The 72,089-nt window shown below is 39.8% G+C and overlaps 2 protein-coding genes across 3 annotated transcripts in view; one reads left to right on the top strand and one right to left on the bottom strand.

Annotated features, from left to right (window-relative positions):
- Positions 1-1,618, top strand: part of RBPJ (recombination signal binding protein for immunoglobulin kappa J region) — a 43,902-nt gene extending 42,284 nt beyond the window's left edge. For both annotated transcript variants that reach the window (XM_042468867.1, XM_042468868.1), the window contains exon 11: positions 1-1,618. This exon is cut by the window's left edge and continues 767 nt beyond it. The gene's annotated coding sequence lies outside the window, so the exon portion shown is untranslated.
- A 22,956-nt stretch (positions 1,619-24,574) lies between these two features.
- CCKAR (cholecystokinin A receptor) lies at positions 24,575-53,479 on the bottom strand. The gene is made up of 5 exons (XM_042469636.1): positions 53,362-53,479; positions 50,862-51,113; positions 32,418-32,679; positions 30,609-30,736; positions 24,575-25,101 (listed from the first exon to the last, which is right to left on the bottom strand). Exons 1-5 carry the CDS (start codon positions 53,477-53,479, stop codon positions 24,575-24,577), a joined length of 1,287 nt encoding a protein of 428 aa, XP_042325570.1.
- Positions 53,480-72,089: the final 18,610 nt, after the last annotated feature.

Genomic DNA, 72,089 nt, shown 5'->3' with positions numbered 1-72,089 from the left:
CAGGCCTGACCATGCTTGTATAATCTAATTACCATACTCTTCCAGTTTTTAATATATATATATATATCTATATATATATTTTTGGTCTGTGGCTGGAACTGTTGCATTTTTTTAAACTGAAGTCTTGTGACTTTTTATGAACTGAATTTTTGTTTTTATTTTCAGCGAGTAGAACCTTGTAAAGGCCAGCATATTTTTTTTTTAAGATTATATGAAGTTTGTGCAAAAGCTTTAAAAAATGCCTCTGCCTTGCCTGCAATACATGCAATGTATATGTTAACTTTAGAGCTCCTTTCCCATCATTGTGGATAGTTCTTTCTATGTGTTTCTTTTTAAAGTATTTATAGTGTTGCGTCATGAGGTTTTTAACATTACAAATGTGGCCTCTTGTGCAGTTACCCAAACTGCTCATTCTGCTGGGGTAAGTTGGTGTTTTGAAGGGTTCGTCCCTTCGTTCCACAGACAGTACATGCATCTGGACATATTTTCAGGATTTCTTCAGGTTGGCTTTTTTATTTTATAATTATTATTTTTGCTAATCTTGTACATAATTGGCTATCAAGTGTAAGTTAAATATGTGTGTGATTTTTTTTTTCTCTTCTTCATGTGGACTGTTTCCAATAACTTCATTTGGCAGCATGTGTTTTTTTTTCTCAGCGTATGACATTCTTCTTGAAGCATTGGCCATAGTCAGGGAGTACTAGGTGCATCTTTTCATTGGGAGCCATCATAAACTACCATGGCTATCCTTGGGCTTTCGGCCCCCTTAAAGAAGTAAACTTTTGTATGATATTCTCCCCCCTCCCCTTCTGAGTGTGAAGTGATTGTACAGTGAAATGATAGTACTTAGTAATGGTTGGTTGCAAAAGCACTGGTGTGAACTATTCTCTTCCTTCTTTTTCTTCCTTGCCAACAGTCTAGTGCAGTTTTCAAGATTTCAAATATTCAAATTTCACATTAACTAAAGGTCAGTTTACACACTGCTTTCTTCTCTCTGGTCATTTTGGAAAGTTCCTTGTGGAAAGCTCCATAGGATTGTCTGTGAATGAGTCCAAGAGAGCCAGGATTTTACAAGCCCCCTCACAGATGGGTAACTGATTTTTTCTTTCCTGCTAATTCTTTGTGTCGTATCCGCTGACACAGTGGAGGGTTTCTTACCTTTTAGGAGTAGCTTTTCTGAGTGCAAAATTCCCTGTACGAAGGAGTTCTCCAGAGTATGTGTTAGCTGTTAGATTCACCTGCTCTATAATCCCAGGAGTCTGAGTGACCGAGAATTGTTTGATAATTAGGTGGCACATAAATGAAAGATACATTGGATCAATTCACAAGGCTGTCCTTCCACCTGGATCTTGTTGGAATGATTGCTAGACTCCACTATTGTAAGAGGAAAAAGTGTCTAATTTGGTCCTTGAATTGCACTAGGTAGCTGTCAGTAGGACTTTCGCTTGGAACTCATATTCCACCTCCTATCCTCCTCTTAAAAGCTTGAAATGATATACAGTTGTCCCTCCATATTCATTAGGGTTAGGGGAACAAGACCCCCATGAATATGGGAAAACCGCAAATAACAAAAACACTGTTTTTACCTGAGAGGACACCTCTCTAGGAATCTCTAGGTCCTCCAGTGCAACTCTGTGGTCAATGTCCAACATACACTGACCATAGGATGGCACTGGAGTAGCTACAAATGGTCTTTCAGTGCAGCTTTTAATTAAAATTGACCACAGAGTTGCACTGGAGGACCTAGACAGTCCTAGAGAGAACATATTAATGAAATCCGTGAATAATCAAATCCGCAAATATCAAAGCTGCAAATATGGAGGGATGACTGTATTTCCAATTTGTTTGCAAGTGCAGAACAACATTCATTTAGTAGGGTACAGTCCCAATATACAACACCTCCTTCCTAGGTTCCTTAAAGAAGAAATTAGATTTTTCAGTAAATCTTCACAGTTCCATAAGCGAGATACAGCTCAGTGGCTAATATGAAACACTGGATTACACAGATCTGAAACTTTTGTGACTTTCACCAAATCTTCAGTTTTAAATCACCAGCGCTGTTGATAAGTGTCTTTTTAGTAGATTGTTTCTTTTCCATTGGAGACTGTATAGTTAAAGGAAGATTACAGCTACTGAAAATATTTAGTATAAAACGTTTAAGTCAGTGCCACTGTCTTAAAGCATATTTTTATTTCCCGCAATAGGCCTTTATATCTGCTGTCTTTTCATACGGTTTAATATTTTCCCCAACAACATAGTTGCAAGCTGCTAGCTCTTAATACTAGCTCATTACTGCCTTGCCTCATCTCTTTTTTCATTGACCAAGGGCAGGATTCATTGTGGCCTTATCTAGTTTAAGCTGTTCACTGGCATTTACTTGCAAGCCTGTGTATTTGTCTCTGTTTAATTTTCTCCCTATTGTAATGTGGCGAGAATCCCTCCACAGTGTATGTTAAAGATAATTGAATATTCTGTAGTACTGTTTGACTTGTGAGCTATTAACCTTTCTCTGACTATTTTTGGGATCAAAACGAATTAGTGTTCTGGGTTTTCCTTAATTTCGGGGAAGTAATTATCACATACACAGTTGATTAAAACTGTTACAAGCTGTTCACCTTTCTCAGAATATGTTAGTAGACTTTTCAGATCCCTCCAAACATATTTCTGCATCCTTGTGTTGACTTTTTTTTGCATATAACTGCATCTGGGTCTATTTAATCTCTTTGCCATCCATTCCTTAATGGCATATACTCAATGTTTGTAATTCTTAAGGGATCTAGTAGATAACATATTTACTTTCTGTTTTAGCTTTCCTCTACACTACAATTGAGGGAGAGAGCGTTGAGGAAGGAGGAGTGGTAAATTCAGTGTTTAGCAGATTTTGTAATCTTAGCATCCATAGCCCTTGGTTCTTGACTGGTATTTCTCTTACCTTTATGATGAAAACTGATAAATTGGTTATAGTCTTCCAGAGTCTGCACTGAAGGGTGCTGAGCTGGAGTAACTTTTCCTTTCCCTTGTCAGCATTCTTTTACTTAATAGAGGGATTTTTTTTCTAACTCTGCCGCTGTTACAGTCGTTTCTCACAGTTAGGGCTACAATTTGATGGTAAAGCTACTGTCCTCAACCTTCTTGTTTCTGGAAAAAGCCTTCTAGCCTAAAACAGGGCTACCTCAGAATAATACGATAGCTAATTGTAGCTTAATAATTATGAAGAGCAGCCCCTTAGCCTTGTGTAGGGCCATGTTATCTAATCATTGGAATAATGTTTTTCTTAGATAATACCACTTTGGGCTTCAGATGAGACAGACTGAATAATAAACCCATGGAAAACTGGTATACCTGGAGAAAACATTCTGCCTAACTTTCTCCAAGGGGGCGTCTATACTGTAGAAACAATGCAGTTGGAGGATACTTTAAACGCCTTGGTGCCATACTACAGAATCCTGGAATTTGTAGTTTGGGGAGGTATCAGCACTCTTCGGCAGAGAAGACTAAAGACTTGGAAAAACTACACATCCCAGGATTCCATAGCATTTAAAGTTGTGTCAACTGCATTATTTTTGCGGTGTGGATGAACCCCAAGGCCTGTTACAGACTGTCAAAATAAAGCTGCTTTGGGTCTCTTTGGAGGTATGCTGTTTAAATAATGCATGTATCCTAAGAATCTGGAAGCTGCACCAAAGCTGCACTCCAGTGCTTAGGAATGGAGTGTGGCTTTGGTGCGACTTCCGGACTCTTAGGACCCATGCATCATTTAAACAGCATACCTCCAAAGAGACCCAAAGCAGCTTTATTTTGGCAGTCTGTAACAGGGACTAGTCATGTTGAATGATTATGTACAAAAAGGCTTTTAGCCTCATGTGGGTATATTCAGAGATGCCTACCCTTTGATCTATAGGGGTTTATGCTAGGGAAAAAAAATACCACTTGATTCTTCTGGTTGTGTAACATGGTATTTACAAATTTCTGAGATAATGTCTCACAGTTTGAGTTGGTTCAAATTCCTTAAATTGCTCTGTTGATGGTCTTAGGAAGAGAATTGCATGGTATTTTAAACTGGGGATAGAATTAAATTTTTAGTACTGCTATTAATGTTTTAGGTCATTGTTAAAACTTCCATTTCATACTTTCTACAGATCAGAGTCTCAAGTGATTGCATAGATTGTCTTAGACCTCTGTCTCAACAAGTAGACTGTTTTGATGCACCTCTTCAGTAAAATCTGTTTCAGACCAAATAATTTAATAGTGACTTCTATTCTGAAACAAAATGTTGTCTTTGGTTGCTGATCATGCCATTTACTACATGTGTGTTTTTCTTACAAAAACTGTGTATGTGATGAGTATAGACTTTCTGTATTTTCCTGTGCCAGATGTTTTAATTTTCTTTCAAAAACTGTAAATGTGGGATTGAGTGGCAGCTTTATGTTTGAAACAAGATGTAGGTTTCTCTTCAAAGCTTTTTGGACTGAAATGCTTCTCTCTCCATTGGACCTCCAGTACTGAGTGGCTTCTCCAACATTGTGAATATTCCCCACACCCATCTCACTACGTGAAGTTCTGCTTTTGACTCTAGATATGTTCTTATTGTATTGAATCTCTCATGGTGAAGCCTTGCCACACACAGCCAAAGCAGGAGCCTAGGGAAAGTGGGGGAGAGAACGATAGTGTGTTTTTACAGCCCAATCATGTGTGTATTTACTTGGATGCAAATCTCATAACATTCAGTGGGGTTTATTCAGAAAATAACACAAGTCTGTGGTTACCTTGCATACTGCCCAGGAAGGAAAATCATGTTTCTGTATACCTATGCCCTGTGGTCCTTGGTGGTTGTAATTTTTGCAAGAAGCCATGTCTTTTAGGAGCAATTTTTGATAAGTTGCCTCCTACCTGGTTAAATGAAAAAATAATGCAGCAGCCAAGGCATGGATACATTGGTTTTGGACAGTGTGGGACAAGTACATAGTGTAGCACCATTCTAAATTAAACAATGTAAGCTGCACACACCACACGGCAATTGGCTCTAGATTTACCTCTCAGTAAACTTGCATGTGATTGGTGCTGATTTTGCAGTGGGAGGGGGGCATTTACTGGACAGAGCATCAACCGCAGGTCTCTAGTTAAGTGTTTTCTGAATCTCTCCTTATGTCTGTGTACAAGCTTAAAGGATTTTATTTTACCAACCGTGCACCTGTAAAATAGCAATAAGGTAAGAAGACTGAGTCTTCACCATCATTTTGTAGGAAAATTAATCTGCTCCGTTTCCTATTTCATCAAAAACAAGATGAGCAGTTTGCAGGAATAAATAAAAATGACACATAAACCACATTAAGTGTGTTGTCACATGTATAGTGTGTAACAAGCACATTCAGTTTTTGATTTTTAAAAAATTTCACTGAAGTTTGTTGAGTTAAATTTAACGTTCTGTTACTCTTCCTGTGACTAATCCATAAAAGACATGTACGATACTGAGATGATCACAAATGTGTTGAAATTGTGATGTACTTCTGCTTATATGGAGTTGGTTGTTTTGGTTTTTTTTTCCTCAAAGGGAACAGTTAGGTCATCTGTGCAAACAAAAGAGCAAAACAAATCCATGTAAGAAGTCAATAATTATGAGGACCTCTACTTAAAACTCCATTCAAACTGGATGTGAAATCTCTTAATACTTGTAAAAACTGCAGAAGTTAGGCAAGACTGTTTTTTATTCCAATATTGTAAATATGAACTAGTTCACTTTTTGATATTATTTATTAAATAAGAAAAAAAAGAACTGATTGATTTTGTTTAAATTCAAAACCAAATAGTCCTGCAATGTTACTGTCTGAATGTTATCTTTCTGAAAGAAGGAACAACCATTAATTGTATAGAATATGTCCAATGAATTTAAGATTGACAAGATCTTATTTCAAAAGTGTTTTGGTTTGTGTAATGTAAAGTTTTGTAGTACTTCAGAGAACATCTACAAATGAAATTAATTCTCAAGTCTTTGGGAACTGCCACTGAAAAGAACATTGATTTCAAACACTAGTATAAGACTAAAAAAAATTGTTGCTAAAATCATTAAAAGCCCATAATTGGGGACTATTCGGCCATGCAGGAGGCTGTCTCTACCTTATGTAAAACCAATATACAATGTACATATTCTATGTTCCTGATTTAGAAATGGCTGCTGTTGTCTTTGGGCATTGCGCTGGCAAGATGTCCACTGATTTTTGCACATTGACATCAGTGCTCCAAGTTTATTTGGCATGTGCCTCCCCATTCTTGACTACACATGTTACCTAGTTGTTAAAGCAGGTTGTGTGACAAGCAGTTCACCTGCCTTTTGTCAATACTCACAGTAATAAACCTGTAAGCAAGCCATATTCCCAGGTTTTTGGGAAATTGTTGAGGAGGAGCCTTTTGCCTTCTGTTACTTACTGTGTCTGTGGCTGATACAATTACTGAGCATTCCTCGCCCAAAATTTACACACTTAGCTTGTCACCAGATTATCAATAATACAGCAAACAGAATCCTCTTTATGAAGCATGAAAACCAGTGGTAGTTTGCAAGACAAAAAATACTACTAAAATTACTAAAATCAAAAGACTTACCGATGTCTAGAGAAGTCTCGGGGTCATTAATACAGCTTTTATTTCCATTTCACGATTCTGTTGTACTACAGCAGCGATTCCTAAAGTGGGTGGTATGCCTTCCCAGGAGGCAGTGGTAAGATCTGGGAGGTGGTGACAGAAAGGGAAGAAGCAAGAGGCTTTCAGCCAAAGAGTTGATGTGTAAGAACCATCAGCCTTTGGGAATATGGTGAGGATGAGAGTTACATTAATATTTTCAGAGTCCCTTAAAACCACCGCACAGCCTCACTGGTCACTTGGGGTGGTAATGGCTCCCACTCTTCACCTGCCCATGTGAGCTCACTCCTTTAGCTATATCTCTCTCTATTAATAGTGATGGTTTTTGGGAAACTTGTACAGGGCATTGCTTCTGTAGCCAAGAGTGGTGCCATTTTGGGACAGACTGACTGGAGCATGAACTTAGAGCATGTGGCAGCAGGAGAAAAGTGGCAGCAGAAAAGCAGCTTTCAGTTTGGGACCCAGTTTTGGGACTTTGCCAGGACTTGGCTGGCAGGTTGGAGCTGCTCTACTGCCCCTGCTTTCTTTCATCAGGCTGGGAGACAAGAGCAGAAGAAAATGTTGGTGTATCGAGGCGGGTGACACTTGAAGCTGTGTGGAGAAGACATTTCTCTGGTAAAGAAGAGGGAGGTCAATGCTTGGGAAGAGTCCTTCACCTTGGAGTGGCTCCTGTAGTTAAAATCTCTCCTTTCCTGTCCATGCCAGTTTCCAGTACAGATCATGTGGCCTCCGTAAACCCCCTACTTACACACACACCAGCTGTGTCCCTCTTTGCCTCAATGAAGGATTGAGAGTTCCCCCTTTGCACCTGTTAACCTTAGGAGCAACAACCAAGCAGCTGGCTAAGCAATGACTGGGAAACATTGCATGCACTGAATTTTTTTGGAAGGGCAGCATGGGTAAGAAGCTTCTCCGTTGCTGGACAGCCAGCTGCTCATATGCTGCTCCCAGGGTGACCAGGTGCAAAGGAAGCAGAGACCAATCCAATCTAGCAATGACCAAACAGCCTCTTGCCCAGGCTGGCCTTTGTCATAAGGCCGGCACAAGCAAGAGGCTTTTCAGCCAGTTGCTCAGTTTCTGCTCCCTAGGTGACTGGGTCCAAAGGAAGCAGTGACCTTGGTTCTTTTGAATTTGCAGTAGAATAGTAGACCTAATATCAAGAAATACACATGGGATGGGGCATGCTTGGGTTGTATAAAGTCTATATGAAGCATAAATTAATTTCATGTTTAGATTTAGGTGCCATCTCCAAGATACCTTATCATGTATATGCAAGTATTCCCAAATCTGGAAAAAAAGCCAAACCCCCAACACTTTTGATCCCAAGCATTTTGAATAAATAGACTCAACCTGTAATACTGGCTTATTTAGCTGGGAACAGCTGATGGGTGAAAAGGATGTTGTTGCAACCGTGGGTTTATGGTTGCTTCCAACACTTTTCTCCCATGTCTCTTGAGATTTTGCCCTGATAACTATGGCCAAATAAAACAAAGTAAAATTCACATTACTCAAAAACTGGCATGGCTGCATCCATTTGGAAAGAGAGAGCAAGAAAAGACCTATATTCATAAATGCACACACAGAGGTGTAGCATTCTGGTATGGTGATCTTATTGCCCTGTGATCAAGTCCCTTTCTCAGCCCTGCTGCCAGAAGCCTTTCTTAACTGGATTTTTATCTGGGAGTTGACTTGTGCCATGTATGTGCTGCAGCCAAACTATACTGGGCTTATCTCCCTTTCCCAAGTGGCAGAACATGGAGTTACTTTGACGTCATTCTCTTGAGATTTTCCCTTTGAACTAGAGGTACTCTCAGGTAAGGCTTCTATCATGTAACTCCTGTTTTTCATTGTAGAGGAAGCAGGAGGACATCTGCTGGTAAAACATCTGCTGCATTATTTCATTCCATGCATACACACAACATCCATCAAGAAGGAATGGACAAGATTTGGATACCATCTCTTTTCGACTTGCAGACTGAGGAACCATCTGTCCAGAGCTGCTAGTGAACAAGTTCTTTTCAGTACAAAAACATGATACCACTGACAAAAATGTCATTCTGCAGTATATTGTTACTCCTGGCCACACTATATTAAAGTCTATTACTGTGCATAGAATGGATGTCTGTGCACAAAACTGGATGTGAAAAGTGAGTTTCAATTTTGGGTGTGATACAGTAGAAGAGCAATGCTGGGTAGTGCATGAAGTCTACTGGAAGCAACTGATGTTTAGTTGGTGACCCTGGAGATGGTCTTCTATTACTCAAGCTCAGTGGGATCTTCACTTTCAGACACAGTGGTGGTGTTATTCCTAATTCTCTTGTCTTGGGCTAAGTAATTGCCGGCGTCAGTTTGACTTGCATAGTTCATACCAGAAAAAAGATGTGCAGTTCTCTGCTGCCGGCACTGTTTCCAGCATTGTGTTTGAGCACCATATCAGCATGGTGGTTCCAACATAACACTGCCAAGCAGGCCCTGTTTTACATGTCTCACTGTAAAAGCTAGTTCTGAAAAGAAGTTGGACAGTTTCCTACTGTCTTCATGTAGGCATGCACCAAAGTAGGTGAACTTTTTAAAAAGTTGAATTGTAATGCACACTCTTGTTCCAAAGGCTTGGGGTATTTTTAGTTACATTTTTTAAAGTAAATTGAGAGTGTTGGTTTTAATGCCATGATTTTAATATTAAATTGAATTAAAAATCAGTCTCCTGACGGTTCAGTACCATTTTAACCCTAGTTCGAACAAGAAATTGGCAATGAGACTGCCCCACCCCACCCATATGTATGCCTGGCTTAGCAATAGTTTGGGTGGGTGGCTGACATGAGCTTAGAGTGGGCGACAGTATCAGGGTTTATCTCTCTCACACATGGATGAGGAAACAATTTTTGAGGTCTCTGAGAGACTTTTGTTACCTCAAGAGTAATTCTGTATAGGAGCCTAATCACTCCAGATTGCAGATGGGTGCTCAGGTCACAGAGCATTTCTAGTTGCAAAATCAAAATGAATCCCTTCCTAATGGAAAATTAGCATGACAGATAGGAAGCTAGACTAGCAGTGCCCTCCTTGACAGCTCCATGTTTTAATGTGTGGGAAATGTTGCATGAAAGGGTGCTCAGCTTAGCAGAAGGCAAAGTGTGACTCTACAGTTTCATGCAACCCATCCAAGGATGCTTTTGTGCCCCCCCCCCACTCCTCTAGTCTCTCCAGACCATGCTTTCTCCCCAAGAAGACAAAAAAGAAGCTTCTTCTGAAAGCCTCTAGAGCAGCAATTCTCCTTTTAAATAAGCTTCAGGGTATTCTCTACTATTGAATATGAAAACAAACCAGCTTTTCAAAACTAGAAGTGGATGCCTGGCCAGTTCCATATTTTGTTGCATTTTTGGCAGGCTGTATGTACAGTATGATGAGAGACAGCATGGTGTGATTGGTGGTTTGAGCACTGGACTATAGCTCTGGAGACCAGGGTTCAAATCCTTGCTTGGCCATGAAGCCCCATTGGGTGATCTTGGGCAAGTCACATTCTCTCATCCTCAGAGGAAGGCAAAGGCAAACATCCTCGGAACAAATCTTGCCAAGAAAACCCTGTGATAGGGTTGCCTTAAGGTCGCCATAACTGACCCTATGTCAAAAATGACTTGAAGGCACACAACACCAATGACTCTTGAAGTGTCCAGGTGCTGAATACTGGCTCATGCAGCTCACCTCCAACCTGTTGCAGTTGCCAACTTCTGGGCTAGCTAAAGGAGCATACTGTCTAAAGTCCTCAGTACTGGGGATGCTGTTTTTGTCTGATTTGATTTTGTGGCATATCCATTTTGTACAAGTGGGGATGTTCTGCTCCTCCTTCCACCTACCATTGTACTTCTTCAGCCAATCATTTTGCACTGTGAAAACATAATATGACATGTATATATAATTTTCTGCGGATATTTAGAGCTGTTGCAAACCTGTTATTAGCTCACCTTCCTTTGCATTTCTGGAACAATCTACTTTAGCTGTATTAATTTAAGATTTGTGTTCTCTCTCTCTCTCTCTCTCTCTAATGGAAAGCTCCCAGAGCTACCATTTAGAAGATGTTGTTCAGCTGTTCCGTATTCCTGTCTTGAGCACATTTGTCATAAGACAAAATTGGCTAAACAGAGGAGGATTTCAACTGTGAAACAGTATCATCCAGACTTCCTTGTGATATTCAATGAATGAGACAAGGTGCCTGCACAATAAAAGTTGTAGCTGAAAATACTTTCTCCTCTGCTTTAATATTCATTGAATGTCTGAAATTTTAGGCTGTTCAGATGGATTAATGGAGGTGAACTTTGTAAGTTTCTCAAACATAGGATGAGGTTGAGTGTATATAGACCAGCAGTGGGCAGCCTTGGAGAGTCTGGAGCCCTTTTGCCCTCATCTGGACCTTGGTAGCTTGCACTTCTCCTCTAACCCACTCTTAGCTCAGAATCCCGCTCCCTCAATGACAAAAGCTATTTACAGAAACCTTGGGGGACACAATTTGCCATGTAAATGGAATTTTGTCACATCCCAGGCTTGTTTTGGGCCATTTAAAAAAGCTTTGTTTAGAAATAGGGAATTACTAGATGCCTTTATGTATACACCAGGGGTGGCTGGTGGATCCACTGTGGAATTTGCTGTCACTTCTCCCTCAGCTGCTTCAGGTTAAACAGAAGATCTGCTGGTGCTGGTCCCAGGTTTGACACCGATAAAGCTATCCTTGAACTTTGAGTAGCTGTAGAAGGCACAATGTTAACATCAATTGTGTTATTTCCTTTGTAGGAGCAGACCCACCAGCTACCTGTGTCTTATGATTATGACCTCCAGTGCCCAACTTACCCTAGCATTGAGCCAGGGTAGTTAAAGCAGTCTCAAACTGGATTATTTCTGCAGTGTGGTTTGGATCTGAGTCACTAGTACAGAGGAGGGCAAAGTGCAGCCTGGGGGCCACATATGGCCCTCAAGGTTGTTTTTGTGGCAGTGCCCTCAGAGGTTAAAAAAACCTGCAAACACATATTAATTTATTTATTAGTATTATTTTTGGTGCTCCAAATTGCCCCAGAATGGGGTGTCTGTGTCTGCATTTCCATCACATCTGGAGCTGCCTTGGACCTTCCAAAGGGTTCAAAACAAAGTTTTGCAAAATTATATATATATATATATATATATATATATATATATATCCTCAAAATGATCCAAATGTTCTCTAGGGGCCCAGGAGAATGCTTCCCTGTTTCCTAGGGTACTTTTGGGGGTATTTGGAGGCAAAAGATTTTTATTGCAGTAGCAAGTGTGGCTCTCCAAGGTCTCCTGGAAGGCTAATGCAGCCCCCTAACATTCCCCAGTTTCCTTCCCCTACACTAGTGCTTCCCTTTTCGATGCTTCCCATGTTATACTCCCTTCTCTGCTAGCAATCCACAAACTAAATCTCTGAGAGGCACATGCCTGTAAGCCTCTCTTTTCTTCTGTAAACCTCTTTGAGAACTTTTTGTTTGGAACACAGTATACAAATGTTTTGAGTAACTGGCAAGGGATATATTTTGCATTTCATGAAAATGCATTTATGTGCCTGTGCACCACTTCTAGCTCTCCCATTTTACAGACAGCAGCGGCCGTGGTTCATTCGAACTGTCCCTGATCTATATTGGAAATCCAGGTGTGTGTTTTCTTTTTCCTTTTTCAAAAAAAAGAAGATATTTTGTATCTCAAGGTATGAAAAAAGTATTTTGTATTTTGCATAACCACAATGGGAAGCATCCTTTTGGCTTTTTAAAGTGGCACAGGAACCATCTTGCGAGGCACAGGTTAATACTTGGCAAAATGTTGCTTGTATTTCCAGCAGTGACTTAAGTGCTGATTAAAATGGAGATAGTCAGTAGTGTGAAGAATAGAATGCAAATGTTGAGAAGAGATGAGAAGAGAAGCCAGGGAGAAGTAGGGGAAAGGAAGAGATGTGCTTGGGAGCAGTCTGGAACAGTGTGAGCTGTTTGTTACATGAGATGTTTTTAAAAAATGGAAATCAATTTCACCATGTTGCTTGAAAACAGGTGTTTCCACCTCAAAAATGAAAAAATGCTCCGTTGACTTAACAAACCTGCAGGCTCCTTCAAAGCCCTGGCGAGCCGCTATCAAAGATAAAAAGAGCACACAGGTGGGAGAATCTCACAGTTAACTGAAGAAGCTTTCAGAACAAGCTGAAGCACAAATATATGCTTGCCCCAGATGCCAAGGACAACGAAAAGCAAACAGGAAAGATTCTTGGCTTGGAATCAGAGGCTAGAATGAAACTTGTGGAGGCCCTTAATAGTTTAGGACTAGGACATCTGAAAGATGTCTTTCCCCTGTGTATGAACCTTCTCCATGCACCCACAGCAAGTGAAGTGAGATGGGTGGCTGCTAGGGAAAGGATCTTCTTGGTGGTAGCACCTTAGTGGTGGAAATCAAGTCATGTTCTAGTAAAAGACTTTGTCCCAACAGTCCTTGTTCAGATTGTTGGGACAAAGTGGTTTAATGCAGACCAAAGCAGTCACAAAGACTATGGGAACAGACTAGGACTCCAGAAGACCAGGATTTGAATCCCTTTGGCATGGAAACCCTCTGGGTGACACTGGGCAAGTCAGATCCTATCAGAATCCAAGGCATCTCTGCCTGGGAGGAAAGCGATAGCAAACCTCCTATAAATAAATCTTGTCAAGAAATCCCTAGACAAGGGCTACCATAAATCAGTGTTGACTTGAAGGCACTTGACAACAGATAAAAGTAACAGTCAACCTTTTCCATCTAGCAATATTGCAGAGGCATCCTAGGAAGTGTGAGGCAGAATTTGCAACCCAAGAGGGTTTGTGCTTAAAATTAAAGGATGCTCCAGAAACTGTGAGTATACCTTAAATATCCAAGGGAAAGCAGAGAACAATTATGGCTGGCTGGCATCCCTCTCAGATAGGCAGGTAGTAGATATCACTGGGTATATTTTGGTCCACAAACTCTGGTTGAGAGGAAGAGGATACAAACAACTATTATACCATGCTGGCTCTGTTTTACTGTGTATGTTAAAATGTTTATTTGAAGGCCCTGCTAGAGTCAAGTTAGTGGTGGCAGGTGGACAGAGCAGATTGATTCACTACATAATTAATTTTTGGAACTCTCTGCTACAAGGCATGGTGATGATAGCTTCTACCTTAGGAGTTTTCAAAGAGGATTAAAACAGAGCTTGGCAACATTTGTGCTTGCTTTAATGGGTCCATATTCAATTGTGAAAGAAAAATCATGCTAAGCTGCTGAGAAATTTCCCTAGAATTAACTCATTAAAGTAAGGGCAGGGCAAAGTGCCTTTTTATTTTCCCTGTGATGTAGTGACTTAGGGAGTGGACTGAGCTCCCCCATATCACAAAAAAGTCAAATGGAAATCTTATCCCTGTTCTTCTCTATAAACATGGGGAGTGACTGCTGGATGGTGGTGGTGGCAGTAGAGGCTAAATTCAGAGGCAAAGTAACAAAGGACTATGCTCTTTATGAGCTCACTTTCCTTTTTCTGACACTCATCTCAGACTCTCTTTCTCCTCCAAGTCACCATAGCATGAAAAAGGAATGAAGTGAGTGAGAAACCATAACCTCAGTGAGTAGGTAGATCAATACCATGATCTGGGAATATAGGAGTCTCTCCACAAGTCTTATCCCCTTGTTGGCTTTTTGTTAGGTGTCTCATTCCCAGCCAAGTAGTCCAGAGGTCTTATAGTGCAGGGTGGATTCATGCCAGCATGGAAAGCCCCTGGTCCTCTAGATATTGTTGAACCATCATTCTTATTAGCTTCAGGCCCTCAGGATTCATGGGGAAGGGTCAGGAGTGATTTGAGTGGGAAGTCCAACAACAGTGTTTGAACTGGTGGGGTCAATAGATCCCCCTCCTTTGACATAAAGAAAGTATGGTTGTGCTTTGAACCTTGAAGCAGCCAGCTCTCCTGTGCTTGGATTCTCTTCAGGGAGAGAGGCTGGTGCTCTGGGGCCTACAGATGATCTTGACCATACTTCAACACTGCCAAGCAAACTGTTGTTAATTGCTGTTGAGTCAGTTTGGATTTATGGTATGAGAGATCTCCAAAACACTCTATCGTCGATAACCTTGCTTGTGTTCTGCCCATGGCTTGCTTGAGTCTGTCCACCTATATAATGTCATCTTCTTTTTCCACTGCCTTCCACTGCCTTCCATGTCACCAAGCATTATTATAATTTTAATGAGTAATGTCATCGCATGCATCCAAAATATGATAGCCTGAATTTAGTCGTTTTGTCTTCTTGGGAGAATTCATGCTTGATTTGCTTTCAAACCCAATTATTTGTCTGCCAAGCAGTATTAATGCCATCAAGTTGACTTCAACTTATGGTGACCTTATCAATGAGAAACCTCCAGGTTTTTCTGTCTCGTCGTCCCAAGTATAGTAGACCAACTGAATCAATGGAACGTACATGAAGGTTGACTCACCATGTTCCTGTTAATTCAGTTGGTCTCTTGTACAACATAGTGTCCAGGGAAGCCTTACTTCTTTTTTACTTGCTAAGTAAATGGCTGAGGGCACTACTCTTGACCAAGCTCACCATGCAAGCAGAGGAGGGATTTTTAAAATCTGCGTCTCAGTAATTTCTCCCTTGAAGTTCATCCCCTACATAGGGGCTAAAATTAACATTCTGATCCCAGGCCTCTTAGTTGCATAACTGTCTTATTGGTAAGCCTCACATTTTGTGAGAATGAAAAGCCACTCTGAAAATTTCCCTCCACAATGGACAAGGATTGATGTGCACTCCTCAGTAAAACCAATGTGATACCTCGTCATTTCCAGACATGCTATTTTGCAATCGCTCTTCTTCAATTCAGCCTCAGTTCGCACTTAAATATAACCTCTTTCCTTCCTGTTGCTGTTCCTGAAGGGAGGCTTCTGAACCGTTTAAACAACATGGAAAAATTAAAATGGCTGGCACTTAGCCAACAGGTGCCAACCAGTTCTTTAAGTTTAGCTTCCTGCAGAGTGTAATGAGTGCATTTTATAGATGTTTTGTGGAGCAGTGTGGACAGCTGACATCTTGCTCCCTCGGGGTTTTGCATCTTGTGTTACAAAGGTGTTCGGGAAAACAGAAGGAAACTGTTCATGTGGCAGCTGATCTCTGGGGACCCAGACAAAGAATCTCGCTCAGCAGGAATACGTTCCTCCACCCTCCAGCCTTACAAAGTTGGTTACCTTTACTGAACCAAGAAAAAATGTCTCTTCTGTTCTGCTCATCTTCAGTGGGAAGCCCAGCATGCCAAATAAAAAAAGAAACATGGGATGTAACATGTATCACCCCAGAGGCCTTTTTGTACTGTTTCCAAAAGACAAGCAACATTTTTGGTTACTGTGTGGATTGTACGGACCACGTTAGGATGGTTTTACACACCAGCATATATATCTATCCATATTTACCTTGTTTGGTTTGTAATGAAGAAGCCTGTGAAGCTCTGAAAGTTTGCAACATGTATATTTTGGTTGGTCCAATAACGGTATCACTGTTTGGTGGATTTTTGTTACTGAGAGAAGGAAAGTGAGGTTATGAGAGCTTATAAAAAAAATCTAGAGCTACAATAGTTTTCTTCTGGGGACAAGATTATGACTTAGAATCATAGAATCACAGAATCGTAGAGTTGGAAGAGATCACAAAAGCCATCCAGTCCAACCCCCTGCCATGTAGGAAATCTCAAAGCATCCCTGACAGATGGCCATCCAGCCTTTGCTTAAAGACCTCCAAGGAGGGAGACTCCATTACACTCCGAAGGAGTGTGTTCCACTGTCAAACAGCCCTTACTGTCAGGAAGTCCCTCTTAATGTTGAGGTGGAATCTCTTTTCCTGTAGCTTGCATCCATTGTTCTGGGTCCTGTTCCCCGGAGTAGCAGAAAACAAGCTTGCACCCTTTACTTCAGCTGAGTATGGGGGAGATTTCTGTCCCTGTCCATATCATGCCAATGGTTTATTCAAACACCAATTGCTCTTACAGTGTGTGACTTTCAACCAGACCTTTATGGCTTGTTGTGCACCTGGCTAAAATTCACCAGTCATATAGTATGGATTGTCAGTGCTTGGCAACCCATTTACATTGGTTAAAATAGCATCTATAGTGAGTTTCCATACCAGTCTGGTGGGAAACATTTGGCCTGCAAGGTAACAAAAGTTGAGCTGATTACAGGCCTTAGAAAGCCTGAGCCCCACGTTTACCACTAAGCCTTAAAATCCTTGGATATGTGCAGCAATCTAATCCCTCTCAGCATGCTCAGGAAGAGTATCTTCTACACTGGAAGTGTGGAGGAAGGAGGCAGATATATGGATGAATTTGACGTAACACTGAGCTTTGGAACCTGTCTTGTTCACAGGGAGTAGGTGAATTCCAGTTTCAGAATAATTACTCTCTGCTTGTCAACTCTGTGGCTTCCTTTTTCCATCCCATTGTAACTTCCTCTTCTCCACCCTCCTTTAAAGGCACCCTCTTTCTTGCTCTTTTCTCTGCAACTTTTAATTTGTTTCATTCCTATAGGATACAAGAGAAACAAGGCAGACTAAATTGTAAAGTCCCCAAGACAGAGATCTGTCTTTATACTACTGTACTTCCTAAAGTGCTGTGTACACTAATGTAAATCATAATCAACTACATTTCTGCTTGTGTGTTAAAATGCATATTTTGTGATCACTATAATGGTGGACTTATAACTTAGGGACAATCTCAAGTACTAAGGGGCTTGTAATTTGAAGATTTAACCTGAAGATAGTGGAGGGGTAGGGTGGGTACAGTTACCAAGAAGCATAAGCAAAATCATGAGGTCTCTTCAGAATAAAGATGTTTTTGGCCTATACCTCATTCTTCAGGAAAACATTACAACCACCATTTCATTCAACCACCACATGCTGCATGGAGACAGGGTTACCAAACATCATCACTACAAAGGAGGACAAGGTACAGCAAAATGTAGGATGTTCAAGAAGTAAGGAGGACATGACAAAAGAAAAGCTAAAAACACCAATATAAATGTAAATTCATGGTTCTTAGTCATGCTCAAAATGGAGGACATTATGAAATTCCTCCTAGACAGAAGATTGAAATGTAGGGCACGTCTGGGAAAAGGAAGACAACTGGTCACCTTGTGTGGAGTGGACTATATATGTACAAACACATTGCAGATGTTCTGTTCAATCAACAGAATCTGTTTTATATCCGATTTTTTTGGGGGGGCGGAGGTGGGATATAAATGCCATAAATAAATAAAATGTATACTACACAGAATATTTGCATACCACTTTAACTGCCAAGGGTTTTATCTTGGGATTTGTTGTTTCATGAGACATTTACAATCCTCTGCTAGAGAGCTCTAGTGCCACCCCAAGATTCCATAAGATGCAGCCAAGATGCAGCCAATGCAGTTAAAGGGTGAAATATAATTGTGTTATGTGTAGTGATAAAGGCCTCCTGGTGTTGTGGTGCCAGGGTGGAGCCATTGTAGCATGTAATGTCAAGGTTATGGGTAGCCTCTTCATATACATTTTTTAAAATAAGAAGCTAAGAAGAATTTGGAAGATCAAGCCAAATGGTCATCCAGACCTGTGTTCTTCCCCAAAGTTCATGAGGTGCATGATCTGAGTTGCATGAAGATCTTGATGAAATGTAAATGGGGGCGGGGAATAATGAGAATGTATTCTACATGGCTATAGAAAGCCTATTTATTTATTTATTTGGTCATTTATTTGCATTTATAATATATGAAAAACAGGTAACATGTCCAGGTAAAATAACAATGCTTTTAATAGATGGTTTTGGAATTTATGAAAGTAAGCATATTAAAATTACATAGCTTTATATCTGAATGTTCAGGAGAGAGCTTTCACCAAACAAGTGCATACATTTAATATAAATTATAGAATCCCTTTTTTGTCTTCTTCAGGAGAATGAGGAATACATTTAAAGTTACACTGCAGAGCCAAAAACACATGATAATGAAGACAGATTAAAGTAATCATTTAAGTAACATGGGCAAGTACACAGTTGATGGGCAGTAGTACATAGCCAGATACACACATCATTAATCTACGTACTAAAAGAACAGGAAACAAACATCTTGCAGTCTTCTTGTACATATTTTTTCATACCTTGATGTCAATTTTCTCATAATACTGCATCACCACTTCTTTCCAATTGCAATTCCAATTCCAACCCCAAACTCCAATTGCCAGGGATTGGAGCATATTGGCCATGGGATTCTGAGAGGTGTAAATAGTTATATTAATTGCTTAAATAAAATGATGGAATGATAGAATAATAGTACTGTAACTCTGAACTAATTAGATGCAATCTAACTAGTTTTCCTCTGCCAAATGAAGGTTTCTCTTTGTGGAAAGGATTCTTCTTTCTCCAACAACCTCCTTAAAATCTGTCTCAGGGTAGAGCATCTCTCTCAAAGCCAGCATGTTATAATGGTTTGAGCTTTGAAATATGAATCTGGAGACCAGGGTTCAGAACCCTGCTCAGTCACAGAAACCCATTGGATGACCTGGGGCAAGTCACAATCTCTCATCCTCAGCGGAAGGCAAAGACAAATCCCTCTCTGAACAAACCTTGACAAGAAAATTGTGATAGTTCACCATAAATCAGAAACAGCTTGAAGGAACACAACTACAACATGGTATCTCTCAACATTAGCAGGTATAGCTAGCAACGATTGTAAACCTTAGCTCCATGAATTCTCCTATCTCTCTTCCAGAGCCATTTTACATTAGCAGCTTATTACCATTTGGTGAATTCCATTGTGTTGGATTACAGACTTAGCCTTGTTTAAATTACATCCATTGATATCACTAAATGAGAGATCAGATAACATAAACAGCATCATAATAAGCTACTCACCAATGATTTAAAAACAAAAAACAAATGTAATGCTGCTCTGTGATAGGCTTACTTTACCAATATGATATTACTTGTGTCAATCCAGGAGCCAGCAGAATGTTGTGATTTGAGCATTGAACTAGGGCTTTGGAGACCAAGGTTCGAACCCACCCATGAAGAGTGGGTGGTCTTGGGCAAGTTGCACGCTCTCAGCCTTAGAGGAAGGCAAAGGTCTTCTGAACCAATCTTACCAAGAAAATTGTATGATAGGTTTGCCTTAGGGTCACCATAAGTTGTTAACAACTTGTAGGCACACAACAACATGAGAAACCCCATCTCTCTAAAGAGATGGGAGACCCTCTGCAGTCTGAGAGAAGATGGAAGAGCCACAGAGAGAATACTGGCTGATGATTACTGGATTTCATGCAATACAGCACACCCAACAAAAGCCCCAAACTGTAACATAATAGAACCAGTTTATTCATGTTAAGGCAAGAGGTGTCTGTCTCTCTGTCTCTCATGAAGTCATAATAAGACCTTTTCATCATCAGATCTAATGCAGCCACACGCATGGAAAATAACAATAAATGCTGGTAATACCCTATTTCAGTCATCAACACATAAAGCAATTTTTCTCTGGCCAGCTTGGCAATGGTTTCTTGCCTTAATAGAGATCAACTGATTACTCTGTATTTGTTGGAGGTGTTGTGCTCTGTGTACTGCTATGACCCCTTATATTTTTTAGTGCAGCCTTCTGTGAATGTCCCATAAAAATGAGTGAACAAAGAATAGTGATCTCTTCATTAAGTCATTTTATATGGAATGCTCAGAATGCTGTAACTGAGTAATTAAATCTGGAACAAAAATATCTGTCTAAGACTTGAGGAGAACAGAGCCCAAGGACTTGTCATGCTTCTCCTTTTCATTCAGAATAATCTTGTTTTACCATGTTTACTAGGAGAAGCTTCCCCTTCTTTTGCAAAAAGGTGATCAGGATGCTGGATATGTACAAATGTTTTATTCTTTATACAACTCCTTTAGTATACAGCCACCATAAGCACATATTTTTGAATTGGCAAATAGAAGCCTCACTGTTCCTACGTTGTAAAGCAATGAAAAGCCATTAGCTGCAATAAACATTAACAACTCCTGTGTGGTAGTGAGAACCAGCAGAGACTAAGGTCCCCCTGTTTAGTTTTGTTCAAGGATCTAACGGCGAAAGAGTTTTGACACCCTTGGATTCTTTTTGAGGGACAATTCCAGACAAGGTTTTAAAAGGAGCTATAAAAAGGAAGAGAAGTTCTAGTTATGGCTATTAGCCATATTGGATTATTGAAATAGTGACCTATTTCAATAATCCAATATGGCTAATAGCCATAGCTAGAATTTCTTCCCTTCAGGCAATTTTGGTCCACAGAGGCCTACATATCCTAAGGGCACTAGATTCTCTCTGATCTTGGAAACTAAGCAGGGTCAGGCTTGCTTAGTACTTGGATGGAAGACCACCAACAAAGTCCAGGAGCTGTAGGCTATATATCAGAGGAAGAAACTGGCAAAACCATCTCTCAGTACTCCCCCGCCTCGATCCATGGGGAGAGGAAGGTAAGAAATAAGTACTACTACTACTACTTGCCCAAGAAAACCTATGAATCCCTGGAATTGACAAAGTCAACAGGTGACTTTAAGGTACATACATACACAGGGGCTGTGCAGAAGCTGCCAGCCTTTTGATCTTGTTCTTCCATCCATTCAGGTACTTACAGTAAGATTCCTGACACCATGGAGGGAACATGTTTTCAGGCTCCTAGCACATTTGCTTCTCTTCCACTTCCTTATTCCTCCTGGTACTCCACATTTTTTAAAGAAAAAAAAATCTCCCCATTCAGTCTCGAGTTCACCTTTAGTCTAATTCAGTTTGCTTCCACCTTGGTTTTCACCTGGTGTTTCAACCTGCAACCTATTTCTCTTTTACTTACTAGGTCGGATGGAAGAAACCCCTAACTCAGGACACCGGCATTTTTTTCTTGCAACCATCGAGTTCGTGAAGCAAATGGGAACATACTGGCTTGAAAATGTTCAGTATCACACTTCTCTTCAAACACCTAAGTGTGCCACTTTGGCATGCCATGGTTTCTTCTGCACTGGTTCCGTAAACTCACCATCCATGCTTTTGCCAAGGTTGTTTTACTCCGTTCCTTTAGTGGTTTTTACTTTCTTTCTTTTTTACTTTTTCAGTAATTACATCATCATAGTGAAAATAACATTAAAAAATAAATGAAAAACAGAGTAAAACCAACCTCAACCTGCTTGAGAATAGCAAGGGGGGAAAGAAGGAGAATCATGCCCCTTCATGCCATTCATCATTATTCCTTATTGCCGTGAAAGAGACCTATTGCACTAGGGGGACTAATACAACAGGAGCAATATTAGAAGCCTATTGAGAGGGTTTCCCTGTCAATGAAAAGGTGCACTACAGAAACAAAGGAAAAACAAAGCAGCAAATGAATAAACATGACATTGTGTGATAAGATAAAGTCCTCAGCTAGTTCCCTGGCACTTCCCTGTTCCTTCAGAAGGCCAGTGCATTGTATTTTTTCACCATTTTATTTTGTATTATTATTTTGTATGATGATAGTTTATGGATTTTGCAACCCAAAAAATCTGGAAAGCCACCACTGTCAAACAATGATATAAAGGCAAAACTGTGTGTGTACATTTAACCTTTGCTGAGAAGTTTCTATTGCCAGCTTCCCTTTATAGACATTATTCCGAAAACTTTCACTATTCTGAAAACTTTGAGGTAACCCATGAAATGGCACAGTGTTACTTGTTACTTTTAGGGGAGCAATGAATGCCACTTTTTGCATTATAACAATAAAAGTGCAACTATTTTGAGTTATAAATGGCATTGATCATTGTTTTTGTACATTATTTTGTGGAACATTTGAAAGGTTTGGTTCATTTTTAGGTTTTTTTTGAGAAAAGCAATGCATTACTGAATGGTGAGAATCATGACATGTCACTGTTCAAATGACAGAAATGATTAATAATAGTGAATTACGTTTTCGTGAAACAACTCTAACAGCTTAGATTTAGAAATAGTATTTTCAGTACACATTGAAAATACTCAAAGTATAGCTCTCACCAAATTGAGAGACATAGCTGTGTTACTCTCAAATATCAGCATGCAAAGGGATCTTGAAGCACCTGAGCAACAGATGTTGTAGCATAAACTTTCATAATCTCCATGCATCTGAGGAAGCAGAACAAGTCTTTGAAAGCTTATGGTACATGAAGCCAGCATGGTCTAATGGTCTAATGGTCTAATGGGATTTACTTACTAATTAGCTTACTTGCTGTTCACCGCTATGATCTTTGGAATAGCGGTATATAAATAAAACAAATTATTAATTATTATTATTATTAAGTGATGGACTACAACTCTGGATACCAAGGTTCAAATCCCCGCTCAGCCATGGAAACTCACTGGGTGACCTTGGGCAGTTAAATGTTCTCAGTCTCAGGAAAAGGCAATAGCAAACCTCATTTGACCAAATCATGCCAGGAAAACCCCATGATCGCTTTGCCTTAGGGTCACTATAAGTTGAAAATGACTTGAAGGCACACAACAACATTTTACTGTCAATGAAAAGAGAGAGACACTTATTCAGTTTTCTGCCTTGTGGAACAAAGTAATTTGATAAACATACATACTAGGGGGATAAGTTGGAGATGTTATTGGAAGCTGTGCCTCAGGCGGCAAGATGCCATGGTCCAGCCTGTGATCCTCTAGGGAGAGGTGGACCTACGTCCAACAATGCCCCCAAAACCCAACAACAACCCATAAAGGAAAATGTAAGGGTGGCCAGAAGTTCCCATTGAGTTTGGAAAAAATAGGCTATTGTTTTTTAAATGTTAAGTTATTGAAAAGGTGTGTGGATGTGTATTTTGGAGAGTTTGTTCTGACATGTTACTGTGGTGAGGAATGACAAAAGAGATCTGAAAGGTTCATTTTCCAGCTAATAATGAGTTCTTGATCACATATTTTGACTTGCCATTTCTTTTAGCTTAATCAAAGAGCACCGACTTTGAAATGGATGCTAACTGATGAATTGTTGAAAAAGAAAATGATTAAACATTCCTTTTTAAAAAAAAAATGGGTTTGAAAAGGGTTAGACAAAGGTGTGATTGACAGTTCTGTCAATAGCTATCAGCATGATACTGAAATGCAACCTCTCTGTTGAGACACAGTGCATTCTGAAAAGTGGTTGATGGCAGCGGAGTGGTGGGTAGATGAAAAACTGCCTGAAAGCAAAGCCAATGGTTGCCACTGTTGGAATCAGAATACCAGAGTAAACATCTGATCAAGCATAGGATATACAGTCAAAATGTACTGGCTTCACAATTCATCCTCCAAGCAAGAACATTTTTGAAAAAATGCTGCTTCAAAGCACCATTACCTTTCAAAGCACCATTACCCTTCTGATTAACATTGATATGTTCTTCTTATCTTTCATAATGATAATTTCAAGGCACTAAAGCCTAGCAGCCAAAAAGGCTATTTTTCTTTTTTAAAAAATAGAGTTTTGATTTAATCTTAGTTCTTGTTTGGGGATGCAGGGCTTAGAATATGACAATTCAAACCTTGATACAGATAAGCCTTTGCTTTGGAGAACCTAATTCAATATTGAAGCAGCTGACAGTGAAACTAGTTCTGGCTAGTTGTCATAAAGAGTATTTACCAATATAAAATATAAGTGTTTTCGGCATGTGTTTGTGTTTATGAGCAATACACAACCTAAGGGCTATCTTCACTGATCTTTTCTATCTGAAATATCTTCTGTCTTGTCTGAAATTAGAAGCTGGAATGTCTTTCTGCCTGATGGGAGACTTTGAGACATTCTTGTTTGGTTGATTTTCTACTCCTACGTACATCCAATTTACTTAAGCATATTTGTACAAAGGTATGATAGATGGATTCATCACATCAAGGCAATTGCAGGAGAAATAAAATCCATACACCCCCCCCCCTCCTTGTATCAGTCTAGTTCATGGTGGAGCAGATGCATACATGTTTGTGTATGAGTACCTGGAAAGTGATGCACCAGTGGTCTTCCCTTCCTCATCCTCTGCCATCTCTGCTCTAGCCACAGGAAGTTTCTGCTTGGCACAGCAAGTGAAGGTTGCTAGAAAACCCATGCGGAAACGCTTGTTCATGAAACAGTAGATGATGGGGTTCACACAGGCTGATGTATAGGACAGCAAATGGATGAAAGAGATTGGGGCTCCTGAAAGAAGCAGGTTTGCTGATACAGTGTCAAAGGCACGCCAGGTATTGACACTGAAAATGGGAGTCCAGCATATGAAGAACAAAATCACAATCACAATCAGCATTCGGATGACCAGTTTCTTGGCCCTCAAGTTAGCAGCGGAGCAGCTGCTTCTAGGGCGTTCTGTTTTGGTGATGCTACTATTTGCTGAAAGCTGTTGAAGGGGCACCTTTTTCTTCTTGCTTTTCTGCAGATAGCATCCATCGCTGTCTTCGTATTTGCTGCTGGCGGTACTCGTCTTCCTCTCTGTAGACACAGAGCAGCAGAGATCACACTCCATTGGAATATGCTTGAACAAAGCTTTTCCAACCTGTAAACACCTTTCAAGGGTAGAAAACCCAGCACAAAGCTGCCAAGAAAGTTACACTGATGTGGCCAGTAATATACATTGACTACAACTCTGTGAGAACAGACTAAATTATTGTTTCTCAGATTTCTGATAGCTGAGGTAGACACTCTTCTGAACTGACACTGGAGGCGACCTTTGATTTTGCATTCCCCAATGGGTTACTTTTAACATGTGTAGGGAGTGAAAGTTACAAGTCCTGAGGGAATAGGTTGCTTTTTCTAACAGACAGGAAAAGAACATAAGGAGAGTTCTGCTTGATCAGATTAAAGACCTGCCGAGAGCAGTATTCCCACAGTAGCCAAGCAAATGTCAAAGGGAAGACAACAAGCAGGGCATGAGAAGGTGGGGGGCTCCCAGTCACTGGATGTCTTTAAACACAGGTTGGGCAGCCACTTCTCAGGAGGGGTTTAGCTGTGTATTGCTGCGGGACAGAGAGCTGGAGTAGATGGTCTGCTGGTCTGGCAGACTGGCTCACCTGAGTGGATATGAAATTTTGGAAATGGAAATGTGAAAGGCAATAACATGGCAGAATGGCACTTGGAGAATCTGAGGATCTGGAGATGTACATACACTGTTGCTCCCCACTTGATCTAACTCACATCAAACTATGCCATCAACTAACATCTGATGGAGAATATGTGAAAGACAGAAGCAGGAACAGCAACCTAATGAGGAAGCCATACCCTCTGGAAGAACAACATTTGGCTCCTTTGGCAACAATTTTTGGATACTCTCAGACAGACTGTGGCTGAGAAATTCAGCATATGTGTAGCAGTTGATACATTTCAGGACTGAAGGGAACCCTGAAAACACATCTTTTCCTGCCTAGGAACTCCCCTTCCCCCAGTTTAATTGCATTTTTAAAATTATAAACTGGCCTCAAGAACTTTGATATATATATATATATATATATATACTCCAGATTCATTTATCGATCTAAGACATTGCTCAGGGTATGTTTAACACATGCAATGTAGTCCTCTCAAATTATTTTTGGCTAGTTTGAATTAGTTTGGAGCAATGAATTCAGCTCCCTTTTTGTCTCCCACTTCTTGGCCACAACTAACTTCTTGAACAATGAACTCGGAAGACTTATGTAGTATAGCAGAGAACATTTATTTCTTCAGAAGGACTGCTGTTTCTATACAGCCTCAAGTACAAAGTCTTTTCCCAATGGAAAATCCTTTCACAAAGCCTGTGGATTTCAATGAGATTAGTTAATTTAATCTGAACTTTGATAGAGTTCCTATAATGCAAGTGTGGTATAGTGGTTTGGGTTGTTAGCATTATAACTTTATTTCTCTCAAAGGTCAGGTTAAATTATGCCCCTGTTAACTAATTTTATTGAAGTCCACAGACTTTGTGAAAGAATTTTCTGTTGGGAAAGGACTTTGTATTTGTTGTACACCACTTTGAATTATTATTATTATTATTATTATTATTATTATTATTATTATTATTATTATTATTATTATTATTATTATTCAATGTACAAGGCAAGGGGAGGTATACTGTACTGTTGATGCATGTGATATTATGGAATTTTGGGATGGACTTTTATGTCATGGACTTTTGTTGCACTTACTACATAAATTATAGTACAGTGGGCCCATCCTATTGCCAGGCCATCCACCCATAGACTTGTGTGTCCACACCCCATTCTAATACTGGCAGTGTGATGTGGCCAATCACATGTCACTACCCATTGACCATAATGGAGTTTGAACAGCACATTTTCCCTCATCCATGGGGTCCACCAGAATCAAATCCCGCAGATGTGAAGGGTGCACTGTAAAGTATGGTAATGAAAGCCAACATGGTGTAGTGGTTTGAACATTGGATTATGACTGTGGGGACCAAGATTTAAATTCCTGCCTGGCCATGGAAACCAACTGGGTGACTTTGGACCTCATAAGAAGTGCAAACCCCTTCTAAACAAAACTTACAAGGAACCCCATGATAAGTTCACTTTGTTCTAAGTCAGAAACAACTTGAAGGCACACAGCAACAACAAAATACAGTGGGCTGTTGGTTATCCTCTGGAGTTTGGTTTCAAGACACCCCCCCCCCAATGGATAGCAAAATCCATGGATGCTCAAGTCCCATGAAATGCAGTGGCATAATAAAATGGTGTCCCTTATATAAAATGGCAAAATCAAGGTTTGCTTTTTGGAATTTATGTTTTTTTAAATATTTTCAAACTGTAGATCCTTGAATCAATGGATTAAAATGCATGGATACAGAGGGATGCCTATATGGTATGTATAAACAAATGTAATAAAGTAAAGTGTTGGAAGGCAATGGCAGTATGGAGTTTATCACACTGGGGATAATTTTGGCATTAAAGGGAGATTAAAGAGCATTTAAAGCATCCCACAAATAAAGTGAAAATGGCAAGTAATTGCGCAAATGATTATCACACACAATTGTGCAAAGAAAGTGATATTTGAAATGCATTGTTGCTGAAATCCCAAAAGTAAAAAGATGCTCGATAATGCTTCTTTGTGACCACTTTAATGGCAGGTTTTGTGCGACATCGTGTGAAACCATTTCACCTAATTACGCGATTTTTCCAGGATGTTCACGGGATAAACTCCCAATCTCCTTCGTGTGATAAACTCATATGAAATGTCAGGAATGACTGGTGACTGGCTGAATTTCTGAGGGGATTTTTAAAAGGCAGGTGTGTCTGGCAGTTAGAGTGAGAGCTGGATCTGTCAGGGTTAGGAATAGATATCTGTCAGAAGTGGGTAGGGGAGTTGGAGATCTTAGGGAAGTTAGGGTCTGAGATAAAAATTAGAGTCAGGGTGAAAGTTAGGATATGAGTGAGAGAGTGAGAGATATGGATGTTAAAATTAGGACTATGAGTGAGATTTGAATTAGACTTAATGTCAGTCAGGATTTAGATGTATTAAATAAGTAGTAATCTGTGATATGATGTTCAATTTCTGTTAGTAACTAATTTTTGTATTATATGCTCGAGCCTCTGAGAATGCTAAATATGGAATCTTGAGTTCAGATTGAGTTCAGCTGAGTTTCCTGATGATCTTCTTCAGCTTGGTTTTTCTCCTTTGTCTGCTTTTAGTGGGTTGCGTGGGAGTTCCATTGATTACTGTGATGTCTTTGTGGATGTCTGTTCCTGTTGCCTGTTCCTCTTTGGAACATGGACTAGATTTTATTAAATCCACCGAAATAGTTAACAAATTATTGCACACCATTAGAAAGGGTTAATTTGATGCTATGTCTTTAATCAAAGTAGGGCACCAGCCATGGTCATCTTCCTCAATTTATTCTTGTAAGAACTCATATCATTATTAGGCATCATTTCAGTTTGTCCCAACTTTAATGCAACTAATTGCTTTGCAAGGGCATTCTCAGTGTTTGTTTGGTTATGAAGAGACAGATTCTCGTTCATGGTTAGATCAGTTGACATTACTATCTCAGTAATAGCTATCTCTAATGCAAGATTTTGGTGAGAGGAACTCATAGGTGCAGACTCAAGAGCTCCTTTGGTGTCAAGCGACCAGTCCAGTAGTGAGATGGATGTAGAGCAATTGCTCCTTTGACTTTATTGATTTCAGTTTCTTCTTTGCATTCAGCACATTCTTTAGGTTCTTCATGCTTACTCAGTGAGTAAAACTGAGTAATTTTTGTCTGTTGGCATTTTTGTTTAAAGCCAGATCCAAGAGTGGTGTAACTCCCAAGGACTTATAATCGCTTCTAGTCACAGACATGTTGGTAACTAGTGGTTACTGATATTAGAAATCTCTTCCCCATGAGTATAACAGAAATCTCACTGCCTCTTTAATTGTCTAGAGTGCCTTCAGTCACTGTTCACAAGCTGTACCACTCCCTCTCCCTGGGCTCAGGGTGCCTGTTTGGTTGCTGTTTATCTCTTATTGCCATGCTTAATTTATTTTATCGTCTCTTCAGCTTTTCCCCTTTCCCGGCAGTGTTTAAGGAATATCATAATTATTGAGCCAGAAATATAGGTCTTATCTTCATCTGACCTTAAAAGCTGTTTAACACTTTGCAGCAAAAGTTGAAGTAGAGACAGAGGTAGATAATAGATGGCAAGCTACTAAAAATTAATATAAACCTCAAGTAAGTACACTACTTCCAATAATTAATTCTTAGGTAATCTATTATAGATGCTTTTCAGTTCTTACTATGGAGCTTGACAGAGTACCCCGAAAGGGCAGCCTGGGGCTGGCTGTTTTGACTCCGGAGGGACGCTGCAGCAGCCAAACTGAGCAAAAAGCAGGTTCTCTTTACAGCGCTTGGTGCATGTCATGGGTGTACCATTGGTGCACCGGTGATGTAAGCGATGTGTAGCGATGTCTGAACACTGTGCTTCGCTTCCACCGTTATGGTGGCACCCATGTGAATGGGAGGCTGCCATGATGATGGCAGTGGCACATTCCAGGGGTCCGGACCATGCGGTTGCTGTGCAGTCTGCAACCCTAAAATCGCCACCACCACACTGTTTATCGACAGCATTACCACCCCTGTGTCTCAGAGCTGAAGAAGAATTCTAATTAAAGTTGTGGGAGGTCATGACTACACGTCTGCTTCTGCCACCATCTTTCGATACGTTGAAGAAAATCAGAGGAAAAGAAAGAATAAATTGTACTTCCCACAAACCAAACCTCCCCTGTAAACATTCCCGTGTGTTCCTGTTATGCCACTACGGTATGTTGTTGTGACTCAAACAAATTTGATCTCTGTTATTAGGCTTTAAAAACATAATGCTTTGTAAAGTGGTCCATTACTTTTTTCCTTGTTGCCCAGACTACAATATTCTGTTTATGAATCATAGACAGGCTGAAAAAAGGCAAGGAAGGCTTCTAGTTGGCTTTTAATGGTTAGTTCTACTTCTCATCTTTGTGAGCAGTGGCATAGTCAGCCCTCTGTAGCCACTGATTCTTTATCAACAGACTCAAGCAGCCATGGCTTGAAAATATTAAATAGAATATTAATTCCAAAAAGCAAACCTTGATTTCCCATTTTATAAAAGAGGCACTATTTTATTATGCCATTATATTTCATGCGAACTGTACATTCATGGATTCTGGTATTCATGTACTTCAACCAAACCTCAGCAGAGATATGAGATATGTCTATCTTTGTTATAACAGAATAAAAATAACAGAGAAAAGAAAACCCTATGATCATCCAGTTAGTAACAATGTGTTTTGTCAATAACGGTAACAATTATTATTTGAAAACAATTATCCTAAAAAATGACTATTAGTAGAACACGTTTGCAAGATTATTCCAGGATCTTTTAAGATTTGCCTTGTCCGATATAGCCTTTTAGTGAGATAACATGTACTGATCACGTTTCCACATCTGAAGACATTTTGAGTGAAAGAAAGCAAAGGGGCTCAATCATAAAGATTACCTCGTGAAGATTTTCTCTGGCTGACATCAAATTTGATTCCTCTGTACAGCTCCAGGGAGATTAAGCCATACGCAATCATCATTACAATCCCTGGGATAAGGAAAAGAATGAGCAGCTGGAAGATGTACCTGCAGAAGCCAGAAGCATGATTTAGGCCAGAGGAGAAGTGAGATGGATTCTTACCAACCTCTCAATAGAGCCAGTTCTCAGCAAATTGTCTCCTTTCATTCCCTTGCTATGATTTCCCCTCTCAAATGTGTGTATTGATTATAATTCACAGTGTAAGGGGCAGAGACTAGAAAGTATCACCTGGCAAATTTCACAGACAGAAGATATTACAAGGTATTTGCTCTGAGTTTGTAAACTAGATTCTACTAGTCCAGATAAGTAACTTTCCTAAGCTCTGGCAATAGTTGTGAGATGTAAAAAGGAGCAAAAACTTTATAAAGTAAACTTTGGGGTGAGGGGTTGTGTCATTTTGAAAACCAGTTCTTTTAACCAATGTATTCTTTTAATAATATGGGACATGATATGGCTATCACTATTTATAATTATGAATCATATATTGTATACAGTTCCCAGGTCCACTTATATAAGGGGTTCCCCACATAGTTTAATACAAAGTGGGCAAAGTGCAGGATACCTTTGTGGTCCTTAACACCTTCTGAATCCTCAGGTTGACCTTTTTTGGCCAAAAAGAGGGTAAAGAGCTGCTCCTGGCAATCTCCAAATGCAACACTTTACTTTTTGAATCGGTTTCAAAGCTTCCTTCCACGTACTGTTTAACTTCTTATAAACCAACACACCATGCTTTTTCAATAAATTATTTTTCAGTAGTCTATGTGGCTCCCAAAGAATCACAAGGAGTAAAAATTGTGCTGGATCTACTGCAGTAGCTCACTCCTGGTTTAATGATTTCTCCTTTAGCCACAAGCCTTGCACATGCCATGTTTGTTCCTATCCACCAATATCTGCTATAACTGTACCTATCTCCTCTGTCCATGCAGAAGAGCAATGTTCCTTCCTAGAGCTTTGTTTGAAGGATATAATTGTGCACTTCATCCATGTGAGAGGAGAGAGGGTCAGTTGGATTTCTCTAGGGTAAACATGTATCATTCTTTTAATGGAGTGGACCATGAAATGGCTGTTGTGCTCTGCTGTGCATGTGCCACACAAATGGAATCAGCAAAGAAAGGGGCAAGGCTCAGTTGATCCCTATAAGACAATGATGGTGAACCTTTTACAGACTGAGTGCCCAAAGTGCAACCCAGCACCCACTTATTTAATGCAAAGTGCCATGTCCCTCTGGCTTTCTAGTAAGAGACTCTGGCAAACTCTGTGTTGGGGCGACAGCATGTGTGCCCACAGAGAGGGCTCTGAGTGCCACCTCTGGCACGTGTGCCATAGGTTCACCATCACTGCTATAAGAGCTCCCTCAGATGTGTACTATTGGGAGCTGTGTTTGCAGGGAGGGTTACATAGTGCTTTTTCTAGCATTACTAGTTGCCTACAGTTATATTAAAAGGAGGAGGGAAGGGGGAGCAAGGAAAAGGAAATCGTGGCAGCATCTTTAAGACTAACTGGTTTTATTTTCGCATGCACATAGTCAATGGATTATGCAATCTAAAGTGTATCACATTTATAACTGGTCATAGTAAGTTCTTGGATAGTGTTCCTATTTTGCTTGCTTGACCAAGGTAAATCACTATAATCTGCTTATCTGAAATGTCATGAGTTCAGTAGCACTGATTACTGCTTTAAAATGGCAACGGGAAAAAAAAGAAACAAAACCAGCCAACTTGTTCTTACCAAGACTGCTGTATCGCATTATTCGGCCAAAGTAAGCGACACTTGTTGGCTGTGCGGTTGTGAAATGTTGTATATGGTATCAGCTTGCTGTAAACTGGGTATGGTGTCATGATGGCAAAGGAGATACACCAGGTTGCGGCAATCACCTTCAATGCATGCGATTTTGTCTGCCAGACCCGAGATTGCAGCGGTTTGCAAATAGCACTGTATCTTTCCAAAGATATTGCAAACAGGCTGAATGTTGATACGCTGACAGAGACACCTATGCATGGAAGGAAAGAGAGAAAAGAGTATAAATGTTTGGCTCTGGTTTTAGACTACTATGTTTCTTGGTAAATGGTGGTAATGAGACTGGTACTCAAGAAAGAAGAAATGCATTCCTGGCAGAACAGTTCATCCACCTGCTGCCAACTAGCCAGTACTGTTTAATTTTGTAGCCCACCAGTCCTGACATTAAGCAAACTGAGGCAACTGCCTGGATGTTGTGCAGGATCAGCATGTACCACCATTCCACCTGAGCTTCCCAGACATGCAAAAGGCCCCCACAGACAAGTTCACGTGACCTGTCCAGAATGTCTAACCTAGTTTCTGAGCTTAAGGGTGCAACAGGACAATGGAATTGCATAACTTTTGTATGTTTGTGTGCAACAGGACAATGGAATTGCATGTTGTTGTATGTTTGTATGCATGGTTGCTCCTTTCTAAATAAAACCCTTCTATCTACTGAAACCAGAGTGCTGTCTGCGTTTAGTACTGGTATACATAGGTGAAAAGATCCCCAAAGTTACCCTCATTTTTAAATTTTAAAAAGTTGTTTTCTCCATAATTTATTAAGTAAGTTGGTAATTTATTTTGACATGAACTTGCTCACAGATTTCTTTTATGGAAGGTATGAGATATGATTTCAATGAAACTGGATTGTAAATGTATAATGACTTACATGTGTGACTAGTGGCATGTATTACTGCTGTTTACTGTGTATATTTTGATATATAATGTCAGAATAAGAAGGAGGAAAGTTTGATTTCACAACCTCCTCTGTGACTTCTTTGAATACCTCTGGAGAATCTATTCATGTTGACACCAACCCTAGGGATGCCAATGAGACACCACAAGATCCTTTTCCATACTGAAGCGGACCAACATGGCTATGCCTTTGCTCACCTGTTTTCAAGCAGTGAGATAGTAAGTTAGGGTCAATTGTTTGTAACATTACTGAGTGTTAGTTGGCATCGAATGTATGTTTTTACCTAACATGGGTGTGTGGTGAATTTTTTCCTAATCTTGAAGAGTGAGTAACAGAAATACATGCTTAGAAATCTTAACTTAAACCTTAAAAATTTAACTCTTTTAATTTTTTCTTTAAAAACGTCACATCATACCAAATTTCAACTTCAACCACATGAAACATGAAATCAAATGTAAATGCATTTAGGCTGTGTATATAAAGATTTTCACATGAGGCTGTTAGTGTTCTTAAATCGTCGATATATCAGAATTCAGCAATAAATGATTACAAAACAATTTCAAAACAGTTACATTCATACACTGGACACAGCAACGATTTAAGAATGATTTAGCAATGATTTAAGAACACTAACAGCCTCATGTGAAAATCTTTTGGGATATTGTAATTTAAAGACATAATTTTAATTTTGCTAGTTGCTTATGTCATTACTATTGTTTATGTCACAACTATAGTTTGGTGATAGATGGAAATTATTAGTACAAAAAAATAGTAAGGATTCTGCATGGTGTGGTATAGGAGGAGATCAGTGGTGTCTGTGTGTGGGGGTGACACCATGAGTTACCACATCGGGTGACACCAACCCTAGGAATGCCACTGGCTAGTGCCACATTGAGTAGCTGGGCAGACAAACCTGATTCAGGTTCCGCACCATCCCTGAATTCATCCTCCCAGGTCTCTGTAATACAAACCAGGTCAGCCTCTTCACTTTTAAGACAAATCATTGATAGTTGTTTTATTATTGATTGCCCTTGGCATTTCTTAAGTAGAAATGCACAGCCAAAGTCCAGCACAAATACAACCAAATGGGATGCAGCCCTTCTTTTATGCAGGGAGATCCAGGCAGCCATGAGGTCCGAAAAGCATGGAGGCCAGTAATATATATACATATACATATACATATACATATACCTCTCTCTCTCTCTCTCTCTCTCTCTCTATATATATATATATATATATATGAGGCAATGATAATGGCTGCTACCTTGGGTCTTGTACTAGGAGAAAAGTGAGATATAAATAAAATAAGACAAATAAATAAATAAATAGATAGATAAATAGCCTCTCGTGGAGTATTGGAAAAAGACGACTAAAGTACATAAAACAATAAATTTGTAGTGTGGGAAGGGGTTTTCATCAGTTTATGAGGGACATGGATAAAAATAATTCATTCTGGGGTAAATACTTCAAATCTGATATGCAGCCACATGTTTTTCACACTAAAATAGGCATGGGAAACATGTGACCATCCAACTTACAACTTATATCATCCACTGTAAGGATAGTGAAAATTGGGGTGGATGCAGTGTCCAGATTACAGAGGAGTCAAGTCTCCTGTTACTCTATTGTTATTGTTATTTTTTGTGATACCCCAGGTTATTGCTTTCAAAAATCCATGAGAAACTTGGCCTGGCTAAAGAGGAGGAGGGGGCAGAAAGTAGAGGTATTTCAGTTTTATTAAACGCCCCAATACTCCCCAAATAATTTGAACACTGGATGGATGCTTACATAATGTTGGTGAAATGAGAGGTCCACTTTCATCAAGTCTTTAATAATGGCGGAACATCATTGATTATATTTATACCCCAAAATTACTTTTCCAGAATTAGCAGAGACTGATTTATGGTCATTTAGAATATGGTTAAAAGCACAATAAATCTGGTAATTCTACTTAATGGGATATTGTGGAATAACATCTCCAGGTTGATAATTCTAACAACATTATTTTTATACATTAACATGTAAGGTAAGATTGGAATATACAGTGATATAATGATCTGTTATGCCGATGTAAGACAGTTATTTAAGTAATGCTTATTGGTTGTGGGGACACCAAAGAAAGTCACTTCCATTGTCTGAGAAAGCTGACCAGGGCAACTTTATCTACTGACAGAAATGCCATTCTCTGTTATTGCCCCTGTTGTCGCAGCACTTGCCATCATTTTACTCATGCTGCCTTTCCACTGTGGTGGGATTGCATGCTTTTATGACAGAGACAGAGAGAACTACTATAAATAACCAATGCTGAAAAATAGAAGATGGAAACTAAAAAGGAAGAGCATCATCCAGAAGATCACAGATATCAAAGGGAATCAAAGGGAAATTTAAATCATGAGTAGGGACTCTAAATGGGGGACAACAAAGCATGTGCTACTCATACTACAGGGACATTTGCCTCAGCCTTATTTCACCTCTTTTGTATAAACATCAAGGACACACCAGTCAATTTTACACTTCTTTGTTACTTTTAGACATCAACCCTGATATAACATATAATGGAACCGGATTCTGTGCAGCTGCAGTTAAAATCCGTCAGGCAATGACCTCCGCAGTAGGCTAGCACCAGTCTTGCCCTGCTACACTGGATGTTAAATGGGTATTTTAAATACTGTTTTTAACCTGTGCGTTTACCTTGTTTTTACCTTGCTTTTACCTTCTTTCATTCGTTATCCCTTTTTACCTGTCCTGGTCTATAACCGTAATAAAGATGAACTGAACTGAATGAAGAAATTGAATGGTTTCCATTTTGCAAGGGAGTCAGGCCAGATTGCATTTTAACTTGAATGGAGATCATATCATATGTAAAGTAGGATTAGACTTAGAGGGAAATGGTGTAAAAATTGGAGGAAGGAACATCAAGAATTTAAGATATGCAGATGACACCCCTATTACTTAGTAGAAAATAGCAAAGACTTGTAATAGTTAATGAAGAAAGTCAAGGAAGAAAGTACAAAGAGAAATTTACAGCTGAACATTATGAAAAAAAATAATTGCTATAGGTTATTTGTTGCTTTTGTTGCTGCTGCTGTGTGCCTTCAAGTCATTACCAATTTATGGTAACCACAAGGAGACCCTAACATGGGGTTTTCATGACAAGATTTGTTCAGAGGTTTGTTTTTGCCTTCCTCTGAGGCTGAGAGAGTGTGACTTGCCCAACATCACCCAGTGGGATTCCATATCAAAGCAGGGATTTGAACCCTGATTCCGAGCTCTCAAGCACTACTACTTTCTGTAGATGATTTAAATAATTCTAAAGCAGATGATGAAGACATTGAAATAATTTAAGATTTTCCATATCTTGGCTCAGCCATTGATCAGAGTGGAGATTGCAGGCAAGAAATGAAAAGACTAGGACATGGAAATGCAGCAATGAAAGAATTATACAAGATCCTGAAATGTAAAGATATATCATTGAAAACTAAAGTTAGGATTTCCCACACCATTGTATTTCCCATTTGTATGTATGGTTTTAAAAACTGGATTATGAAGAAAGCTGATAGGAAAGAAATCAACTCATTTGAAGTGTGGTGATGGAAAAGAGTTCTATAGATACTGAGGACTCCTAAAAGCAACAACAAATAAGTGGGTCCTAGAGCAAATCAGGCCTGAACTCTTCCTAGAAGCCATGATTACTAAACTGAGGCTGCCATATTTCGGACATATTGTGAGAAGACACAACTCACTAGAAAAGACAATGATGCTTGGTAAAGTACAAGGTAGCAAGAAAAGAGGAAGACCACATTACAGATAGTCTCAATCAAGGAAGCTACAGCCCCGAGACTGCAAGCCCTGATGGAGTGACTTGGAGGTCTCTCAATCATAGTGTCACTATAAATTGAAATTGACTTGACAGCAGTTGGCAAGCAGTTGGCAACAACAACAAACCATGAATATGCTGCCAACTATTTATGCCAATATGGCTACAGTGGCCTATAGGATTGCAGCCTAACAGTCCTCCAGAGAAGGAAAAAAATAATTACAGTTCCAATATTCAGAAATGGAATTCAAACAGCATGTCTCCAGAAACAGTTTACGGACATAAAAAATTATGCCCCCCCTTTTTTTTTTTACTTTCAGGAACTAGAAGAATAAACCCATTAAAATCATATTATCTCAGTGTAACATTTTGAGAATTAAAACAGGGGGAAGAAGAAGTGTTGCTTCCTTGGCCACTTATTTCATAAATATAAGTAAGATCAGAAGAATAAATTAGACATGGGTTTTGTCAGTCCGACTAATATATTTGTCAGTTTTAACCAACTAAACTATGACTAAATTTATAGAGAGCAAATACTGATAGATGACTGCTTACCTATACAGACAGTTACAAGAATTAAATGCAGAACTGAGGGCCACTTGTTTCTGTTTAACAGTTTAGACCTAGATCTGCTGAACACCCACCTATCCTCTTCCCATGAGAGTTCGGTCTAATAAAATAAACAGTTACTGTATATGCTGATGATAGTCTAATGCTGCCCTCTGCTCAGATGGGTTCCAGATGGTTACTGTGGGTTTATGGGGTGATTTGTCAGAGAAAATGCCAACTGTACTAAATGCCAACTAGATGCCAATGGTACTAAAACTAAACTGCAAGGCTCTCAGGAATGGTGTGATAAATGATCATTTAATCAGAAGGTTGTTGAACAAATTAGTAGTTTCAGTTATTTAAGGTAATTCAGTGAAATCATTTCTATAATTTCAGGTCATGACAAATGGAATTAGTGTTTAACTCCAATGAAACGGTTGTAAAATCTAAAGGTATATATTTAGCAATGGGGTAGATTTGATTTCTTCCTTTCTATGTACAGAAAGTCTTTATCCAATTACTGTAGAAACAGCCAGAGGCAGAACAATTGAAAGTACATATCAAAAATTTAAGGTATTTATTTGATGGTTTACCAGAATCTCTTGCAGGACATATTTGTAAGGAGATGGGGTTTCATTCAGGATATTCTGGTTCTATGTCAGCTCTCATGTCTTATTGTAAACGACTTGTAATTTATAAGAACACATTAATAACATCTTATAACAACAAAAGGATAGACATTGGAATAACTGGACCAGTCATTGGGAGACAAAAAACACTGAATATTATATCTCAGGATTCTATGGCCTGGTACAGATGGGTCCCGAAGAACGCCCTTGTCACATGCAAGGGGCACCACGCCCACACTCCCCTCGCACATGACGAGAGCGTCCTCGCTGCGTGGCACCGAATAGACAGCACATGTAGCGATGATGTCGTTACTGTGCGGCCTCCAGATGGAGCCATGCAGCAGCGACATGCTCGTGCCACTGCCAGCTGTTTGCGATGGCACAAAAAGGAGCTGCTTTTTAGCGATCCTTTTTTGCGTAGCCGTGCTGTGCAATTTGGTTGCTGCGGTGCAGCTGCACAGCAAAGAGAGGTGGCTCCTGGCCGCCTCTTCCTGGCACTCTGTACCATGCCTATGAGAAAAGCCTAAGTTAATAAAATGTTAAAGTGTTAAAAACAACCTATTTTGCTAATTTGGCCATGTAGATAAATTGACTCTCATTGTTGCCCCCATTCCCAATTTACCAAAGTTGCCCATGTCCTGGAGCTGAGCTAGGCAATTGTGGCCCTCTATATTACCCACCTGCTTTAAAATTACTTCAATAACCTGCCTTCAATTGCCAACAAAAGGCCTTTTGTTGTTGTTGAGATTCCAGGTGAAGCCTTGTTGGTATCTAGAGGTCATTGCAAGAATATTGCCATAGAATGGTTAACTGTCCATGAAAACCAGAAAATTGAAAGTGTATATCTTCAGTGCTTCGAAAGGAAACAAAGAGGATTTTTTTAAAATGTGAAATTGGGATTACAACTGAAGTGGTACGCTTATGGTAGACTGAATTATGTCTACATGAAAAAGATAATTATATGTCCGCCTTTGAAAGAAATCCTACTGCATCTCAGTATAATACAGTAAAATATACTATATAATACAGTATATTTTTAGATAAGCATTTAGAACAAATGTAGTAGATTATCTTTTTAGTTCACATCACTGCACAATTGTTCATCTAGCATCTAACTAGGAGAAATCTGCCACATTCACAGTGCTATCTGAGCCAAAACTAAGAGAAAAGTATGTTGATCAAAATGTAGTTAAGGTAGAAATAGAAAGGGGAGGGGAAGCTAACGGGGCTGCTTGGGAATAGCAAGGGGAAGGAGGGATGGGGTGAGGAGGGGACACTGATGCCACATGGCTGCCAATAAATCAATTGCACCAGCAGCAATGTTTTACACCTGGGGACGTGTGCTATTGACAGTTCATTGACAGGTTTCCCCTATCGGTGGAAAAGGATGCTGTAATCATGATTAGAGGGCACAGAAGCAATGAGTCGGAGGTATTGCCGCATGATAAGTATCATGAAAGCCACTGTTTTACAGATCTAATTGTGGTTTAAAAGCCATGTATTCCTCCCTCCTGTTTAAGCAGGAAGCCTTGTTGAAAAAGAACAGGTCACTCAATCGAGGTTGCTACATTTCTTCATATGGTCCTTGATAGAAGGACCATTTTTTCATCTATGGTTATGCATCTTCAGGCATAGTTGCGACGTTTTGTCTGTTTGGTCATCTGTTAATACCAAAATTTAGACTAAAAAAGTGGTAAATGGAGGCAACATTCATTCAAGACCTATTAAAATTATATAGCCATGATAAGCTAAGCAAGCACCACAGAACTCAGTTGTTTAGCATCAGTGACCGAATGTTCAACAATATGACCTTTTATTGTCTTCTAGTACTCAAAGATGTGAAGAAAGTTTGGCATAGATCATGATTTCTACGATTCTGTTACAGATTTTAAACTAACTGATTCAGAGCAAATGTTACTTGAGATTAATCCACTGCCACCAGCTGCAATTGTGTAAAGACTGAGTGTAGGAAATAGGAAACTTATCTCAAAAAAGTGTGATTACCACAGTTACACTGACATAACCGTTGTAACTCACAAAGATTTAAATGACAACAAAGTGTTGAGCAGAGAACATTTTTGACCACAGCCTTAGCACGGTGTTGTTTTTCTTACAAAATAAATCCCCAGGAGGTTGTGATGCTGTCATAAAGTCACAGTGATTACCCCTGAATATCTTATGATGGTAATCACTAAGAATAAAGACAAGCTTTCATTATCTTCTACTTTATATCAGCATTAACTCTAACCTGTGACTGTCATTTCTCCAACTCAGATTTAGATTACCTAATCACATGTGTTCCCCATTTTCAAAAATGAACTTGAGTCATTTTATTATGATTTTATTGATTTCTCAGGCCATCAGAGGTATAGCAGAAGCTTGCATTTAAGAAACAATTTTGCAATTCTTTTCCAAATTACTTTTACCTCTTTTTCTTAAGAAAACATATGATAATGTGTTTCTACTCAATCTATTCAGAAAACATGAGCAATTCTGAAAGGAGTGCACTGAGTGTACCATAGAGTACACTCTCTTTCCCTGGTGCGTAATGCCCCAAACCATTAGCTTGCCATGGGATTGTGCCCTGACACCAACAAGATGCAGGTTCTTGGCAGGGAGGGGACAGTGCCTCAGAGGGAATACTGGAGACCTCCTTTTGCAATGTCTCCAAAAGTTCATAAACTGGGTGTAACCCCCGAGATGATAATCGAATAGTAATAAATAAATAATTAATATGAATAATAAGAGAGCGTTTATTTATACCCACTTTTTCCTGCAGAGCAAAAGGCGGGTTATCAACAGGGTAGCGGTTGTAAACAATGGTAACCAACCTGTACAAACTATCCCATTTAAAACTGCACAACAATTCATTCAAATATTAAAACGGGATAAGACGTATTACCAAGATAAAACGTGGCGACACAACAATAACTAGCTTAAAGGGTAAAGTGCTGGTGCAACGGGGAGAGAGCAAATATCATAGGTGCTTTCTGCACCGGCACGTTGGGACGTCCGGAGGACGTCCATTTTTAAAAAAGGGGCGTCCTCTTATAGACGCCCCTGGGCCTAGTACGGACTTCCTTCCGTACAAGATGGCCCGGCCCTTCTACATGGCCAGGCGCCATCTTGACGTAGCAGGACGCTGAGCGTCCGTATGGGGCCGTCGTTGTGACGTAGCGAGTGCGCCCCTGGCGCCTCGCTACGTCGCAAATGCGACGGAAAAAGAAGCTCATTTGGAGCTTCTTTTTCGTCTGAGGGGAGTCGCACCGTGTGGAGGCTCCGCTCCCCCGCGGACCTAACCCGCCGGGGGCGCCATAGCGTGCGGGGGGAAAGCCTGTTTGGAAGAGGAAGGTTTTCAGATATGCGGGTATGTCATTTAGAAAATCATGATCAGCATCTATGTTTCTAACCTGCAATCTGAATGGGTAAAGACAAGATATGGATCCCCCCCCCTTTTTGGGTCAGTGGAGGTGTTCATGAGAAATGTGTACCTTGATTACATGTTTTTCCTCCAGCTATGGGAACTTTCAGAGATTGACCTCTTTGCAATCAGACTTTCTAATTAAACCTATATTTTATCTCTTCCATGACTAATCACGAAGCCACCTGCTAATCTAAAATCCGTTAATAAGAGAAAACGCAAGTGCTATGACAACCAAACTCTTTCATCAACTTGAGGAGCACCTCTCTAAATACAATGGAATTTGTGTTTAGTTTGATCCTGAGAGAGAGCTAAGCCTTACAGTAGCCTTTTCCAACCCTGCAGTTCTTCAGATGTTTGTCAGATTACAGCTCCACAACCAGGTATTTTGGGGATGATGCAGGTGGCAGTCCAACACATCTGGATGCTACCTTAGGAACAGAGGCATAATTTTAGGTTTGTTGTATCTGTAAATACAGCTTGCTTATATGACAGATAACCTTCTAGCAACAAATTATAAGGTTGTTTTCATGTCTGCAGTTGTGATGATGTCTTTATTTTATGTTATGTCACATTGCATTAAGGTGAAGCAATTTGTCTTTAAGTCTATTAACCTTGCAATCCTATTAATGTTGACTGTGTTCATCAGATATAAAAATGGCGCCTTTGAAGTCTCCTGAGTTCTATTTTGTACTTTGTGAAAATATAGAGCAGATAAAATAAACTGAATACACAGTCTCCCTTTATGTAGGCATTCAATATACCTTTATGACAGTTTTAAGAAACATCCAGTACAAAGCCATACTGAAAACTCCTGTCTTCTTGGATGTATACTTCAAATAAAAAGGTTTTGTTTTTGCAGAAAATCAAAGTAGATTTTAAGCCCATACATTTTAGGTATGGAGTTGGGTAAGGTTATGTCCTAGAGGTGCTGTTGACAAGACAGAACAATTCACAGTACATTAAAATTAAACAACAAGATTTATCTAATTTGAGCAGAGTACTGAATACCAATTGGGGTCCATGAAGCGGATTTTCCCCCTCCCCCTCAAAAAAAAATCATATAGTACTATTGGTTCTCCTTTAAAAAAAATTAAAAGCAAATAATATTTTAACAATTTAAGAAGTTATTTATTTATTTATTTGTGGGACTTATATCACACCTTTCTCCCAAAATGGGATTCGCAAAATGGGATTCAAGTAAGAGATTCTCTTTTTATTTGCAAAATGTGAATCATCATAAGGAAAGGAATACTGTTTGCCTAATGGCAGAAATTTGTATGGTGCTAAAAAAGTAGTGGTATTGGACTCCCAAATATCCAGTTGGACCATAAGGCCAGGTATTTGATGTGGTTGAAGGAATAGATTTTGCTTAGTATTGAAAGACTTTTGGGTCATGGTTTCAGGTTTTGGTGGCATATTTATTTTTGGAATGATAAAGTTAAGCCACGTATTGATATTAAAATACTGTAACTGTAGTAGAGAGACTCTTATACAAGCTTGATACAAATATAAGCAGAGACTTTCCCCCATGTTAACATTAGTCACCTCTCCCAGGGATCCTTTTTTAAAAATGAGCCGCTTTGATTGTCTTGTCACAGAAAAGTGGGATACAAATAAAAGTTTTATTATTTATTAAAAATCAGAAATAGTTGTTTTATGATGACCTTTTGTATTTTAAACATGACATGTGAGAGCGCATATCAAGAAAGTTGCTCTTTAAGAAGGCGAAGATCTTAACTGATTCACTTATCTGCAGCATAAGGAAAGATTTAAACAAGATAAGAGAGATTAAGCCATAAAGATGGAAGAAAATTATTTTTATTTAGGACTGTGGAAGAATGATGACCATTTAATTAAAAAGGTGAATAAATGCCTTTTAAAACTGTAAAAAGATAAATCTATAGAGTATATGATAAGGTGAGCACAAAAGTTTGGACACAATGTGCAAATGGATGTATGGGGGGAAATGTGGACCAAAGACATAAAACTTACTCTGATAGAAATTTAAAAGAAAATGGGTACAAGATTATGTATAAATGGATTTAATGCCAATTAGGTTTTTGAAAATATCTACGGACTTTATCGCACTGCCTCTGGTGTCCAACTTACCTCTTCTGAATTTGAGCCAAATTCTGAAGTTAGTCTGAATTTATTGCACTGACTTTTCCCTCCAGTATTGAATTCGGGCCCTATAAGTCACTATGGCGGCCATTTGTTTCCAAATCAGAAGCTTCCAATTTGGGAAAAAATGGTCGCTGAAGCGACTTACAGGGCCTGAATTCAACACTGGAGGCTCCAGGAAGCCATTTTGAGGGGAACGTATGTGCGATAAAATCAGCCTAACTTCTGATTTTCGCTCAAATTTGAAAGAGGTAAGTTGGGCCCCGGAAGCGGTGCAATAAAGTCCTAAGAGTGTTTCAAGTGAATACTGGGGTTGTCAAGATAAGGAGGGCTCTTTTTTCCATATGTGGTGGATTTGTATGAAAGCAGAAATTATTAGTCTAAAATTTATATGTTAATACAAAAAAAATTAAAAGCAGATTTTATATTTTCACCAGAAATGTTTCTACTGGGCATTATGGACAGAGAACTGGACAGTAAACATGGACAACTTTTCTATGATAACAGTAGCAAGAACGCTGTTTTCTCAAACCTGGAAATGGACTGAAGAACCAATGATGGAAGAACGGATAATTAAGATTGCTGAGTTAGCCCACATTGTAAAATTAATATGGGTTTTAAAGGACAAATGAATTGTAGATTTTTTGAAAGAATGGAAACTATTTTTGAACAAATTATTGCACTGCAATAAGAAACTGAGCAATGCAATAATTTGTGGTGGTGGCTACTAGTAATTTTAGTGGTAGGACTATTGTGTCAGAACGGTTATGATAGAATAATATATTTTGTCTTTCTTTTGCTTTTTTCCCTTCAGCATCCTAGATTGTATGTGCACTGCAGAAATAATCCAGTTTGACACCCCTTTAACTGCCATGGTCCAATGCTATCTACTTCTGGGAATTGTAGTTGTGGCAACAGAGCTCTCTGACATGAAAGGCTAAATGCCTGACAAAACTACAGCGTAGATACAGCCCAGGTGTGGAATTTGGGTTGATTTTGAATTGTGGAATGCCTTATACCAAACTTGTTTGACAAATAGAGTGCCCTCCCAGAATATCTGCTGAGCATGAGTTAATCAGTTTTACTAGGGCAAAACACAGTTTGTTCCAATTTCTAGCTAAGCATTCTCTTGTTCTATGCAAGCATCTTGCTTTGCAGTCAAATTTTGCTCCTGGCAGGTATCCAAGCAAAATATGCTGCCTCTCTTTCTCAAAGGTAATTTCCTCAGCCCCCCCTCCCTATTAGCATTTATCAGAATGACCACCTGCTATTTATCTGTTACACTGGTATTGTGCCCTTTGTCTCAGCAGATCTGAATGTAGTCTTTGCAGCAACATTGCTCTCAGAGGTATACTACATTATAAGGAAATCAGGGACTTGCTTCAGGGATGAGTGGGGATCTCTAGTCCAGCCTGTGAGCTTGGAAAAGTTACTGTGTCACACTACAGCTTCCAAAATGCCCCACCAACATACACCCCCATGCAATAAATACATTTGTAACTGGGTGCAGGAAGCAGCCCTCCAGATGTTGCTGGAGAACATTTTCCATCAGACCCAGCTAGCAGACCAATGGTCAGGAGTGACTGGAGTTATGGTTCAAAAACACCTGGAGGATTACAGATTTACCACTTTGCAGATAGTTTTGCTGCATAGGATCAGTCATTTAGTCTAATACTTGGCTTTCATCGGTGGATTCTGGGGAGTTTCCAAGGATGGTATGCGCGAAATACAGTTGGCTCTTCGTATCTGCAGGGGTTCTGTTTCGGACCCATCTGTGGATGCCAAAAACTGGGCAACCTCAAATCCTGTTGGTTTCAATGGTGGCATGTGATGCCATTGGAGTGAATGGGGGAGGGCCATCTGCGGATGCTCAAATCCACTGATAGCCCATGGTTTGGGCAGGCCAACTGTATCCTCCCTTTAGTCTCTTATACCTCTATTACTCAGAGCTACACTATCCCTAAATGTAGAGGCCATGTTAAGTTATCATGCCTAATAAACACTTAACAGGCTCTTTAACAGGCTCTGACCTGAGCTAGTGGCTGTCATTACAATAAGAATAATTTGCCTCATTTGAAAAAGTAATTCATTTGGTCTGACATGAAACCTATTGCCAACTAATTTAACTGGGAAACCCAAAGATCTAGCATTATGAAAGAAGGTTAAACATTCTGTAGAATGCCTGTTGGAAATTTATCTACAGTTTCCCTACATCATTAATAATTTTATATGCTTCTTTTATCACACCCCCTCATCACTTCTAAGTTGTCTAAGACAAAAGTGATCATGACTTTTATTACCTCTGGTAGAAGTATCAACACAATGCAGGATTACAAGATGCAGTTGATTGGAAAGTTATATTGAAGAAGAGGACATAGTCATATTGATAATTGAACAAAAATGAACCTTATAATGCAATAGAATGCATGTTTATTCAGCAGTAAACCCTATTGAGTTCAATAGGATTTACTCTCATATGAAACTGTATATGGCTGCAATTTAAATTACTTTGATGTAGTTTGCAGAATTGACTTAAATCATGCTGCAGGAAAATAATACCCACTGACAGACTTTAACCAGATGCCAGCAGCTGAGGACTGTTTTAAGGGCAACTGAATATTATGTTGAAAGGTTTATATATTTTGTGGTGGCGTCACTGATAGTCAAATCAATAAACTAAACTGCCCAACTGCCAAGTCGATATATGTTCACATGGAAATAAGCAAGCCCTTCTTCGGTCAATGAGAATTGCTCTCAACTTAGTGGGCATTGGATTGCAGCCAGACATTGCAACATATTTGTTCAGAAGTAAGTCTCTCTATGCTGGCTAGGGTTTAGCCCTGGTTCTGTAGTGTGACTGATGACTGAACACCTAAGTAGGATGCTAGATATGAGAGAAACAAACAAACAGATGGATATTGTATGCTGGAGGAATACTGTATTAATTTACTGTATATTCTCGACTAGAAGTCATCTTTATATATAACTTGAGGGCAGGTTTTAAAGCCAAAATTATCGATATTGATATGACTAGTAGATAAGCTGAAGGTAAAACTTAGGTACATGTAACAAAGGATGTAAAGGATAAAGCAATGAAAAATGATACCAAATATGTAGAAAATTCTGGCAGGCATAACTGTGTTCACCCAAAGGCTGTTGCTTTTTTGCAGTGCTCCTTGGATGGACTATACTCTTACTTTTCTCCACTCTGCTTAGAGAAGAGGATGGTTCCTTTTTTCTGATAAGAGTTAAAGTACAGTACTTAAATTGAGCTGTGGGTAAGACGACCTATGTTTTTGGCGTCTAGACTTACATATGAGTATATATGGTACATAATTTCCCTAGCACCTTCTCCTATGGTCTTGGAATTAGGTATAACATTTTCCCCCTGACATGTTAATAATTCTGTCTCCCAAGAGGCTCAGAATAAAGAATAGGTAATGGTCTCAGGGATAAAAAGACCAAATGAAATAAAAATGACACTGTAGACATAATGGCCTGCACTCCAGACCTAGCTCTACGTAGGCAGAGTGATGTAGCCACTCTGGAGAGCAGATTTGGGGTGCCAGGAAAGAGCACAAAATTGTTAGTCATTTACTTTCTCATTCCTGTTATTTTATTACATGCTTACTGTCAGAAAATGGTGCCTGTGGAATTTCTGTGTTATTCACCAAAATAGCTTTCCCAGATTTGGTTCTATACCATTTGACTTGACTAAAGGGGAAGAGGGCCATATGATGTTCTGCCCAAGATAGAAAAATATTTCATTTGGGTTGACTTTGACTCAGGTTTAGGCATTTGCAAGTGGGCTGGAGGGAGAAGGGGACTGTTAGAATATCCTAAAACCCTTTCACTGGATATGGGGTTTCATAATTAATATATAGTGTCGGACATGTTTTGAGAGGTCACAAAGACCTGTGGTGACTAGGAAGTTACACATGTAAGGAGTCATATTTACCTAAGGATATGTGACAGAGCTAGATGGTACTACAATAAACACTAAATGGGTTTGCTGATCACTTCATCCTTCCCTAGCCTCTTTGCATTTCTTCTTCTAATGGAGACAAAATGGATCCCATCACAAAAGCAGTCTATGGCCCTGTACACACAGGCCCTTTAGCATGTCCTGGAGACGTGCTAGGGTTGCCTTGGGGTGCCGTTTCCAGATGACCTACAACCCTAGGACGTCACCAGGACATCACAGCTGTGCGGCGCTGTATACACGGCGCGCACAGCTGTGACATCACTGCTGTGTGCCTTCCAGATGGGCGTGCACGGCAGCTACGTCCTTGCGCTGCCACAGGCAGTTTGCGGCGGTGCTAAAAGGAGCCGCTTTTTAGCAGTCTTTTTGTTTCCGCGTAGCCACGCAATTTGGTTGCTGTGGCGCATTTACGAGGAAAAGAGAGGTGGCCACTGGCCGCCTCTTTCTGGCGGTCTGTACCCCGCCCATGACTACACCTTCTATCTCAACTCAGACTGTGTTCTTATTCATCTGTCCTGTCAGACTATTCAGGGTTTGTCTCAAACCCAGTCAATGTTTTATTATTCCAGAGTTAAAGCCATCAGCCATTCCAGATCACCTTTGTCAATTCCATAGCACCCACTGAGATATGAGATAGGATATAAATATCTATATAAAGAGGTGCTGTAGAATTGTCTTGGTTGGGTGGGGAGCAGTGTTCTGGCATGAACCTTTTCAGGTTTTGGGGGGGAAAAGGATGTTTATTAATTAATAGAATAGTTATTTAATCTTGTCAGTTTAGAAAGTCTCTCCCATAGTAATATAGCATCTTGCAAACTACTCAAATTCTAAAGCCTTTCGGGGGGCCCATAGCCTCCTTCGGGAGAATGTTTAACACATCATGTGAGGGCAGAAAACCTGATGGCCATGTCAGCCTTAAATCTGAAAATTCACAAACTTACATAAAGATCAGAACACTTATGCTGGAGATAATTTTGTCATTTTAAAATGACACAGTTCAAACCACATGCTGCAACCACTTTGCTTGAATGTTCTCTAGTCTTCCCAGACATTCTAAAAGCAGAAAGTAATTTGTATTAAGTTGAACCTGTACAGTGGTCCTGTTAAAATCCCTGACTTCTGCTCCTACTAGTTTTATTGGCATTCAGATATTCTTGCACCTCAGCCTCACCCCCCTCCCATCTACAAAGTCCCCAGAAACTAATTTTACTATCTGTTTCCTCCTCCAAAATGGCTTAAGTGATTATTTTCTGAACAACTTAGTAATCCTCTGCTAGAGAGCTCTAGTGCACACCATTGAACTAAAGCAGATAATTCTAAATACTTCAACAAATTCCTGGATTCAGTCAAGGATGCAGTGCTGGCATTTAATGTGGTCTCAAAGTGCTGTATCTGTGTAGAGCAGATATACTCTAAAATGTCTACAACAACTACAAAAACACAGCAACAATTGCTTCTCTCCCTAACAGATGCTGCAGTGTGTCTTTGTTTGTTATGACAACATATAACTACTCTAACAAGACCTTGGCTGGAAATATTTGACTTTCTACTCTTCATTCTGGTAACCAGCAAAAATGATTATTTTTTAATTGCTGTTTGATGACTCTAGCCCAGAGCCCATGTGTGTAGACTACAGAAGAAGAAAAGAAGAAGAAGAAGGGCTAAGATGACTTGACACACAATCCCATACAAGACAGTGGAGCTTAGACACAGCTATGTGTGCATATTAAAGGCTTGGTCCAAATTCTGCAATGTAATTCTGCACCTTTTACAACATCAAAATCTACTTGTATCCTATTTTGGGAAGATTACAAGCTTCAACAAGAAAATCCAGGCTGCAGTTCTAGACTGCAGCCCTATCCTCTTGGACAAGTTAGTCCCTTTCTCTAAATAGCGTGAAGGTGAGATTATCGCTAGACTTTTAAGGAAATGCTTCATATCTGGGGGAACCAAGTCTTTTCCGAAAGCACCACACATATGGAGGATACTGCATAGAATTGTGTTCCAGGGATGTCCAGGGCTCCTTGTAAGGCAATGGCAATGAGGAGGTCTTATGTCAGTGCTGAAGTTGACTCTGAAATTCAAAGGAATTATTTAAAGTCCTGAACCTACTTTGGAATTAGCTTTATCAGGGTTCCTCAATGAGAAGATTGTGAATGATAGACAAATTGATGGACAGCCTGCCCACACCATTAATGATGTTCCCCTGCCATGTGCAGCTACCAGAGAGTATACAAAGTACTCTAGCATGTCTTTGGTAATGCCCACCACAGCCTTGGGTATCAACCATATTAACTGGGCATACCACCTAAGAGACAACTAAAGAGTAGGCTATGGTGTAATGCAGTTTTTTGAGTGAGAGGGATGCTTTGCCACTCTCAACCTACTTGGGGCTACACTACTTCTGTCACAAAAAACCAGTAACGTGGCAGTGGCATGCAGGGAGTGTGTGCCTTGTTTTGAAGTCAGGCAGTGTTTGAGAGGGATTTCCACTTAGATCTTTTTAAAGTGGAACTGTTTGCATTGAAAAGGGCTTTTCTGCCATGCTAGAATTTGGTAGGATGGCAAAGGTGACAGGATGTTTTTAAAAACCTCTGCCATGGAAGCAAATTTAAAGGGAGTAGGGACCCCTGGGGATTGCAAAAATCCATGAGGGCCTTCATGTTTCCATAAGTGATGTGTTGTTTATTCTGGTCTAAGCATTAGAGTATCACTATGGGACAATCATTCTTTTTCAGCCTAATTTACTTCCTGGAGTTGTTTGGAGATTAAAATGGAGGAAACTATGTACTCCATTTGACTTCTATAGAGGAAAGGTAGGCAGGCCTGGATCCTTTACAACGTGCAAGCAATTCTTGTCAAGATGAACGAAGATTTCTCAGCACACATATCAATACGGAAAGTTAAAAATATGTAAATTCCTGGCAGAGAGACAATGCTAATTTATAGACTCACCCATGAAGTAGCTGCTAATTTTACAAAAAGCGCTGCCAAAAATGAAATCCTTCAGGAGGTTAGGAATCAGGGTGAAGGGCATGCAGAAGAAGCAAAGCATGAGATCACTGATGGCCAATGACAGCAGGAATATGTTTGTGACAGTCCTCATCCTCTTGTTTCTGGTCAACACAATCATTACGAGGGTGTTGCCCAGGACACTGAGCAAAAATATCAGGGAATACAGAACAATCCGAACTGTCTGCCCCAAATCTGAAAGCAAAAATGAAAAAGAATCAGAAGAGACACAGTAAGTTATCGCTAGTTGCAATTGGGTTTCTCTACAAAATACTGCATTATACAGTGTTTTAACTGTATTTTGTTTTAACTAAAATTGTGAACTACCCTGGGTCCCATATTGGGAGAAAGGTGGGCTATAAATTACATAAATAAATAAATAAATAAAGTAGCTGCATCATAAGGAATAACAGGATCTTGTACTAGAAAGATTTGTTTTAGTATGTGCAAAGTTCCTCATCCTTGTTTGAGGCAGCCCCCCCACTAGAAAGCAAAGGGGGAGCAAAATCTTCTCCCAACAACCTTACTCCTCTCATCTTGCCCTTTGCATTTGTAGGATGTCTGTGATCACCTAAGAAGCACTTTTCAGATAGGGAGGAGCAGAAGGCAGAAATGATGGTTTTTCTCCCTCCCAGTAAGAGCTCTGCCCCCCAGTGAAATTTTCATTTCCAGGTACCTCACTGCATCTTTTTTTAGGGCCAGAATGAGCCAGATCTTCGGTAGTGAGAATGCATTACCGAATTAATCCGGATCACTGAGATTGTTCCTGGCCATGAGGTGAACCATGCTGATGCAAAGTGGCGCCAGTGTGAATGCCGGACCAGGTTAAAATGCTTTGGAGAGATCTGATCGCGGTAAATGTAGAGGGAACTCTACATTTGGTATTGCATCATTGTGGAGAACTGCATCTTCTCAGTACAAAAAAGTAAGCGTGAATGCCCCCAGTATTGTATTTCTAAATGCTCAACTGAAGTTTTAAGTTACTGCAATGTTAGATATTTAGAGATTGAAGGAAAATTTCATTGTGGGGACAGAATGTTTATAGTGAGGGCAATGCCTTCAGTTTGCCCCTCTCCACACCCCTGCATCCTCCCATCCACTTCTTTTGGTGCCACCTGCTAAAATGCCCTGTTCTAAATTATTGTTACAAGCCCCAAAGCCTGGTCTTTATGGCTGCCCTGTCTCAGTTTTAGGTGGAACAACTCATTCGGCAGCTATGGAATTTTCAGCCTGAATTAGCCACTGAAATGTCAAGTGCATGTGTAAAATGGCATTTGCAGAGGGAAAATCCAGAGTCCTGAAAAGGTAGTTTTGCAAGACACCTATCAAAATCCTCCAATCAGTCTGGCTACCAGCTGAAAAAAATGTCAGTTTTCCAGTTTGGGAAAATGAGAGGTAGATGGGAGAATGAAAGATTTCCATGGTGGCTTCACCTTCTCAGCAAATTTCCTCTCCAACTACTTCGATTCCAAATGGGCTTCTGAGTTCTACTTTATATTTAACTTGGGAAAGGTGGCTAGGGTTGGGTGGGAAAAGGAGAAAACTGGAAGGAAGGTAATAAACAGAGGAAGGGTTAAGCAGTCATTTGTGCCTGTCATAACTTCTCTGCCAGTGCCCCCTCCCCAGCTCTGTTTCCCATGTCAGGCTGGGGATTGTGTATTTGCTCTTGGACATGTAGCTCTGCCCTAAAAGTGTGAAGAAACATTAGAGTAGATGGATTGTTACAGTAAATGATTCTTGATATTATCTAAACTGCTATAAAAAGCAGTGAAAAAGACTGCAAGAAGCCCTTTATCTAGGTGGCTGTGAAGCACAGCCTTAGCCTCTATTTGGTTTGGTTGCTTCTTTTGGTCTTTCAAGGATTAAAAAAAAGGTTTTCAAATTTAGAGGTTGATCTACCAGGAATGCATCCCATGCTTTCTTCAGAAAGGTGGCATATTCTGTTTCTGGTACTTTATCACCTCTTAATGTAAATGAACACTTCACAAATTGTGAAATATTGTAAACCACTGGCTTATGAGGTTTGCAGATAGCAGAAGACCAACATAAGGCTACATGATTTGTTGTAAATCTGTTTATACCTTCTATATCATATAATCTTTATAGTATATTACAATACATAATAGCAATAGCAGTAGATCATTATAGCAGTAATGGCACTAGCCCTGAATTTATTTTATTTTAAAAGCTGTTAGACATTTCTTTAACTTTCTCTCTTTAAGATTTTCTGCCTTGACTAACAACTGTTATTTTTTCCTTGCCATTGTTCTTTAGATGTAGTTATAACCAGTAAGTTGCTGAATTAATTTCTGGTGTTCTCTTTCAACAAAACACATCCCAAAAAGCCCATTTTCACTTAAACCGTTCTTAAATTATTTAATATAGATCAGCTACAGGTGAAGCTAGCTGGTTTGTTTGTTTGTTTGTTTTGAAATGCACCTACCTTTATAAGGCCAGGAATGATTCATGCTGTATAATGTATCATTTTCAAAGTTGGGATCACACAGGAGTGAGGAAATATTGTTGTCGATGCCAAATATGGTCCCATTAAGTTTATCCATGCTTCACTCTCCAGAGTAGTTTCTAAGGCAGGAAATGCAGTTGGGGGCTTATCTGTTCATTCTTTTGATGAATGCATCCAGGGCTTTTAAAAATTCTGTAGGAGGAAGATTTGACGGAAGAGACAGCTGTCCGAGCCAAGGTAGTCCTTTTTCAGTCACCCATGAGAAATGCTTTGTCCACAGGATTCTGTGAGGCATGGGAACGGTTGTTTCTAGTATGATATGAGACAGCTTGGATGCCGCAGAGAGAAATGCATGCATACACACAAGCACTGTGCTTCCTCTCTCCTAGGCCCACCCCCTTTCTATTATTGACTAAGCTGGTGTTGGGATCATAACCATACTGAAGAATGATTATAAATTAACCCCTAGCACAGCTGCTCACTGCTCATGTATGGTCAAGACTTCCTCCATGCACAGAGATTTATAAGCCCAAGTCAGTAAATCAACTGCAATGCAAAGTGTCACAACTCAGCTATGTGCAGCCTGCTCTTAGGCATATTCACTCAGAAGTAAATCTACTGAGTTCAGGGGGACTTACTCCAGGGTGTACATAGAATGACCATGTTTGAAAGGATGCTGATGTATTGTTCCTTTTAAAATACTGATCATTTGTTTTCTTTTTTTCTCTTAGATAGTACCATTTATTTATTATTTCTGAACAGCACTTCATCCAGTGGATTCTTGGACAATCTTGAACAGACTCACAAATAATGCAAACAAAATGTAAACACTATTTCCTTTGTAACCATTAGAGACTAATGGTAAAAGATTAAAGAAAACGCAAAACGTACCGAGAAAGCCTAAAATGCCAGGGCAAATAGAAATATCAATGGCAGTTATAACTCTTTGAGGCGAGCGTTCCAGAACCTGGAAGGCCTCAAGACAAAAGGTACTCTCTTTAGTGCTGCTATTAAAAACATCTCCATTAAGGAAGCACTTGTGGAATGCTATGGCTACAGTCAAAACCAGAGTTTTAAATGACTGGGTTTAGGAGGGCCTCCTTCTATTCATTTATATATTTATTTAAATATTTATAGCCCACCCTTTATCATGGGATTTCAGGATGGCCTACAATATAAACAACTTAAAACACTTCCAGATTAAAACTATAAATAATTTAAATGAGATAAAACATATGAAGCAAGACAGCTTTTAAAACAACTTTAAAAGTGCCAACAATTTAAAAACGTGTATTTATATGTTGAAATAAGTTGAAGGTATGAATAAAAAGCCACATTTGGGGTTGGTGCTAGAAAGAAACACCAACTTTGGTGCCAGTTAGACCTCTAAGATGAAGAAGACTTTCTACAATTGGGGTGCCACAACTGAAAGACCTTTTCCCATGTCCTTCCACTTTGCAGTATCGCTACTGGTGGGACACAGAAGAAGCTCACTCCTACAGATCTCAATTCTTGGGTGAGTATATATATGGTGAGGTGCTCTTTTATGTATCAAGGTGCCAAATCTTTAAATGCCACCACAAGTGCCAGATGTAAAGAGGCAGCCAAGGCAGCTCCAGTAAGACCAGTGTAGTTTGTTATCTGTATGGTAGTCTCATCAGCAATCTTGCTGCCATATTTTGCACTAGCTGTAACTTCAAGGGAGCTCCCATGAAGAACACATTATAGTATTCTAATCAAGAAGTTATTAATGCCTGGAATACTGTGGCTAAGTTATTCATGTCCAGGAAATGCTGTAGCTGATGCACAAGTTGGAGCTGGTGCCAAGCATTCTGACCTATAGAGTCCACTTGAGCTTCCAATGACAAAGATGGGTCTGGGAATACTCCCAAGCTATGCACCTGGTCCTTCAGAGGCAATGCAGTCCCATTTGGGACAGGTTGCTTAGTAATTTCCCAGACTGGAAAACCACCAATCCACACAGCCTCTTACTAGGGGTTATATTCAGTTTATTGATCCTCATCCAAATCATTGCAGTATCAAGGCACTTGTCCAGCACCTACACAACCTCAACTGATTCTGATGATAAAGAGAAGTAGACTGATGGCACTCCAGTCCAAACCCCCTTATTACCTCACCCAGTGGCTTCACAGAGATATTTGACAGCATGGGACTCCACAGATGAACATAAATCCCCACAAGGCTACTCTATGGAACCAGCTCCACAGATAGGAGCAGAACTACTTTAGCATGGGGCATTCCTACTCCCATCGAATGGAACCAATCCAAAAAAAATACCTTGATCAGTGGTATCAAAAACCATTGAGAGATCCATGAACATCAGCAGTGTAGTACTCCCCCTGTCTCTCACCCAGAAGAAATGACTAAGGCTGTTTCAATGCTGCACATTAGCCTGAAACCACACTATAAAGACTGGTGTCTTCAGGCTATTTAGGCAGGCTAATTTTTGTTCTGGACTTTAGCTGCAATCACTACATAAATTTGTAAAGTCTAGCATTCTCAACCAAAAGATTCATGCTGATGATGGCGACTTGTGGCCAAAACAGATGTTACATGAAGTATTTCTCAACATATGTTTAAAAAATAAAACATAACAGAGGGAGGCTGTAATGAAGAACAATGGTTTTATGTAAAGAAAGTGCTGTGAACTATTTTCCTTTTGTTAATTTATTCACAAAACTGATTCACTGCTTTCTTACCTTTGGGATAAAAAGTACAGGGTTGCCTTATTTCTTCTACTGCGTGAAAAACACCAGGTATGGGAAGGGTATTTTAAGCAGAGAAGTGGTAAGTGGTGCGAAGCTGCCTGCATGACACCTAGATCAAGATCTTATACATTTCAATTTTGTAATTAAATACCTTCACATAAATTCCAACTCCTGCTGGCCCAATCACAGGGTTTTCTTTGGAAGATTTATTCAGAGGACATTTGCTATTGCCTTTCTCTGAATGTAGCCTACAGCACCTGTTATTCCTTCCCAAGTATTTCTCTCCCTATAAAGCATTACGCCTGACCTTGCTTAACTTTCAAGATCAGACATGATCCAATGTCTTCAGGATATTTAGGCAGAGTATTCTTTTAGTGAAGTGTAAATATACAGCTGACTAATTACACTTTATCTCACAGTCTTGTAGTGAATTGCACAGAATGCACTATAGCCTTAAACCCATTAATTGTGAAACAGTCAATTCACTCCCCACCCACCAAGTCAAAAGTGTGAGGGAGGGCTGTTTGTACGTGTTCAGGAAATGATAGGCCGCACTAGAGGCTTTGTGCATATAACTTCTGAGAAATAACAATGGTTTCCACAATCATTCTTCCACTATTGTAGTGTCCAGACAAGTTCATGGCCCTTTGACACACTTCTGACACACAACTACATCAGGATGAAGCCACTGTTCTCCTTCAAACTAGAGAGAATACATTTCCCATAGACTTCTTTGAGTAGATCTGCATAAGCTAAAAATTTTGTATGGTGCTACTTTTCACTTAAGAAAAAAAAAAAGAATAGCAGAACAAGTTGGGAATATTTTGTTGATTTGCCTTTTTTTGTGCCATTAACTACTTTTGAGTAACATGCTCAGGACTAGGAGAAAAAAAAAACCCATTCTGTTGCGGCATTCTCTTACTTCAGTATTTTAAAGTCTAATGACTTCTAAAAACAGTGGAGGCACACAAACTCTCAGAGAATGGCTCTTTCCCAGAAAGTCACAATGGTGGGTGAGATAACTCCAGGTATATCCTGGTATCAGGGCCTATGTTGCTTCTGGTTCTACTTCTGCAGTGTTTCTGCTAGCCTGTATATGTGTGTGCCTTCAAATCACCTGTCAACTTATGGTGACCCGATAAGCTTAATAGGGTTTTCTTAGGCAAGGAATACTCAGAGATGGTTTTGCCCATTCCTTCTTCTGAAATATAGCCTACAGCCCCTAGCATTTTTTGGTGGTCTTTCATCCAAATATTAACCAGAAATGACCTTGCTTAGCTCCTAAGATCAGAATCTGGTGCCTTGTTGGAAAGGGTTAAATAGGCTGCATCTCCTGATCATGGTCTATATGTCTATATGTGTCCAGACTGGTGATACTTCAGCTGTTTCCACCTGAGCAGAGATCTGTTGAATCTGTAACAAGATCAAGCTTTAATCAATGGGGTCATTCACACTATGAAATAATCTGGTGTGGAAACTGGGTTATTTCAGGGTTGTTCACACCATGACCCAAATGTACCTGGCATGGTGTGTGTGTGTGGGGTGAAAACACAACTTTAACCGTGTCTTTTGGGAGGGGGGAATACCAAAGCAGTTCACATCTGTGGAAGTGTGAATGCGATACCAAATCAATTCGGATTGTGCATCCATTCAGGAAATGGAGGTGCCTCAATCTTGATCTGGAATAGTGGCAAATGGGAATGGAAATCAGATTTAACTAGCATGGAAAGATTCGCTGCCTTAAAACCTAGTGGGAACAGTAAATTGATTCAGAATTGATTCACAGATGCGAATCTCTCCATATAAAAAAGGGTGATTGACCCAAATGTAATTGGTAGATTAAACCAGTGAAAATTAATTCCGTTGTCAATTGGGTCAAATTACAATTCATTTGTTTGAGACTGAAGGAGATACTTGTTTATATTTTTAAATCCTTTTAAATGCAACACCAGACAGGCTGGGGCTTGCACAGTGAGAGGTAGCTTTTTGTTCATTAAACAAACTACTTTAAGGGCATCATGTCCTTAAAAAGCACCTATAATAATTAAAGTTTTGGTAATATGTAAATGCATTTAAATTTCATTGATTAGAAACCTGATGATTAATCAACTAAAAGAGTTTTAATCATGTATTATCATGTATAAAAATGTATTAGTTTAGACAAAGGGATCAGTGACTTCTTTCCCTTCAATCATTGCAATGAACCACTGTATAATCAAAACAGCACATGGAAATGAGTGGGGATCTCAGCATCCACCCAAAATTAGAAATGACATATCTTCTGTAGCCCATCTTCTGTGGAACCCATCTTATCCTTCTGTCTGGAAACTGTAACTGAACACTCTTCACCGAAGGTCAGTTTTCTTCTTCTTGGTGGAACCAGTTCTTTCTGTTTGGGTAGCCATGAAAAATGAATGACTGGTGATAAGCCTATTAGCCCTGATAACTAAATAGTGCCTAAATGTTCATAAACAAAAAGCAACAGGGGAAGATTATGCTGTTGTGCTATGCTTGTGGAAAGCATTTCTCTTGTTGCTGGAAACAGGATGTTGGACTATCTGGGGTAAATTCCATCCATGTGGCCCCACAGCTGTTTTAGTGTCCTTATCTGGGTTGAGAATTGGACGATGACTCTGGAGACCAGGGTTCAAATCCCTGCTCAGCTATGGAATTCCACTGGGTGACCTTGGGGACGCCATACTTTTTCAGCCTCAAAAGAAAGCAATGGCAAAATACATCTGAACAAATCTTGCCAAGAAAACCCTGAAGGCGTATGATTACAACTACAAAAGAACTCCTCTGTACCTTCCAACCCCATTTTTGTTGTCATAAAATGGGTCAGTTGAACCCACAGAAGTCCACAGCAGCTAGTTATTTTGACCCATTTCTGGAGGCTGAGGCCTTTTTTCAGCCTTGAAGATTCCCGTCCCTCAATCCAGAAATGGTAGGCGAAGGCCCTTAAAGATTTCAAAGGGCTGGTGTAGCTTCTGAACACTCAGATGTGTCCACTTCTGGGCTAAAGGGTTCTTACTATGAGCTAGGGAAGGTATTGTTATGTGGTCAGGGAGTTCCTGATGGTGCAATGCTTGTTTCCATAACTGTAGGGTAACATCGAGCTTAATCAGAATATACCGATACCCAGAATATAAACCTCCATCTCTCTGTCACTTACTTAAGAATGTATCAAATGTGGCACAACACAAGACTGTTGTGGAGTTTCCTTTCACATCTGAGCATATCAGGAGGTGAACATTGTTTTGTCTTGAGTCCAGTTGCATCCTTGGTCTCATCTTCTGGCACCATCCCTTGCTTCATTTTCACCATAGAGTTTTCATATTAAAGTACATACAGATCCATTTTATTGGTGCCTCCTTCTGCATAGTCCTAACTTCTTCAGAGTTTGCTAAAGTCCCACTGCAGTTGCCCCTGAGAGATCCTCTGCCAGTGACAAACTCTCCCTCCCTCCAATACTGTTGCTGTCCACTAGCTGTTTTAATAACTATAGTCCGGATCCTCAGCAAAAGTCTGTCTGACTTGGGAGACCCTATCAGCGGCATAGTTTCTTGCCTCACAGGAGCACTCCATCCCACTAACATGGAACAGTAGTGTTATGGTGGTTATAACACAGATGCATATTAACTACATATCTGAATCATGGGGTGACCAAAAACAGCTTGGGTGTTAATTTCTGCAGGAAAAAAGGGGGGAAAGGAAATGAAAGGTAAGGGAAGTAGCGATGTTGGGAACTGAGAGGGGGGTAGAAGCAAGCGAGGGCCGAGGGAGAAGGGAGATGGAACACAGAGGGAAGAGAGGAGGTGAAACTGAGAGAGAAGAAATTTGGATATGGCCAGCTGGGGACTAGGGAAGAGAAAATGGGATTCCCTTGCTTTTATCAACTACAGCTTTTTTATAGCTGTGTTTCTCATTTCACCATCTTTTGGCTAGCTTGCTTACTCTTGTGTTTGAGAATAAAACAAATATGAAAATTAGACTAAATTATTTCCACATAACATCATAAGAGAATCTTATCCACCAGCTGTCAAGAACAAAAGTTTCCAGAGTCTACGGATGAATTTGGTAGATTATGCTATCAGCCTTCTCAGTAATGTTTTTGTCTATATTATCCTTAAGAATTTAGAGAATGGCTCCAGGTAATCTGGACAGTGTTCTGTGTTTATATTGTGCAGGGAATAAGTGGAAATGGCAGGATGTAGATGTTATATTCATTCTCATTAGCAAGTCTTCATTTATGTTACAATGATGTTTTAAAGCCACAAAAGTTATATACACATATCTCAATGAAAAAGGGAAAGCAGGGCTTAAGAATAATTGAGCTATTGAATGGTTTTGTTCTGTTCACCTCCTACAGAGGTCTTCCCAAAGAACAGTCACAAATGGATATTCCATTAATTAGTCTGGACTTGGTTCTTCATCTTTATCAGAGGCTTTTGTGCAATCGGGAGAAAGTAGACTGTGGTCTATGAAAACTCTTGCTGTAATAAATGTTACTATCTTTAAGATGTCACAACCCTTTTTGTTGTTTTTACTGAAAAGAGAGACAACCTGTTGCAAGGTCAGACAAAAGGTGAGAAGCCAGGATAATAGTCCATATCACTATGTATTATGACAAAGAATTATGCTGAGAGAAAGAATAAAACAAAGCAAGACAAAGTAATGAGCAAGTTTTGTTAGGTAGTAGAACCACAAAGTGACCTTTGGAAACTCATATGACCACTAGATAGTTTAAAAATTGTCCAGAATCATGAAAAAACACTAGCTGTATGTAGGGGAAGGGTAACTTGTTGCACAGTCATGGCATATTCAAAAGTGATGCCAATGTGATGGTGACCCCCAGCTCCCATCAGTCTTTTCTAGGTGAGCCAGTCAGATGTTGATGCAATTTGGAGAAATAAGTATGGACTGGAGGAAAACTTATATATAGAAACACAATCCTGACAAGACCAATATACTGTTAATGAGTGGTTCACCTTTCTGGGAAGGTGGTGTTCAACCAACTTTAATGAAGATGGAAGGCCTTGTATCCATTGAAACTGATATTTCAAGACAATTTCCAATAGGCCCTGGTAACAGAGATAGTTCTGTTACAGTTACCTGTATTCTGGAACTCATTTATTACAATGTATTTTAAATAGGGATATCACTTTGGAAATTGCAGCCAGCAGAACACTGCAAAAATATCTGCTAACATAAAGCTGGAAAAGATGTCATGTCTATGTCTAGTCTCTATTGAAACATCAATGCTGGTGTCTGGAATGTTCCTAAGCCCAGCTAAAAATGCTGGTGCACAACTTGGGTGCGGTCCAGACTGGCAATTTCCCCCAAATACAAACGTATGGGGCTCCAGTTTCCCTTTGGACCTCGGGCTCGCTAGCAGCAATTGTTGTGTGCTTTCAAGTTGTTTTGACTCATGGGCCCGTTATGCATGGGCCTTTGCGGCGCCCCCGTCACATGCTAGGGGTTGGCCGAGGACCTAGTGTTCATACCGGCCTCACCCCTAGCACTTGATGGGGGCGTAAAAATCGCAGAGCCCTATACACATGGGCGCAGCCATTTTTACATGTCGGATGCTTAGCATCCGCACGTCCTCCTGCGCTTGCGACGTCACGAGTGCGCCATTTGCGTCACAAGTGCGATGCAAAAAGAAGCCGATTTTTTCGGCTTCTTTTTCCGCCGCCAGGAAGCCTTGCCGTTTGGAGGCTGAGGCTTCCTGACGGCGGAAATGGAGGCGGCAGCAGACCGCCACTTTCAGGCGCTCTGTACCCCGCCATGGTGACCCTAAGGAGAACCTATCATGGAGTTTTCTTGAAGAATTTTCTTCAAGGGGTTTTTTGCCATTGCCTTCCCCACATGGCTGGGAAAGTGTGACTTGCCCAGGGTCACCCAGTGGGGTTGCATGGCAAGTGGGATTTCATTTACTGTTACCCCTTGGAATTCACAGGAGATCCATTCCGCCCCCGCTCCCCCACCACAAGTTCTGAAACACACACATATTTAAACCCCATAGGCTTGAATGAAGCACATGCATGTGAAGCGTATGGCACTGGTGTGCACACCATAGAGATTAATGGGGGCCATCCCTCCACATATTTTCAAGCCCATGGACTGCAAGTTCTTGATTTGCAAAATTACCCCAAAGCAACCACTTCCCTTGCATAGGATACTTTCTCACTTCTCTCCTGTCCCCAGTAGAAGTGGACCTAATGCAAATGGAGCTTTCCTGCTGGGATAATACTGAGAAGATTGCACTGCATTTTACATTCCTAGGTGGAGATGCTGGTGATGGAACTTTCTGTATGCAAAGCACTGAACTGCAGGCCTTAATAATTCTGCCTTTGGTTTATTAAAATAAGCACATGGAAGAGTTGAGCACATTATTTATTCAAAGCAAACTGCTTCAAAGTAAAGGAGGGAATGAAAGACTGAACTGGGACCCTCCCAGATAGACAGAATGGAAATCATGACCATTCATTTCTTTGTTTAACAAACTTTGAGTGCATGTGTATTACTAAGGGCCAGAACAGACAGGCCAAAATAAAGCTGCTGTTTGAATGACGCATGCAACCTAAGAGGCCAGAAGTCACGCCAAAGCCATACTCCAGTCCTAAGGATGAGAGCGCAGCTTTGGGGCAGCTTCTGGCCTCTGAAGATGTGTGTGTTATTTAAACATCATACCTCCAAAGTGACTCGAAGCAACTTTATTTTGCCCTGTCTGTTCGGGCCCCAAGTCTGCAAGCTTAGGCTCTTGGGGAAGCATCTACAGGGACATAGGCAAGAGTGGGACTTCTCTGAAGGCTGCTAAGGGGGGTGGGAATCTGAAAACAAACTAAATGGGGCAGGGGGAGAATCTAAAAACTGGCCCTGTTGATATCTTCTGATAGCAAGAGCCCAACAGGACTTTGGCTGGAAAGGCATCTCCAACTATCTGTCTCTTTACCCTTCAAATTGCTCCCAAAGAGTGGCCTGCAACAATTAAAAACAAGAACAAGACCAAAAGTATCACAATCACAAAAGACCCAGAAGATAAAATCACTTGAAAAATGATGAGTTTTATATACAGTTGGCCCTTCTTATACACAATTTTATATATATATGGATTCAAGCATCCACGGTTTGAAAATGTTCCAAAAAAGTATAAATTTCAAATATCAAACCTTGATTTTCCATTTTTTATAAGGAACACCATTTTGCTATGTCATTATACTTAATGGGACTTGAGCATCCACAGATTTTGTTATACAAGAGGGATCTTGGAACCAAACCCCAATGTATAACAAGGGTCCACTGTATAAGGGTTCATCATATAAAAGTCATTTGGCTAGAAAGCTCTGACCAAGTAGTGAAAAACTGGCCATGAAAAACAAAAAGCTAGGCAGCCAAATTCATTGGCTTCCCTCAGAGATGAGTTTCTGCCTTCATTGTGTGGCCTTCTAACATTTTTCCCCCAACAAGGGAAGCAAAGCACCTTTGTGGAAGCCTGTTCTTTTGAGTTATATGTCACATATCAAGTGTTTCTATTTTTAAGTTTACCTTTGAAGTACTTACAATTCCCTTCTGAAAGATCAACTTGAGCTCTAGATTTACAGTAGAGAATACCTGGGAAATTTTGCTCGCAGGAACAAATATGTTTCTTATGTGTGGTATATGACCTCTTAGACATTTATCGAGGCTGGTCATTTTCCAAGCTGCACTGTGGAAAATGAAAATAAAAATTGTCTCCGGTCTCCAGGGCTAGCCATGTCATTTGCCAGTGAGGCAACCACCATAGGCAGCAAATTTTAAGTGTCATGAAAGTATAGCAAACAGTTAGTTATTTACTATGTTGTTATTATATTTTCATTGCAGGGACAGGAAGAATTGCACATGGAATGTTCTGCCTTGTGTGCCAAAATAACTTGAGTGGTCTTTATATTATAACTCTTGGCTTGGAAGGTGTCAGTGGCACTTGTTAATATGCTTCAAGCCACAAAACATCTTGTGCCAGTCCTGACAATATTGTGTATCCTTTTGGACCACAAAACAGGCACTGATCATGATTTAAGATTTGGTTGGCACAGTTATTTTTGGTATGATAATTTGGTATGATAAAGTTAAGGCACATGCTAAATTTAAAAATCACTGCACAAGAAAGGCTCTCCTACAAGTTTGGTATCAGTATAAATAGAGACATTTTCCTAAGATAACATTAACCACCTAACTGCAGAAAGACATTTTTTCCAAAAGGAAAGTAAGAATTAGCAATTGGAGATACTTGTTTTATGATGATCTTTTGTATTCTGAAAAAGACAGCTAGAAGTTTAAATCAAGATAAATGCTTCTTAAGAAAGGAAAATATTTTGTTTACATGTAACTTAATGACAGATTTAGAGAATGTAAAAGAAATGTAGCAATAGAGACTGAAGTAAATGAATTCTATTTAGAGTTGCGTAAAGATGAACATATAATTAATAAGTACATAAATGACTTTTGAAACTAGAGACAGAAGATGAACCTGTAAAAGAGTAAATGATAAAAATATATGATAAGGTGGGGACAAAATTTTGGACATATTGTGCAAATGAATATATGGAGAACTGTGGTCAAAAGACATAAAATTTTACTTTATGTAGCAGTTTAAAAGAAAACCTGTATAAGATGATGTAGTAAAGGTATCTATACCCAAATAAGTTGTCAAAAATGTCCAAGAATGTTTTGAATTTATGTTGGGGATGTCAAGATAAAGAGGGTTCCTTTTCTCATATGTTGTGGATCTTTAACAAGGTGAAAATGTATTGGTCTAAGCCAGTGATGACAGACTTTTTAGGGGCTGAGTGCCCAGACTAGAAGATTGTCTGGCACTGGGTGTTACCCGGTGCCAGGGTGGGACCTCCACCCTCCGGGGGTGAGACTTCCAGGGTGGGATTTCTTCCTCCTGCCCTCCCAGGCCTTCAGCTGCCTCTCCAGAGACAGCTGACAGCCCAGGGGGAAACAAGAGGGGAAGAAGAGTAGCAGGTGCGCCCCTCTTCTCCTCCCCCTTTGCTGTTCCTGGCCTTCATCTACCTCTGGAGAGGCAACTGGAGGCTAGGGAGGGTCAGGAAAGAGAAGGAACAAGCACATATCTCTTCTTCCTCCTCTCCCCACCACATGCTGGGGGAAATGGCATGCGTTCCATAGGTTCACCATCATAGGTCTAAGCTTTATAAATTAATTAAAAAAACTAAAAGCTAGATTTTGCAGTGTTACCAGAAATCTGTCTACTGGGCATTATAGACAAAGAATGGGACATTCCACATGTATTACTTCTTCATCGCATGCTAACAGTGGCAAGCACTTTGTTTGCCCCTAAAAGGATATGCCAATTTAATTTTTTTTAACGATTAGAAACCATTTATGGACTTTTATCCCCTCTGTTGTAAACCGCTCGGATTCCCAGTGATTGGGTGGTATATAAATAAATCCTATTATTATTATTATTATTAAGCAATAAGAAATCTAACAATGTAATAAACTGTTCTTACGGCTATTAGTCATTCTAGTGGGATTACTTATTAGGACCTGTAATAGTAGAAGAATATATTTCTTTTTCATTTATCTTTTCATTATTATTCTTTGTATATATAAAAGTGTTCTTTTGATTAAAATTAGAATTCCAGTATTAAATGAATGAAATGAATAACAAGCAGTCTTCACACTTTGCTCTGGCAAAGTTTTATTCAGAAAAAAAATGAAGCAATTATAAAGACTTGTCCCAAACAGCTCTGATGTCCATGACATTCTGAAGACCAAGCCAGATAGGCATTTAATGTGGCAGATTAAAAACAAGTGCAAATAACACCCACTAGAGGGTAGATTGGATATGGAGAGGAAAGTTAACCCTTCTTGCTAATAAAAAAATTGGAGATCTTGGTAAGATACCTAGGTTTTGTTGTTTCTGTCCTTAGTCAAGATGGTATGAAGAGGGTAAATTTTGCAGGCCAGCTCCTTCTCCTCCTGGGCATGTGAGAACTGGAAGTTTAACAAAGTCTAGGAAATTTAAAGTCCATTTGCACATCAACAGGCGTCTTCTCTTGAAATCTTTATAGGCTTAATTTGCAAGTCTTATAGTTGAGCATTCATTTCTGAGGAAATGTCATTGTGAGGAAAAATGAATTTATTGCAGAAGATGCATATTTCACTTAACATTTATTTTAATCGTAATCCCATTAATTTCTGTAGTGCTTTAAAAGCTTTACTGTCCAGAGGAGAAATTGTGTACATCTCATTACATGTGGGAAGTTTAATAATAAAATAATACAGGTATACCTCTGTTAACAAAGTAGATTTGTTCTGGCTTTACTTCTTCAGCAGAAACTATGGTGCTTTTGTTGTTGTTAGCTGCTTTCAAGTCAACTTCGACTCATGGTGACCCTGTGAATGAGACATCTCCAAAGACTACCACTCTGCTCAAGTCCTGTAGGTTCAGGACCATGATTTCCCTGACTGAGTTTATCCATCTGGCATGCACTCCTCCTTGCTTTCTACTGCCTTCTACCTTTCCTAGCATTATTGTCTTTTTAAATGAGCCATGCCTTCTCATAATGTGGCCAGAGTTTGACATCTTTGCTTTCAGGGAGAGTTCAGGCTTGATCTCTCCAAGGATACATTTGTTTGTCTTTTTGGCTGTCCAAGGTATCCTCAGCAGTCTTCTCCAGCACCACATCTCAAATGAGCACCTGGAAACAACATGGATAGGTTCAGTCACCACAAAAAAGGAATTCAACATGTTTCAGCGAACTTTTTGTTATTCAAAACTACATGTGAAATGAAACAACCAAGTCAGGGAATCCTCCCAGGCCTTCAGCTGCCTGTTCCTCCTCTTTCTCACTCTTCATATGCCCTGAAAAATGGTTTCCTATGCCATCTCTGGCACATGTGCCATAGGTTCACCACCGCGGGACTAAATCATCCATGCAATATTGATGGCTAGGGGCTGGTACAAGTGAGGCAACCTACTGAAGCAGAATTGAAGAATCATAGAATCACAGAGTTGGAAGAGACCACAAGGGCCATCCAGCTATTCAGATTATATGAGTTTCATGTAATTGCCATGCCCCCAAGCCACATGGAAGCCGGCTATTTTCATCCGTCTGTTTGGGGCCTATTTCTACCTATCTATTTTATAGCCCACATGTCTCCCCAATAGCTATACCAGCATATAGTGAAATTGTTCCAGGACCAGTATAATGTTACTGCATTTTGGACTGGCTCCTGTATTGTGTGTGTGTGTGTGGGGAGGATCACAAATGCAAACAGCATAAAATATTTGCTGCAAGTACCTTTGGTCTTTCAGTGAAGCCTTCAGAGAAGGCAAGCCTCACACTGTAGTTGAAGAGTCTGTTGCTTTTTCTAATACTGAATTTAACCTGAATCTCACATGATTATCATAAAAACTAATAGTTCACTGTGTACATCAAGACCTCCTGTAGTTGTGTGACCAACAGCTAATTCATGCAAGATGTTGTAAGAAATCATAGTTCAATCCATGGGTATGATACATTTGTGTCTCCTAGTCTAAAAATATGACCAGGATTTTTTAAAATGAATTTTAACAATGTAATGTCAATTTTTAATTAAACATGTGCTGGAAGAAACACAGGAAAACATTCTTAATTACCTAATTATGTAACCTAGCAACAGGTTGTTGATTTTTCTCACTTAGAACTTATGTTTGCATCTGAGTCAATTATTGTTCCCCTTATAAGACTGTTAAGATGTGCCATCATTCCCAGAAATCTCTGCCAGGTTCCTGAGGTTACATCTTCATATGAGTAAGATATGGCCTTTTGGCCCAATGACACATTTGCCATAGTAGCCAGTCTTCTTGATGTTTAATTTGACCTTTCCACCTTTACTATGATAACAAATAACCAATAAAGATGTTCCTTCCAGTAACTTGGTCAACAGCTAAGAAGACAACGGAGAATTTAATGGTGCAAGAGACCAACATCAGTAATTGGCTAAACAAGGTACAAAGATGTTTATGAATAGCCTCTCTACAAATAATAAACTGTGTAGCACTGGCTGCCGATTAGCTTCAGGGCACAATACAAGGTGTTGGTTATTACCTTTAAAGCCTTATATGGCTTGGGCCCGAGTTACTTACAGGAATGCCTCTCCCTACACAATCCGTCTTGCACTCTCAGAATAACTGGCAAGAATGTACTAGAACATCAATCAACCAGGCTTATATCAACCTCTCAGAAAGCCTGTACAACAGCCGCTCCGAAGTTGTGAAATGGTCTCCTGGAGGAGATCCATCTCATTACCACCTTAGAGGCATTTAAGAAGGCAGTTAAGACGGATCTCTTCCGGCAAGCTTACCCACCTGACCTTATGTAAGAAACACCATTGCATAATTCTATTGCGTCGCCACTTGATGAAGAGTTAGTTTTTAAGATTAATTGTTATCAATTTTATTGATGTGCTTTTATATGTTTTTAAAGCACTGATGTATGTATTTTAGCAGACTGTAATCCCGCCTTGATCCATCTGGGAGAGGGAGGAAAATATAAATAAACTACAGCGCACCCACGTCATACGCGGGCGCACTTTACGCGGCTTGAGCATACGCGCTCAAGCCGTGGGGCGCACGCGGGGTGGAAGGGGCGGCGCATCCCATTCAATTGAATGGGCGTGCGCGGCCATTGCGCCCCACCGTGCCGCCGCGCCGCCGTGCATGAGCCCCATTGTTTCCAATGGGGCATGAGCATAGGCAGAATTCGTCTTACGCGGAGGGATCCAGAACGGATCCCTGCATAACGCAAGGGCCCACTGTATATTATTATTATTATTATTATTATTATTATTATTATTATTGCGTCAGAAATTGATCAAAGTATGATCGGAACTGGTTTCAAATGTGAATGATAGTCATATAAACCAATCAGCAATTCGCTTTAAAACACAAGCACCTGGAATGTGGTATGGACCATACCCCCTTCATTATGTGAACCTCAAGTGTACATAATGGGGGGGAAGTCATATCTGGACAAGCCCAAAGTCATATTCTTCCAAATATAGCATAAATGCTTATCTCACAAGCATGGGTTTATTTAATAGATATCCTCTTAATTTGTGGTGTGGACTCTCCTCCACCCAACCATGTCATCATATGATTTAGATATTTCCACCAAAGTACTCTGCAGTTCAAAGATTTAGAAGACTTTGACAAAGTGTTCTCCATTACTTTAATGGGACATATTAATAGGCAAGTGTGTACTGGGCTACAGCCTAAGTGAATATTTGAAAATCTAGTATCCTGCACTTGGTATAATCATCTTCAACAGTTGCTTGTTAAAGTATGCCTTCAGTGTACTTTGGGTTCTCCAGATGTTTTAGACTCCAAGAATTCCTGATCACTGGCCATCTTAGCTGATGCTACTGGAAATTAAAATCCTAATCATCTGGACAACCAATAGTTGAGAACCACTAGTCTAGATGGTCAAGTACCCCACCTCCATTAATATTTACAAATACAAATACAGAAGTCAAAATATAGAATCAGCAGCTTGAGGTTCACTCCTCCCATTTCATCTGGTTTATTAAAGCAAACCACCGCTTCAGAACACACTAAAACAAGGTGATTTTTAATCCCACAGATTTTCTTCACATCCCTGTTCCTTTCCTGGTCAGGACCTTAAATAACAGCGAAGCTGAATGGTGATCTGTTTAGAAAAGCAAGTTTCCCTTGACTGTGCCAAAAGATACTTGTTCTTTCTAACAATAGCAATTTGAAGAATGACACATAGTTATAATAAACAAAAACTTGACTTATATTCAGACCAATGGTATGACCAGAACTCTCTAACGCTGCTATCTAGCTTCTTTTAACTGGAGCCAGCATAGATTGATTCTTGGGCCTGCAGATGTTCAGGGCATTTCTTTTCTCAAAGGTGGCATGCATATTATTTGGGGGTGAGTACCTTAAACATCAGGGTCTTCATGGTGTACTGGTCTGAGCATTGGACTACAACTCTGGAGACCAAGGTTTGAATCCCTGCTCAGTTGTTCTAGCCCACTGGGTGACCTTGGGCAAGTCACACTCTCTCAGCCTCAGAGGAAGGCAAAGGTAAACCCCCTCTGAATAAATCTTGCCAATAAAACCCCATGCCTAAAGGTTGCTTAAGTTGGAAACACTTTGAAGGCACACAACAATAGACTTTAAAACAGCAGGAATATGGAAGCAGTGGTAAAGCTAGTGTCAGCTAATGGGTTCCACCTCAGTGGAGAAATAAATCTGTTCTGGGTTTTAGCTCATATTTTAAAGGAATAACCAAAATACTGACTCCTGCTTCCAAAGTAGGTTCCCAACCACAAATGACTCCTTTTAAAGTTCAGCATAAAGTACAGAGTGAATTCATTGCCCCATGACATGGAGGTCACCAGTTTCCACTGGGGAAAGCATGGGACGACAGTGATGGGAGAGGGAAGAAGAGAAACATTAGTTGTGTGTTTCCTAACTGAACTAATACATCAAGGGGTGCTTCTACATTGTACAAATGATGCAGTTCGACATCACTTTAAAGAAACCTGGGATTTCTAGTTTTACAAGATATTTACATGTCTTCGCCAAAGCGTGCTGGTGCCTCACAAAACTATATATCCCAGGATTCTGTAGGATGGAGCCATGACAATCAAAGTGGTTCCAAACTGCATTATTTCTGCAATGTAAATACATCCATAGACAGATATATAAAGGGGTTTCAGTGGCCCTCAAAGCCTGCTCCATGGTCTGAAATACCTTGCTGCAACATTGCAGGGATTTTGTTGCTTTTTCTATTGTATATTAATAATTGCTTTGTTTTGCATCAACTGAGATGTCTCTTAGCATTCCATTCATATTGGCTTTGATTCATTATGGCCTACTGTTTTAATCCCAATTATCCAAGTTTGTTGACTGGCCACTGAAATTGCCTGTTTTACACATGGATTTACAGGTGGCTAGCCCAGATGCCTTTGGCTGATTTTCTCTAATAACAGTATACACCAAGGTGCTTCCAGGTTCTTCTGTCAATTACCTCAGTTTATACATGGAAGCCTCAGAATATTCCATGAATATGAGACTATCAGTCTCATTGGAGATAACTGGAGATAATTTGGTATTTGGTCTATTTGTCTTTATGGCATGCATATTTTAAGATCACGTGTGAAGATCATAAACGATTACAAAATCAAACAGGATAAAATAATGAAGAGCATGATGAATAATAAATGATAATCTGGATGCTTGGGGGAAATTATCTCCAAGGCCTCATATCTCCATTTATATGTAGTACACAACAGAGGCATAAAATAATGAAGAGCATCATACTACATATAAATGGAGATAGGAGGCTTTGGAGATAGTTTCCCCTAATCATCCAGATTATCAGGTGATGCCTCATTTTGGATGGGCAAAAGGTAGAATATTCTAATTGACTTTGCCAAATGCTTTTTTCTGGATCAGCAGCCACAGTGTGGGCACATTGTGGCCTTGTTTGTTTCCTTTGCTAGCAGCTCTGTCAATCAACTGGGGATTGTTAGATTCCTCCAGTTTGATTAATGTTGTAAGAATCCTAATGGGACCCCATAATCTCTATGCTAAATACCTCAGAATCATTTACTGGCATATAATTATCGTGTATCTTTACCAGGCTTGGGGAGCATCATAAGTTACCATTATGGTGATGGGAAATGTTGCTAGTTGACAGTTTGATATAAAACTGCCAGTTTTTTGTATATTACAGCAGAAAACCTAATGAGTAGCTTTACTACTCTTGGGCATTTTAACTTTATTCTCTACATTGCCAATCCTATCATTAAACAGTGCCTCGGAAGCAGATATTGGGTGTCAGGAAAGAACAGCAGAGGTACATGTGGAATTTATTATTGCATTTTTACTGCCTGTGTGACTATGTCATGGGTCTTCCACTCAGTCCATGAACTGCCACTGACTGTCACAAG

This window comes from Sceloporus undulatus, chromosome 5 (assembly GCF_019175285.1).
Source record: "Sceloporus undulatus isolate JIND9_A2432 ecotype Alabama chromosome 5, SceUnd_v1.1, whole genome shotgun sequence".
Lineage (NCBI taxonomy): Eukaryota > Metazoa > Chordata > Lepidosauria > Squamata > Phrynosomatidae > Sceloporus > Sceloporus undulatus.
This window is presented reverse-complemented; position numbering and strand designations above follow the sequence as displayed.

Coding starts and splice junctions, on each gene's coding strand:
- CCKAR (XM_042469636.1), bottom strand. CDS start 53,479: ATGGATAAACTTAATGGGACCATATTTGGCATCGACAACAATATTTCC. Junction 30,737..32,417: donor AATGCGATACAGCAGTCTTG/GTAAGAACAAGT, acceptor TGGCTTCTGCAG/GTACATCTTCCAGCTGCTCA. Junction 25,102..30,608: donor CCAGAGAAAATCTTCACGAG/GTAATCTTTATG, acceptor CTGTGTCTACAG/AGAGGAAGACGAGTACCGCC.